This window comes from Sipha flava, unplaced genomic scaffold (genome assembly GCF_003268045.1).
Source record: "Sipha flava isolate LNK unplaced genomic scaffold, YSA_version1 261_pilon_pilon, whole genome shotgun sequence".
Lineage (NCBI taxonomy): Eukaryota > Metazoa > Arthropoda > Insecta > Hemiptera > Aphididae > Sipha > Sipha flava.
In genome coordinates, this window is record NW_020272923.1 from 197,510 (window position 1) to 269,598 (window position 72,089).

A 72,089-nucleotide genomic window follows, 5' to 3' on the forward strand; every position below is an offset into this window, starting at 1 on the left:
TAATCGGATCACGGAAGCCAAAAAGTAACAAAATGAAATAAATAGATACTTTTAAAAAATTGTTTTAAGTATCCACACTACCGTTGTGTGTACTGTTTTGAAATACGGCGACCGAGGTGTGCCTATATCACTACACGTTCACGCGTGAAAAGAATAGATACATTGCAAAACGATTCGTCGTCTAAACGCTCGATGGCAGCGTTATGTATCACCGTAATAATTTTCTATTATAATTACTGAAATAAATAATTTTTACGAACGGTGCGAAATGGAATAAAAAAAAAAAAAAAAAAAAAAAACAAACAAAAACAAATCGAAATCAAGTAATTTCTCAAACTATTTTTTCCGTCCGTTTTTGTGTTCTTCGTTACGATCTCGATAGTTTTCCATCTAACGACCACTACAGATTATACCGTACAATTAAAAGAATACGCGGAAAAATGGTAAAATTAAAACGAACATAGCACCGCCGATCGACCGGCCGCTCAACTAGTGAACTGTGTGTCGAACGCACACACATTATATTAGGTACCATTATATTTTTATCTGTGTGCCACGAGCCAGCCGCCACCACTACCGCCGTCCACCGCTCCCCTTCTGATCGCGTCGTCGTTAACGCGTGTTGCGTGTGTAAGCAGTTGCTATCACAAGGGCGCCAACGCATGCGCACTAGCTGACAAGGGTGCGCAGGGATCGTGACTGGTATACAGACCGATTGTAATCACTGCCATCGCACGCGTGCATACGGAGTGAGCGTAGTAATTTCGATTGCGACGCGATCGTGACGGCGGCATCACGGTGGTCGGCAGGTGCAAGGCGTCAGACAAAAGATCAGTTGGTGTCTCTCTCTATCTTTCGTCAAATAATCTACGTATTTTTATTACAATAACACCGAAATTGGGTGTGGTTTCCGTATATTATACCAACAATAACTATGATTAAAACAATATAAGAACCTACACATGACATGACACATCATGAGTAGACATATATTTGAGTGTATTACTTCAATAGTTAAAAATTAACCATGCACCTCAAATGGCGTCAGTTTATTTCAATTGACGGAAATGTGTGTACCTGTTCACGAATAAATGACTCATAATTAGGGCTAGGATTTATATGCAATAAAAAATTGTATAATATGCATTTTATATACGAAAATATGGAAAAATATGCAAAAACAAATTTTTATTATTTCTAGAATTATTATTTATCATAACTTGTTATTATTACATTAGATATTAGTTTATACTAATCAGTGGCGGCTCTAGCCACCGCACAGTGGGCCAAATAACTTACTTTTATGGTCAAAACTATATTTTTAATTAAATAATTTAATTTTAGTTTTGTGTGTTAATTCAATACATAAATTAGTATTGTAAATTGTTTTTGATATATTTTATTAAAAAATACCTACATAATGATATATTTTATTATACAGGTTTTGTTTCCTGTAATACATTTTTTTTTGTTACAAATATTTTTACATATTTTTTTGAAGAAGTATTATCATATTAGAGACTGACACTTATTGAATATTATTATATTTTTTACACTAAAGAAGTCAAATTTTCATTTATTTATTAAAATTAAAAATTACAATTTGAAATAAAAAACACTGTAAATTATTAATACTGAATATAAAAATATACAAAATATAACAATAAATATTTGTATTAATTTTTATCACTTGCACTTGAACTATTTTCTTTCAAATCATTTGTTGGTTGTACAGCAATTAGTAATTGTAATACTTCTTGTGAGAAAGATGACATTTTTTTGGTTGGTAACTTTCTTAGGATAGAAATGATTGGATCAGATGACACTAATAGTCCATGTAACAGGACTTCGTTTGTTTCAATCCTAGAACCATTTTCTAAAATAATTTTCGCGAATATTTTTTAGGTCTTAATTGCTTCTTGTGCTTTTTCAGACATTTGGCCAATGGGAAGTAAAACAGCAGAAATGACTAATGAGCCATGTAATAATATCTTGTGTACTGAGGATGGCATATATTACCAAGGATATTCTTTTATTAACAATTTAGCTGTTTCAATTGCGTATTCACTGAATTATTCTTCATTTATTTCATAACCAGATGACATAGCTTTAAGAATTGTTGCACAACGTTTAATAAGGATTTCTTTTATTCCAGTTATTTCAGCTGCTTTTTGAGGGTTATCAAAAAATCGTCGAGAAGTGTTCCCATAATTGAATGTTCCTTCACCTCCTGATCTTACATAATCTACTTTTAACCCCATAATGGTTTTAAATTTTTCTTGAATTTTTTTTCCTAGATAAAAATTTGTCTTTATCTTCACCCCTTACTTGCCACTTTTTTATATCCAGACGGTAAGAAATGTGTAAAAAATATTCAAAAAACCTAATCCAAACATGTAGAGTTGAAAGGCCAAAACAAAGTGTTGCTGGGTCTATCTCCTTATTTGTAACTTTTTCGATTTGATTAATTTCTACTGGTGTAGCCTTACAAATATAACATTTTTGTGCCGAAGTAGTAGATGTAATCGCATTGCAATCTTTTCCATCAACCATTGTAAGTTGTATGTCATGTGAAATATCTATATTATAGTTATTTATTGATAATTTGATCGGTTTTAATTCTTTAATTTGATTTTCGATGTATTTTTTTTCTTTTAAACTTATTTCTTTTATTTATTTTTTAAACTGAAATCGTATTAGTCGACAATATCTTGTAGAATACGGCTGATGATTTTGGCATATAGCTTGTTTGTGTGAATGGGATATACTCACAAATAACTGAATAAGTACTAATGATGTTAAAATTATTCGTGAGTCACTAAAATCTTCGTTATATTTTTGCTTATATTCACTATGACCTGTACTGTCATCAAAACCCCATTTCGTAATCAAAGTCATAGAAGTAATATTCTCGGTAAAAAAAACTATCAACTACACTCCACTGACATTATATTATACGAAAAGCCGTATGATCAAGGAGTTCTTGCAGATACATTTTAGCAAGAGATTCAGTAATTTTAAACGCTTCTTTGGGAGGATAGTACCGTGTTTTTGCTTCTCTCATTAATTTGTAAGGTGGGTATATATCTGAATCGTTTTCTTTAACATTTAATCTAATAAGTTGATACTGATATTTAGTTAATTTAGCATTTACTAGTAATGACAATGCTTTATTTTCGTTCATTCGAGTGACAGACATTTTTTTATTTTTATTTTCCCAATATTTTCTAATTTTAGATACCCTTGTAGGAGTAGTATTAGTAGATTCATTCAATAACTTTGCAGTGTCCACTTCTCCCAATGATCGTAAAGTCATAGACGTAGCATATGTCAATTGAGATTTAGAAATATGTCTTCGAATAACTTCCGCTTATCTACGCTTTGATCTATCACTAGATAATTCAAATGCTATTTTTGGACCACCTCCTTTAGCTGTAGAAAGTAATTCATCAGGGTTAGTAGTATTATTTTTTGGTTTTTCATAAATTGGTTTACTTAGCCATTCAAGATTATTTTTATAATAAATTACTTTGGTCCTATTACTTTTTTCCATCGTTTAAAAATTTCGCTGCTTACACGATATATGGATTGTTTAATAGAATTCAAGATTTTATTAGAATATTTTTCACGATCAAATAATTTATTTAAGTTATTTTGCACGTATTGAATTTTCAAACTACTGTCACCTTCAATTGTTTACATAAATTCAAAAATATTGCGACGAGTTTCCATAATTCAGATAAAAATGCATAACTCATAAATAGGCAACTATAAGCAAAAATAGTTTTTATCATTTATTGAATTACTAAATTAAAAATAATTTCAAATAGTTCTAAAAACAAAAGTAGGTCAGACTAAAAATATATACAGTAGCACCTAAAGTATACTGTGATGGGATTCAATAATATAGATTTAAATAGCCATAATATAAAATTAAAAATTCACTAAATTATTCAAAATAATAAAACTTACGTGTCAACTTCCGACGAATCGATGAAAAAAAAATTTAAATTATTCTGTTTAAATTAAACTTTTAACAGCCGAATACGTAACTAATAACAGACAACAAAGTATAGAGTCAAACAAGAAGAAAATATACTGAGATGATCATAAATGTCGTGGACAGTTATATAATAAGCACGCTGATATCAAAATGGGTTCATATTTTATTATCTATATTCAGTAGGTAAACGAATAATATAGAGAAATAAATTTCAAATGATAATTTTTACTTTGGGTTTTGACCAATTATTGTTATAACACTGTGCACCGGTGAACGGTCGAACGTTCATACGTGGTGTAGGTTAGTTAGTTTGTTGTTAATTATTGTGTGAATAATTATATCGGTCGTCCGATCAAGATAAGTTTATAATTGTAATAAATTTACGACGATTCGAAAAATAAAAAAAATGAGGTAAAAGCCATCAGTTGATATTGTATCTCAACAGTTATATATAAAGACAGCTATTCATTTTAACAGATTTTTTTTATAGTTGACATTCGGGGAAGTGTTTGGAATAATTATGTTAAAATATTGAAGAAAATCATCAATGGGGTCATCAGAGAATAATTGATGTGAATAGAACTGTACATTTATAAGAATCAATAATTCAAGAATATTAATTATGTAAAAATAATCTGTTTTCAAATACATATAAATCATATAAATCATTAACAATTTCATAATATATAAATTATAAATGGTATATGGTCGATAGAGTTCAAATTTTTTAAATCTTAATTTAATAGTTTTATTTAAATTAACTTAATTTAAAAAATATTTATGTAATCCAGCGCATGATCTTCTAATGCTTAACATAAATTACCAATAATTATGATAACCTATACACCTAGTCCAAATAGTTCTTAAATTTAGGTATTAATTAAATTAAACTTTACCGTATAACAATAATATAAGTATAGATGGTATAAAGAATTTAAATCTAAGTTTATCATTTTATAACACTAATTATAAAGTATTATTTTGTGATTCGATTATTTATTTACTACAATATTTTTTATACAAACCTTTACTTTTCAAACATAAAATAATTTTTGTTTTACGATTTACGTTCGTATTTCAAACACAAGGACTTTGGTAAAATTTTGTAAAAATATTCATCCATACTTCATTATACAGCGAATTTAAAGTTAATAATTTTTCAGAATAGGTAGTTATTAAAAAAAAAATTGATACCATTATAATAATAATACATTTGTTAATAAAAATGTTATGGGCTTTTTCTAATCAATAAAAAATGTATTAAAACAATATTCCTTTTTTCCTCATTTTATGTTTTGTTTTATCTAACATTTACTTGACACATTCAATTTGTCAAAAAAAGTTTAAGTTATAGACCATTGACATACGACCATTTATTTTTTGTCATATACTTAAAAGTTACAAAAAAAATTAATCATAAATTCTGTTGACGAATCTTATCAAAAATAGATAAACATATTTCCATTGAGTTGTGATGAATCGTCATACAACATTTTTCAAAATCACTTAAAATAAAATTATAAATAATTAAACGTGTTGTCCGTAAAGCACGGTTACAGTATAATCAATAGAAAACAAGATTTTAATTTTTACATATAAGATAATTATCAAAGAATTATATATAGGAAAAAAATAGTGGTTTCAATTTTTAATGGCAGGGTTAAAATATAATTAATTTTCATTTTAAATATCTTCTAATATTTCTAAAGTCTGAATATTTACAAATATATTTTTAATTTTATGTTCATATAATCAGAAAAAATTGAGGTAATGTATTAAATTTGAATCATAGACTTACACAAATTAATATAATTAATTTATATTACAATTAACAATTTTATTTATACAAATAAAATATGATTGATATGTTATATGTATACATTAACTACAATAATTATTTATAGTACATATGTATTAATCAAATTAAGTCGTCTATTCTAAATTAGACTATAAAACCGGTGTATAAAATAATAAACCCAAACTTAATTTTTAATATATTTAAATAATGCCTCATTTAGAAAAGTTATAAAAATGTCTATTTCAATTTTAAAATGTTATAAAATCTAAAACTTAAATATTACTCTTACATTTCACTTCTATCGATAATATTTCATTCATACAGTTTTTTAAATTAAAACTATTAAATATTAGTTTTAGACAGTGCTGTAGTCATACAAAATTAGAGGGTATACTAAAACTATAGTACCATTAGATGTTAGATCTTAATGTACTATATGTTTTACCTAATGTTTTGATAGAAGGTATTTATATAGTAATTATATAGTAACACAGACGTAGATTGTATAGAAATTAATATAAAAAAAACAAATTATTATCAATATTTTTTTTTTTTAAGTTCATTTTAATGTGTAATAATATAACTTATAAGTATTTTATTGAAAAAATATTCCACAAGTGTTAATTATTGTATTGTTAGTTTTATAGAATTATCTTTCGAATTAAATCTTTCCTTCAGACTCATAATGTTTTTTTAATTTGAATAGAAAGATTTGATGGTTGGTTAGTACGATTTTTCCTAGAATCCTCAAATGAACCATGACTCCACTCATGAGAAATACTTAATTTCTCTTTCTTTGAAACCTCTAAGTATGTTCCGGATGAACAAATATTGCATCCTAATTTCTAATCTGACACTACGGATATTTTTCATTACATTTTAACCATTGAGCTTTATTCCATACATTTGGTCAATTGTTTTTATAAATACTGTTGTTACTACCTACTATGAATTAACCAGTGGCATAGCTAGAATTTTTTTTCTGGGGGGGGGGGCAGATCAATTTTTACCTAGCGATGGTCTAAATAGGTTCTTCTATAAGTTTAACATGTGGATGTCAAAGTTATATTTTAGATTTTGTTTCATATAACCCTTAACATATATTTATTTAATAATACTCTTGTGTACAGTGCTCGACTTAGCAAAATTAAAGAAGGGAGATTCTATTTACTTTAAAAAAAAAAGCATCCCCAAAACTTGTTAAGCGTTATATTTATATACTTGTATACTTTAAATACTTTGGATATTGTATTTTATAGTAATATAAAATAAATTATTTTACATGTATTAAAATGTATTATTAAAAAATAATAATAAAAATAGCAATGCATTTTTTTTTTAAATAGAACATATATGTAATAGACCAACATTTTATATAATAAAACAAACTCCTACTTAAGAAACATGAATATAATATGATGAATAAAAATTATTAACAATACCTATTTGATTACTTTTAACATTTTGAATTATTTTTATTATTAAATGACAAAAAATTTAAGTGAATATTTTAACCTTTAAACCTTTCCACTGTTAACAAATATGTCAAATATTTGATAATTTGAAATTTCAATGTCTCTATGAGTAGATAATAATGCGAATCCGACCAGTCTTGACTCTGAAGTTGAATTCGCGATTCGCGACCGATTCACAATATTATATGCATTAAATACCTACTACCACAGATAGATAATTTTTAAGTGTTAATACTAACATTTTTAAATATTTTTACTTTTTTAGCGATTTTTATAGACTATTAATATAATTTTCTTAACATTTCATAGGGACTGAAGCCCCCTCACCCCCTCCCTCCAGTGACGTAGTCACTGGAATTAATGTAGCATTGAAAATTTCAGTATTCCTGATAAAACAATATGAATAGCAATTTTAATTTTATTTGTTTTATTTAATTTTTTTCCAATTTCCTTTTCACTGATTAAATCCCAGTTTTTAACGAACAGTTCATAATTTAACAAGGAATTCAAATATATTTTTATTCAAAAAATAATATAACGAACCTTTTTGTTATTATTAAATTTTCAATTTTGAATATTGTTAAGAACTAATATGACTATCAACCGTGCAATTAAAAATTAAAGGAGGTGTACTGTGTACAGCATAAACACAATACGTGGATTATATTTAGGTATATTATGTATACACAACACAAAGAAACGACGTGCAAGTGCGCGACGTGGGAATTTTATTTTTATATTAAATACAAGGAATACAGGTCTTAATGTCACTATAAAAAATTTATTTATCAATTAATTAATTATTAAATTAATAATTTATCGATTCTTCAATTTATAGTAATCATATTTCATTATTAATGGTGCAACTAAAGGGGTGCTAGGAGTGTTTAAGCACCCCCGATTAATTTAATACACTCTCATTTCCATTTAATTGTAAATTAAAAATATTTATAGTTAATTGTTCCAGATTTCACGGAAATCTTACGTTTGTTAATCAGTGTATATGGAAATTCTGTTGTCACGATCACGTGTTTATGACTGGCGTTAACGATTTCTTGAATTTCGTAATAAAATTAAAGACGAACAACGTGTTGGCCATCTATGCTCATCAAAAAGCTAACGGTGACATTTCAAAAATCAATGGTATCACACGAAAATATCGGTGACCAAGTATTAGAATGATAGTTGAAATAGTTAATATTGACAAAGAGACCGTAAGACAAATTTCACATGATCAATTCAACATGACAAAAGTCTGCGCTAAAATGGTGCTTAAAAACTCTCTCAGAAACAAAAAGGCGGCAGGTGATAAATTTATATAGACAGTTGTTGATCGGATGGAGAGTGAACCAGCCATACTTATTGAAAAAGGTGATAACATGCGATAAAACTTGGATTTTCCAATATGATCCCAAAACTTAAAGGCAGTCCATTGAAAAACATCACTAAATATGAAAATAGCTCGAATGAACAAATCAAAATCAAAAGTCATGTTGATTGTAATTTAGGATATTTGTAATTATGATTGAATGGATACCACAAGAATAAACTATAAATCAACATTATTTTTTAAAAGTCTTGTTGACACTCAGAGAACGAGTAAGAAAAAAGCGACCAGAATTTTGGAAAACTGAATCCTGGATCTTACATCAAAACGTACCGGCTGGTAATGCTTTATCTGTAAGGAAGTTTGTGGCTAAAAATCGAATGTCAGTTCTACTATTTCTGGCTTATTTCAAAATAAAAATGTGCGTTAAAAAGGACATATTTTGTATTAGCTGAAACTGTAAAAACAAAATCGACAGAGGTATTTGAATACTACAAGAATAAAATTATCAACACTGTTTCAATAATTTGAAAATGTAAATGGTGTGATGTATCGAACTCGGAGAAGTTTGAAAAACTAAAGAAGGGAAAAAATGGTAAATGACTAAAAATTATAAATACATTTTTATAAAGTGAAAATCTTGTTATTTAATAGTCACACTTTGTATAATAGAATTGTGAATATAATAATAGTATAATCTAAATATTGATCATATAATGGTAGGTTTATAATGTAGCATCTCCAAGATTTGAACTCTAGTTGAGCCAATGTTCATTATCTAATTTATCTTATTGTCCAGTTATATAATATGCAATAAAAAATAATAATGCATAGTTTATGTATTAATTTAACTATCGTTATTCTTGATTTTTGTAATTCTACTACTAAATTATAATAATAATACAAACATAATTTCATATAGTATTTTGTAATTTAATTTTTAAGTATACCAGCGACAGAGAGTACACGACCTACGTCAGTAGGAAAATGGGATTAAGGTTGTACTGGGTCAGAAGGCATAGTACGAGATTTGATCGAAATTGTTTAATGGTGTGGCAAGTATTCCCTCCATTAGTAGTAGAGTTAGTTTTTTACAATACAGACTTTTATTATTATTATTATCTAATTATTATTAGAGTTATTAATGTTATCATTTAACAGTTATAAATACCATATTTATCATATAAATAGGAAGGCTCACAGTTCTTAGTCCCAACGATAAGGGTATGTATTCAAGTCAAAATACTCCTCGAAGTATCATTAAAAAATACAGCAAAACAATTATATAATTAAACAATTACAATAAAATTATATAAAAATAAAATAAAAATTAATGAATGGTTAATACTCGTAAATTAATATATAAATACACAGTTTAAATAAATAAATAAATGCTTAGCCTAAAATCTTATTATATTTATAATATACGATCGGCTACGAATTAAAAATGCATCTTCATTTATATACAGAGTCAATAAAATCGTAATAAAAACAATTATACCTACCTACTGTAATATTTATACAGCTCTTTATCATTTAAATTGAAAAAAATCATTAAAATGTATAATATTTTTACTATACATATACATATAATAATACTTTATACATTACACACAATATCTAATACAACACTGTTCAAATTGTATTATACAGATATATGGTAAATTACATAAAATTGTACACGTAAACATGTAACTGTTGTGAGCTTGTAACCTTTATACGTTGTGTAAAAACTAAACTATTCTCAAACATCTATTTAATAATAAATATACATCCTATGTTATTTAACACAATATAAATATTATTATACTCATTATAGTCATAAATCGTCATTATAATTTTATAGAACAAAAAATGATAACAATATATTCTAATCATCACATCCAGGAAGTTTAACAAAATAATTAAAATTCATTATATTATGTGTTAAACATGACTAATGTATTAAGTAACCTCTTGATTTATACGCCATGTTAAAAAGAGTTAAAAAAAGTTTTAAAAAGATATATTGACATAATATTTTTAAAATCGTTAGAATAACATCATACGCAATTTATTAAGTGATAAAATATACGAATTAATCATTGATTGAATATTTAGTATTTATAAATAATATATGTATTACATTTATTAGAAAAAAACAATTGGCATACCGGAAAGTCAAAAAATTTATAAAAAGTCTTCGATGTTTTTTTTTAAATAATACCTATACGTATATAATATTAGATAATATTTATATGTTGAAATAATGTTATAGTATTAAAGTTGCATATATTTAGCTATAACTTTTTTATAAACTTATCAAGTATCAACAGAGTTTTTTTTTTTTTTTTTACAAGAAATTTACTAATTATACATACTATTATTAAAATTGGTTTTAACGTGTAAATTGTTATTTGTTATTACAATAAAATCAAAATTTACTATTTCGTATTAGGTTTTAAAATATTCTTAACAGCCACATTAAAGTTTGACTTTTGAAGTACTATAACATGTATTCTTAATATTCACATAAAATATTTCTAAAACTAAACCAAAATAAAAATATATAAAACATTGATTTAAAATAAATTACCATTTTAATTGTTCTTAATTTAACATTCAAAACACTTTTGTTTATTTAAATACAAATTTAATTACAAATAATGTTAGGCAGTATGTTTTAATTTAAAAATAGTTATCTTTCTGTTAGTGAATATACTTTACCCGTGAAGGTTAGTAACTTAATTCACACACTGTTATTTTCTGAATTCATACAAAGATAATATAAGATACATTGATTATTCTCTCTTATTTATTCTTTCTTATTATTGTTGTAAATTCACTTTAATATATTAATAAAAAAAAACCTAAATTTAGTCCCACTAAATTCTCACGGGGACACCGGATGGAAAAAACAGAACCATCTTTATTCTAAACAAATACCATCAAACCACACATCACCGTCCACTGTCTAAATTTCATTGAGATCCAAGAAAAATATTACTTCCTGGAAAATTTACATGAAGCAATTGAACTTTTGTTAAATAAAAAAAATTAAAATATGTATAATATAATAAAAACATTAAATATATTTTAAATAAGAATGTACCCTTAGTAGATGCTATAAATTATTATTAGTCACAAATAATTTAATAATAATCACTTAGTTATACATGTTGGTCCTCTCTTATGAAGCTTAAAAATATTTAAATAATTTCGAATAAAATAAAATGGATTTGAAGGCTATGAGACATCTTTTTCGTTCCTTCTAAAATGTTCATAATTAATCATTTTATTGACAAATGATTGAATACAATTCGATATACAATATGTTAATTAAAGGGAAAGTTAATCACTATAACTCATAATCAAAATAGAATATTTGAGTGGCGATTTTTTAAATATTTATTTTAATATAATTAATAATAATATATATTTAAATATAATTTTATTTGAGAAATAGCTTATCATTTTTAATCTTCTTCTTCTTTTCCTTCGCCTTTCTCCCAACTATTTGGGGTCGAACACTCTTGTCCTAAACTTCCACTCGTCTCGATTTTCTACATACCCTACGTACATACAGCCTATCATTTTTAATAATTTAAAAAATAAAAAAATATTTTTCAGCATTTCAAGATATTTCGGGAAAAAAAATTGAAATTAGTTCAATTTTCAATCAATGAAAGCAATTCAGAGTATGTAAAAAAAAACGGTTAATTTTATACTACGCTTTTCACACTTTTAAATGCGAATCCAATAACGAACATACTTTTTGTAGATTTTTATATAATAAATTAAATTATTTCTCATAAATATTCACAGTTTATCTTGAATTTCTGTAAACAGTTTAACTTTATAAGTTCGGAATCTTTTTGACTGAATAAACTTATTCATTTAGAATATCTCACGCTCGCTACTAATAATGGTCTCAGGAAGTTCTTGAAAAATTGGGTGATACACAATATTATTTTAAAAACACCATAAGAAATTATAATGCATTATTGTAAAGTCTGACAATCAGATTGGCAACTTTTTTTTATTAATTTACAAAGAAAATATTATTTAATCAGTCTCTAGCACTACAAACATAATGCGTTGAAGCTAATTAGCATTATTAAAGTTTGTTTTTTAATTTTATATTGCTCTCTCTCATTCATTGAAAATTGAATCGATTTCAAATATTTTTCTTCTAAAATATCATTACTACGTAGTTATATAAAATTGATATTTAGAATTTTTTTTTTTTTTAAGTCATAGTAAAAGATAGGCCATTATTCAAATACTGCATTAAAAAACTTCATTCACATATTTATATTCTAATATATATAGATAAATTATATAGATATAAATATATAAAGAAAAATATCTATATGTCATAATTATTATAATAATAATAATAATATTATCATAATAACTAATATTGGATAGTTAAATATAAGATTTTGTATTAATGTGCTTAATATACTGTATATTTTTAGAAACATTAATGTATACAAAAATTTATTAATGTACAAAATGTTTTAGAATCTAACACAAAAGATACCGAAAGATAACTGTAGATAATCACTACATCATATTATGCTAATTTAATTGATTATTAAATCCATTATTAAAACAAAGCTTTCATTATTCTGAAGTTTAAACAATTTATATATAAAAAAAAAAAAAAAATGAACCACCAGAAATGGAACTGATTACGATTCTCATCGTATCTCTTAATTTTTCAAACTTAAAAATTAGTTATATTAAGTTATAAGTTATAACTTAATATAACTTAGTTATATAAGTTATATCTTATAACCATTATAGATTAATAACTAACAATAATTTAGTAAATACAGTTTAAACAAAATTTTTCTGTATAAAAATAAAAATAAAAATTGGATATATCTCAATGATGAATCATGTTTAATAATTTTAATTTACATTAATTAATGTTTAGTCAATGTAATGAATAACAAATTATTTAACAATACATTTTTTTCTATCATATTATTTCCGTTTTAACACACATAATACATACTTCATTGATCAATGAATTTTTTTATACATTTTCATAAATTTTTTCATAATCTATAAACTAATTACTATGTTTTTGTCTAAACTTCACTATAGCTTTAAATGTAAGTAAAAATAATCCTCATTTAAATATTTGACTATTTCACAACTTATACATAATTAAACACAGATTGGCGAATGTAGATGCAATGCGGTTTATTTTCTAATGGTAAATATTTGTTAGCAACCAAAGAAAACTGGTACAAATGTTGTGTATTGACCATAAATACTAATGAGATTTTTTTTAACTATGCAAAAGTTGTTATTATTTTGTGCTGTGGTTAGACCGCATTTGTTTAGATTATTTGAGTTTGGAAAATAATATAAAATGTTTAACGGAAAACTAATAGATCATAAACCGTAACGCTGTTATGTAATAATATTGCATTTTCTACTATTCATATTTAGTAAGCTAATTTGCTCATTAAGACTGTTTTTGTGGTTAATGTATAGTCTAATAATTAGTTTTCATAATTTTATTCGTAATAACTAATTGCTTAATTATTATTATTAATTAATTGGCTATACAATTTTTTTATAAGAATTTTAAGTTTTATAATATTTTTATGATACGCTTCTTTTTATAAAAGTTTTATTTTTAGGTAAGTTTAATAATAGATTTTATTTTGATTTGTTTACGGCAAAAAACTTCAAACTCAATCACAACATTTTAGTTTTCGTTTATTACATACTAGAAACTAAAAAAAATGATAACTCATTAATTACGACTAGTGTGCTAATAAATGTTAGGATTTCCAAAAATGAATTTTTGAGCGCTATTTAAATAAATAACTCGACCTAAAATAAAATATAAATAACTCATTAAAAAAATAAATTACCATTTATAAACCATTACATATGAGCATGGGTGTAGCGAAGGTGGGGCAGGGGGGGCACTTTCCCACCCCTGCGCCTCAAACTAAATTATATTTGTTTATACCCAAACGTGTAAGTTTTACATTAAAATCAAAAATTAAATAAGATATAATTCTAAAAATAGTTTAGTGGGACCGAGTGATATCTACACGTGTAATCGTTTTGACGTTTTATGTGTTATCCAGTGGTCTATCTGTAGATAATTTGAATTACGAGTTTAACACTAATCATTTTATGTTTTTGCCCCTCCCTGATTCAAATTTTAGCTACGCTCATGCATATGAGATAATATATTTTATTGAAATTATTTATTATACTGATAGTTATAAAAAGCGTAAAAAAAATATATATTATAATTATTTCTGTTTAAATTGCAAATTATTTAAACCGAAAAAGAAATGTACGATTTGGTATGTTATATTGCTATGATTATATTTTTATAAACTGATACTTTCAAACTTCAGTACGACACGAACATGTAGTTTCACATATGCAATAATAAAAATTACATTACATTAATACATCACGGGAATGGTTTTATATTTTCATATTTTATTTTTCGTTTGCTAAATTGCGTAAAATACAATAACTTTGCATTTATTGAACAATCCGGGTCACACCTTCGTACCATTTCACTTTCTGAATATAGACATATCGCAACGTATTCTCGGAGGAACATGCTCTACCATCTATCATTAATCTATCATTACGAATATCATTACGAAATCCCGGATTATATATTGTATGTCGTCAATATACCTATCAACTATATGATTTGGTCAGAGAGAAAAAATATATAACGAGCCTAGAGGCTGCCTAAGATCATTTGGGACACGGATTCCGCAATAAAGTCTATAATAATAATATATTATGAGTGGAGTATGCACAATATGGTACTCGCATGTACGAGAAGCCAGTTTCGTTTTCAAATGGACGTTTGATGGTCAGAAGAGTGTTACGGCCCCCAGGAGTGAATGAAAAATGAAAGTATACAATGTTTTCCAAATATTATCAATCATATTTCTTTAGTTGCACACAGATATATGACATATATTCATAGGCGAAACTAGCGTTTTACATTAGAATGTGCCAAGTCTTATTTTTTGAAATACAGAAAGTAATTTGGCTTAAAAGCACATGAACCGCTCTAGACTATAATTTTCTTCCATATGATGGTATTTTATATACACGAAAGTTTAAATTTTAATAACTGTTCACTAGTGTATATTTTATTATATTATTATATGTATTAATTATTATTATTGTATAATATTTACCTAATATTCTTATATCATATCAAGAATTAAGTACCTATAATGATCAGGACTAGAGACAAGCATACTCTAAAAAACTTTAAAATATGCTTGCATTTATCCTATTTATTAATAATTATTTTTTATTTTCATATATTCTTCTTAAAAAAAAAAAAATTTTTTTTTATTCATACATTAGTTTATAAAATATTATACATACGAGTGTTTAGTTATAAATACACTAAAATAACATTAGAAAAAAAAATAGTCATATTTTACTTTGTTTATAATAATTATAAATTAGTAAATTATTTACTTATCATTATTATTAATTTTACTTATAACAGCAAACGTCTATTAGATGGTATAATGATTTTAAATTCCTCTATAACTTCAGAAGCTTCAACTTTGACCGTTAGTTCCTGTTCGACATACATGATCATGAGTGACTTCAATCGATTTTGTTTCATGGTCGACCTTAATTTTGTTTTCACATGAGTCAATTTAGAAAACGCTCTTTCGCAAGAGTAACTTGTTATAGGGATGATGGAAAATGTTTGAATTGCCGTACTAAAAGCCGTGTTAATTTTGTATTTTTCATTTTCGTGTATCCACTGGATCCATCCACATAACGACGTTTCTGATTTTCCAGTAGGAACAGCCGGATCTGCTTTTAATAATCTTATTTCTGCCATCAATTCATCTTGAGGCATTTTGAATTTTCTTTCTAAAATATCAGCTTCTTCTTTATTTAATTTTAGATTTAATAGATTTCCCATATCATTCATAATTTTGATTGTTTCCTGCTGAAATCTTAAACCTAATACAGATATCATACTATCTAAAATTGGATAGTAACTTATATATCGTAATTCTTCTTCTTTAGTTTCATAATAATGTTGTATTATGACAGATTCATCGTAGCGACTTGAGATCTTCCATTTTTAAACTATTGAGATATCTATTTTTTGTTTTACGCACACATCTTTAGCTTCATTAAAAATGTTTTGAAATTCTTTAACGTTTCTTAAATGTATAAAAGATTCTCGAAGACACTTAATGTTAGACATAACATTAATGAGATTAATATCGGGACTTTGTAACAATTCACTCACTTTAACTATTAATTGAATAATTAGGTGCATCATTTTTAACCCAAATATAAAATTAAAAGATTTTACTTGATGTAATAAACCAATTCCTTTTACTCTAATATCACTTTGTTTAGTTGTCTCAATTATTTCACTCAGCGCTTTAAGGATGACTGAACTTTAATCGCACTAACAGCTTCCCCACGACAAGCTCGCCTAGTCGTAAAAAGAAACTTTAATGTTCTCAATATTGAACCAATCTCTTGAGAAATTCTTTCAAAAGTTGCGTGGCGTGAACAACTTCCTTCAATAAATATGTAAATAAATTGTATAATTCCAAAAAAATCAAAAAATTAATCTATTGTCTTGTGTACAGGCATCAACTAATACTAAGTTCAAACAATGTGCGTAACAATGCACATATACAATTTTAATGTTTAATTCTTCGCACTTCATTTGAACTCCTGATACACTCTTTGACATGGCTGCCTCACCATCAAAGCAAACTGATAACACATTCTTCCAATTTACTTTAAATTCAGAGAGAACAATTTTCAACTCATTAAAAATACTTTAGGAATCTACTGACGTAAGTCTACGTATAGTTATTAAATATTCTACTGGAGAATTAAGATCATCATCCAAAAATCTCAATACTATTGGCATTTGTTCATTATGTCTACAATCAATTGTTTCGTCAGCTATTATTGAAACAAGTTTGTTGTGAACAGAACGAGATAATTTTCGTAAAATTATGTTGTTTATACTAATAATAATGTCATTTTGGATTTTTTCACTTGTATATAAAGCATTTTGGGGTCCATTTGTTAAATGGTGTTTTAAAATATGATCAAATTTAGACAATAAATCAACAAAATCTAAAAACAGTCCTCGTTCAATGCTGATTTTTCTTTCGTCATGGTCTCTAAATGGTTTATCTTCTTTTGCCAAACACTTAACAATATCAATAAACCTTTCTATTATTCAACAATTTTTATTTTTCCTGATTTTATTTTAAATAATTCTTTCTGATCGCCTAACAAAATATCAATCGATTTATCTTTCGTATAACTATTCCAAGAAGAAACGCTATGTTGATGGTCTTGAGATTTTTCATGGGTATGTAAACATTTATTTGCTTTATGCCAGTTTTTAAATCCTTTTCTTATAAAAGCGAAATCAGTATGACTTATAGTAACTACATCATTTAAAGAAAATACACGACAGTAAAAACAAAATGCTGAATCAAAAACTTTACTATATTCTAACTACGGATACTTATTATACCATTCGATTTGAAAACTTCTATACTTCGAGCCAATCATTGTTCTAGAAAAATCAAATTTTGGTTGATAAGAAGGACCTTTGTCAATTCTATCTTTTTTCTCTAATCTTAAGACTGGTGTTATATTAACAGGGTCATCAGCATCATCGGAAAGTTGGTTTGAACCATTGTTTGAAACTTCTTTTGGTTTATCACTTCTTCATATTTGTTATACTTAATTATAAATTTATCCATATTCTTTTATCTTTTGTAGTAAATTTCAATAAAAAATGTTAAAGGAACGGGTTCAAAGAAAATTACAAACCTATAATACTTAATATCATAAAATAATCCATGCCGAAATTTTTGCATTAACAAAATCAATTGATTGAAAAATTGTACAAATTCAAAATCAATAAAAATAATGATTTATTTTTTACATTTTTTAAAATGATAAAACCGTCAGTAATTTTCAGAAAATGTTCTAATTATTTTTATTTTGTGTAATTTTAATTATTTTCCTCGTAGACGTGAAATGTATTGTAACTTTAAAAATTAAAGATTATTAGAAAATTAAAATTTATAATTTAGTGTTTGTTTTATGTATTACGTGTAGTTTGCGACAAATAATTCAGTAGATCACCATTGATTTTTAAATCACTTATGACTGTATGTCATATGACTGTTTTTCATCATTTCAGATCAATGTGTGTCACGGTTAATTTATATTCTTACGAGTTTAGAAACGTGTGTTCGAATCGACTAACGTTCACGTATGAATCGTATGAATCGTAATAGTCGTATGATGTGTTTCTTCTAATGCGAAAATTCAAAGTGTCCCTTGGTGATCTACTATATTGTATTATACCGGAATATTTTTAAAAAATAGCTACTTAGTACTTACATTAATTAAACATTTGTTGTTCGTTGTCCGAAGTTAACTAGTTTGCTGTTTGTATCACGTTGAATGAAGGGACTAAACAACTTAACTAGTTTTATACAATTTATTATATGTAAATTATTATGCATTATTAACAGTGTGGTGTATTTTTTCGCTAAAAATATTTTTGTACTACCCCTATTGGACCGAAGTTTTTGTGACGTCGACAATAACAGTGAATATAAATTTAAAGATGACGAATAACGATAAACAAAATGTACCATATTGTGAATATTTCAAATCAAAATACGTATCCAGACTTCTTAATAGTGTAAAATACCGATTAGTATAACTTATCATAATTATTATTTCAGAAATCTATTTTGAGCATTCAAATTTTAAAGTTTGACTTAGAAACACCGAAGTTAAATTTAAATTTATAAAATTAATATAATATACATATTATTAATTGATATTTTTTAGTTTTTTTCTACATTAGGGTGTACATTAGGTTTTTTCTACACAGGGTGTGCCTCGGCACACCCGGCACACCTTGTAGTTCCACCTATGCTTATACTTAACATCCACATGCGTGATCATGGTTGGTCCACAAGTGCATAAAATACGAAACGTATTAACACAAAACGTACTTTAATTAATTGTAACTTGAAAGTTGATTTATAGAAACTCTTATTAAGCACTTGTGACAAACATCAATAGCATCCACAACCTCAACGATACCTATGCTTTTAGCTGTCACAAAAGGTTAAAGCTTAAAGATAACGATGTAGCAAACATTTACAGGTTTAAAAAGGTTAAAAAATAAAATAAATATTTTCTATATGGTAATAGTAGTTATAATAAATTATTTGAAAAAATTATAATAATATAAAAATTATATTTTTCAAATTTTTTTTTTTTCTACATTACAATAAAATGAATATACTGATTTAAAAGCTTAAAATTAATAATTATATATATAATAATTATAAATATAATAATATAAAAATTATTAAATTATAAATATTAAATATAATAATATAAATTATATATATATATATATATATATAGCACATAAAATTTATAAATAAAATGGAAATTATTAATGGAAGTTAAAATGTATTAATCAAAATCCATTCCTGAATTAATTCTACGGACTTACGTATATCGAGTATAGGGGCGCATGTAAATTTCGCCCGAAAATGGTAAATTATACCTAAAATTAACTTTAGATAAAATAAGATACATGTAAATTCTACCCAAAAAAAAAATACAGGTAAAGAAACAGAAATGTAAATTCCGCCAGAAAAAAATTGATAATTAATAAACACATTTTACATATAACTTATAAATTATATGTAAGAAGTTCTTATTATTTAATGAAGTTTAAAAGTTTAAAGTTACTTTTATTTGTATTTTTCAATCAAAACCGTATAGGTATAATAGTCAATAGATTTATAAAGAATACATTTATTACATACTGTTAATAAACAAATTTCTGAATGTGTTTTATTAATCATATTACTGACATCACATAAATTAATCATTATAATTCATAAGTAGGTATTTAAATATAAAAAAGAAATACAAAAGTATTAAATAGGTGTTTTAATAGATTCAAATAAATTTCACATATTATGTCAATATTTAGCATAATTTATGGCAAAGCTGATAAAATATGACATGATTGACGATTGTTATCTGAGATACGACTGTTTTGTGTTCGTTCGAACATTATAGTTACGGAACACTTAGTTTAAAAATATTTATTTTTCCGGGCGGAATTTACAATTGCTCGAGTATAGTCTTATAAAAGAGATATTTATATAATTTTAAAAATTTGTTTTTTATTGTAATATTGAACACAAGCTTTTTTGAATATTTATTTAATATTATAATAAAAGTAAAATACTAAAATTTCATAAATTATAAATTATAATTAAACAACAATAATAATAAAATGTAAATATTATATTATTATTTATTATAGTAAATTTTATGAGTATAAAATATAATAAGAATTTTTTTGTTTTGTACAAAGTTATAAAATTAGGAAAATTTAATATTTTTCATATTATATACAGCACTAATAAATTAATATTTATCAAAGATTATACATTTATAATTTAATATATATAAATTCCAGTTTGAGTAAATCGCATGACCTATTATGCCAATGAAAGAGCTGAATAAATGAAATTATCATTTAATAGTATGAAATGTATTATTATCACATATTTTCCAACTCTTTTTATCAATAAATGTATTACTAATTAATTTTATATTATTGGTTAGAGTTTAAAAAATAATACATATTTAGGGAGTCCGTGGTATTAACGTAGTCCATGGTAACGTTTATTAGTAAATATAAATATATAATGCTAGCTGGTATTAAAATAGTGTATACATTTATTTATCAACCGATTCTATAGCGACTAATATCACCACATCGATAAATAAATATAATAATTGTAATTATTATAAATGAGTAAAGTAAGTCAAGTATACACAACATTAATAAAAATATTAAGACTAAAGAATTTTTTGATGTACCTAATAGATTAGTGGATTATTATTCATTGTGTAATTTTACTATGTTATTAATTTTTTTATTTTCTTAATTTCACTTTTTCTTCAACTCATTATTTAATTTTACCTTTCTAAATTTACCAACTGAAAAAATACACATAAAATAAATAAATACATACATAAACTGTATATAATGTATGCTTGAAGAACTCGCATAAGTCGTAGTCGTATTTAGAATTCAAAAAAAATATACAATATACTGCTGTAATATTATATTAAGTAATTATTTTCTAAGTAGAAAAAGATTTTAGTTTAAGAACTATTCTATTTGGCTTCTTGGAATTGTAATAAAATAAGTTGTGCGGATACTGTGCCTTAAGTATATTTTTCCTAATAAAATAATAAAATTGAAATTAAAAATTATCAAATTGTTAATACTCGTAAATTAATATATAAATAAATAAACAAATAGTTTATACATATAAATAAACAAATAAATGTTTAGCCTGGAGTATTATTATATTTGTAAAATAGAGTCGCGATTTTATTGACTTTGCATATACCTTACGATGCATTTTTACTCGAAACTAGTCGTATTTTATAATTATAATAATATTTCAGGCTAAATATTTATTTATTTATTTATTTATATATTATATTTTTCCTGTTAATAAACCGAGAAAGTAAGAGCTTAGAGGGGTTCGTGATGACTGATAATTTTTTGTGATATATTTTTAAAGACAAGTTGACATTAGTTTCGATCAAGTCGTCAATCCCATACATTTCGTCCCCCTTCCCCCACATAATATAATAAAATATTACTCAACGCCGCGCCATCAGTTCTGTTGCAACACAAATTTTTATTAAAAACGATTGTAGATTTACAACCATGATTTTTACCACATTATTTCTTCAGTTGCAACTGTTTACAAAATATTAACGTAATTATCGTTCTTACCATATTTTACTAGAATGTAGGATTTTGTACATACATTTTTCGGTGTCCGTATGAAAGTGCATCACTATTGTTCACTATGATAACTTGTGTGGTAAAAGTGTGTACTGTCCTGAACCAAAAATATGGATATTATTTCCTGCGTCCTTTACAACTCCACAAAGTTGTGACATGGAAATATATATGATTTTTATTACTACAGGTTACAGTTATAATATTAGACTGTAGTTGCCTATTAATTTCGTCACCGCTCTAAAAATCAAGATAGAAACATATTTTGATTACTAAAAATGATATAAGCATCGAAAAATTATAAAGATTCAATGTCCCCGTTCATATATATAAATATAGACATTTTTTTCTTGTGATCAAATGTTATGAAAACGTACCAACCGAATAATATTGAGTGTTAATTACACCGATTTTAGTTTTGTACTATTAATATTTTATAAAACTAAAAACGTGTTTCAAAATATGTCAAATATAGAAATAGACTAACTAATTACAGTAATACATTTTTAAGGTACCAAATTAAAATGTGAGTAATATTACAGACACATCATCACCTTGAATATTTCACAATATCTATGATTTATGTAGAAACGTAACTATCGTATTGTGATTTATTTAATTATAAATACCTAAGTAGCAATACTATCAATATCACATAAACTATTATTGAGTATTAAATTGTTGTGAATTTCAAAAAACTTAAACAAATGATTTATGAAAGGTTTAATTATTAAAAAATAATTTACCATCCTACTATTATAAGTAAGCAATACAATGTTTATGACCTTTTGCTGATATAATATGACTTCATTTGTAATATCTGATCAAGGACAATTATTATATACGTCTATCTCGAGGTTTCTAATTTTTCTAAGAATTTGAAAAATGCTATAGCAACTAGACCAGAGGTTCTCAAACTTTTTTTCTCCGTAAACCACGTGCCAATTTTTTTCATTTTCGTAGACCCCTAAAATTAAATGCTTACAAACTCATCTAAATGTTTTTCATAACTTACACAAAACTGCTCACCTGAATAGACTTTCTTATGGAATGCATTTTTTTTTTAATAAAAACGTGTTATTTTTAATAACACCTTCATTTTTTTAATAAGGAAAATATTAAAATCAATTTTTTAGTAATTAAAGCGATAAAAAATGCAAATTAAATATAATAACAAAGAAAAAAAATCAAGGTTGGTGTTAAAATAATTTATCTTTAATGAGAAGGATGATGCTTTAATAGTAAATTTTCAATATTTGGCTTCAAATTAGTCAGGTTTAACCTCAAATCTCCTCTATCAGTAATTTCCAATCTATTTCTTTTTTTTTTTTTGTAAGAAGATTGAAAACTGTGCTGAAACCTTTTTCCACGCAGTATGATGACGGAAAATCAAACAAAAACTTTCTTACGATTCTCCATAAAGTAGGAAAAGTAACAGGTGTATCTCTCTGAAGTCAGAACTGCTGATACCCATTTCTAAATTGTACCTTAAGTTCATTGTTAGTACTTATTCCGATCAGTTCTTCTTGTAAGTTCTTCTAGCACACATATTTTTCATAAAAATTACAACACACAATTTTGACGTATAATTCTCGTGAACCCCTATTTACACATGATGCGCCCCCAATTTTTTTTTTCGTTGACATAGACCCCTTACAGGTCTGAATCGACCCCAGGAGGTCGATATAAACCACTTTGGGAACCTGTGAGCTAGACTTTAAGATAGGACATTAAACTTTTATTGGACATTGGAATATTTTTTTTTTATGATCAAAATAAATTATTTTTTCATAAAATAAAATATTTGTTCCTATTATGTAAATAATTATTTATCCAAAACTATTGACTAACATTCTTCAAATTATTTAAACTATGTTGATTGTATTATGGATAACTATAAGCTGGTTGTCAGCATTTATTTTAGAAATGTAAATTACATTGTACACATGGTAAATACTAATTATGGGAACAATCGAGTGATGTCAACAATCGAGAGGTTAGTAATTCTAGAGGTTAATAAGGACGATGAGGTAGAACAGCGGTTCTCAACCTGTGGTACGCGTACCACTAGTGGTACGCGGAGAGCTCATAGGTGGTACGTGAAGTAAATCTTCCTTTATAAAAAAATTGGTACGAATTATTATTAACATTAAATATTATTTGGTTTATTTAAGGTTTATTTGATCGCGTGGAGGTCGTGTGTAATCGTAGTAATTAAGATAACGATATTCTCTTTAATATCATATAAATCGATAAACTTTATCGAATAAGCCCGACAAGGCGTATTTTTATTTCACAATAATGTGTTTTTACCTTAGTTTCGTGAGTTTCTTCGGTTACTAGTAACTTACAGCAACTTAGTAACTTACAATTTGGATTCGTTGTAAAATTTGGTTCTGAAAATTCTACTCCGTTACTTCAATGTGTAATTTATCAAGAAACACTTTCAAATCAAAGCATGAAGCCATCGCTACTTAAGCGCCACCAATTATCGAAGCATCCAGAAACAGAAAATAAACCTATTGAATTTTTTCAGAGAAAAGTTACTACTTTCTGAAAGGAATCGAAATGCATGTCTAGTTTTACGAACTTTAATGAAAATATCGTTAAAGCATCTTATTAAGCGAGTTTAATTATTGTTAAAGATGGAAAATCACACACAATTGGAGAAACACTAGTGTTGCCAGCAGCGAAAGAAATCGTGCGATGTGTTCTTGGAGACAAGGCTGCAAAAGAGATAGAAAAAGTGTCACTTTCAAACGATACTGTCAAAAGATGAATTGATGACATGTCGTCAAATATAAATTATTGCTTTATTTGAAAGATTGTAATTTCTTTACTATACAAATTGATGGGAGTACTTATATTGCTAACATAGCTCAAGTGTGGTATTCATAGTATTTATACGTTTTGATCGCAATGATGAAATTATTGAAGAGTTTTTGTTTTGTAAGCCTTTACAAACCCACACAACATCTGAAATTATTTTTACAACCATTAATGAATATTTGATTGAAATAAATCTGCCGTGGAGTAAATGTCTGGGTTTTTGTTCTGATGGAGCAAGGGCAATGACTGGAAGGCTGAGCGGAGTTGCAACAAGAATAAAAAAAGTTGCCCCATTATGTAAAACTATGCATTGTATGATTCACCGGCAAGCATTAATATCTAAAAACATGCCTAGAAGTTTAAAATTAGTTCTTGATAGTGCTGTAAAAACCGTAAATCTAATCAAAGCCAGACCTATCAATTCAAGACTATTCACAGTATTATGTAACGAAATGGGCAGTACTCATAAATCCCTTCTTCTCCACACAGAGGTAAGGTGGCTTTCACGAGGAAAAGTCCTCACCAGGCTATTCGAGCTTAGGTCAGAAATTTTATTACTTCTGACTGATATTGATGAAGAAAAGTCCAAATTGTTTTGTGATGACGAATGGCTGTCAAGACTAGCTTACATAGCTGATATATTTGACCGTTTAATATTTGAAATTTAAGTCTGCAAGGATCAAACACAAACATGTTTTATGCTAGTGATAAAATTAATGCATTTGTGAGAAAGTTGGATTTATTTATTTTGCAAGTATCTAAGAATGATTTTTCAGCATTCGAGACACTAAACACATTTTGGAAAAATAACGAAATTCAGCCTAATTCAAATATAATTACAGACATTTCGGAACACCTACAATTACTAAAATCCAATATTTTACAATATTTTCCAGAGGATAATTCAGAAATGAAATGGACCATAAACCCTTTCGAAGATGATTATATTAAAAACATTCCGGATGGTATTTTGGCAAAAGAATTATTTATTGACTTAATCAGTGATTCTACCCTAAAAACCGCTTTCAAAACCAAAAATATCACTAATTTTTGGCTGGACGTGAAACAAGAATACTCGGCATTGTCCACACAAGCTTTACAGCTGTAAAATAAATTATTCTCCATTAATAAATAAGTGTTCCTATATATTTTGTTGATCAATTAAATTGAAAATCCTTAAACCACAAAATATAATGATAATTATATTTTCCAGAATGAACTGACATGCAAAATGAACCATTGGCATACATATTTAGTTATTCTAACACACTTCTGCAATTTGTTAAGGTTATTAAGTTGTTAAGTTTCAGAAATTATTGACTTTAGGGTGTCAAAACTTCCCCCGAAAATCCTTGTGAATTAGGAATTATCATTTGACAAACATTTTATAGTATCACAACAATATGGGTGGGCTATGTATAAAAAGGGAAAATAAGATTCATACGTAAGAAATAGGTAATTTTAATATTATCACAATTTTAGAATTAAAATTATATTCTTCCCAGTGGCGGCTCGTAGATTTTTAATGAAGTAGAGCACATCCGAAAAAATTATAAAAAATATTATATATACAACGTTAAAAGTTTTTTGTTTTTTGTTTTTTTTTTTACGTCGGTGGTCGTTAGTAAATAGAAACACGATTGTTGTTTTAAATTTAAGATAATGACTAACATTATTAGTCGATAATCAGACTATAATAAACAAATGAGGGTAAAAATAAATCATAATGCAGATACCGACGCGGCGATGTCGAAAATAATTCGCTGAAAACATTTTAATTGGTATGTGCACAGAAATGAATATGCACATCAATTCCATTATAATGCGTGTTGTGTGTTTTGACTTGTTTTAATTTTTACATTGTACAAATGTGCACAGCAATAGTGTGCACTACTGCACCGCTATAACACACACACCGATACTGTTCTGTCGCGGACAACCGCCTGCTCGTGTGGCCTTTGGAATAACCCAATCTAAATATTATATTATTTTCATACTATTCTGAATTTAAATTTTGAAAAATAATCTTAATAACACTACAGGTATTTAGTTGTATTATTATGATTTATGTTTTCAAATTTTTTTGGAGTTTGGGTAGGTGCAAGAGCACATGAGCCGCCACTGATCCTTTCGTAAAAATGAATTAGCAGATAAAATAATTTTTTAAGATTCCATAATAATAATTTAATTCCATAATTTGAAAATTATAGTATTGGAAATAATTTGAATAAAATTAAATATGTTAAATAATTTTGAAATTCTAGGGCCACTTGGAAAGGCTACGTGAAGTTGGCCCACCCTTTTGTTTTTTAATTATAATTCGCAAACGGCTTACTCGCAAATTCTCGCAAATAAAGACGCATCGTTTAGTATCAATTTTGAAATTCTGGGCGACTTGGGTGGGCTAACTTCACGGTAGTAAAATGGAATTTGCGGGTAAGGGGTGAACTCGCAAATTTTGAAAATGGACTCGCAAATTCTCGCAAATAAAAACGCATCGTTTGTTATCGGTTTTGAAGTTCTAGGGCGACTTGGAGGAGCTACGTGAAGTTGGCCCACCCTTCTGTTTTTTAATTATAACTTGCAAACGGCTTACTCGCAAATTTTGAAAATGAACTCGCAAATTCTCGCAAATAACTCGCAAAATATTGGTATAGGTTTCAAGTTAATCCGTGAAAAAGGGTGGGCCAACTTCACGTACGTGTGGTTGTGAGCAACCGAGCAACCGAGCACTTTTTACTTGATTACTTCAACTGATATCGAATTCTGTTACCGAGAAAATCACTCGGAACTAAACGAGTGTTTGAGTAATCAAGCATTTTTCACATGATTATTTCAATTGATTTCGATGCCGAGAGAATCACTTAATTATTTCCAAAACAGTCGAGAACAATCGATCACATCGAACAATCAAGTACCTATTTCGAGTGTTTTCTCTTGATTGTTCCCATCACTAGTAAATACTCGTATATATGGTACATGAGTAGTACTATATAAAAAAGTATTGGGTACATTTTTTTAATTACTACCGTTCTTTTAATAACACATTTATGTCTAGTTAAAAACATGTTAACAATAAAAATTACATTTGCGTAAAGACAATTATTTATTTTGTATTTTTTTTAATAACATTATTTTAAATAAATACTGTTTGTATTACTAAATAATTATTTACTATCATGTAGTATAATAATAATTATAAATTTTTATTTTTCATGTATAATAAAAATCATATACATTTATGAATTCATGATAAGGGAATTCATAATGTGAATTTGCATATTATTTTCCTTAAGTCCAAATTAATTGGCTTTCAGTATGTACACGATTTTGCCTATAGAGGAATAAATATAACTATTTATATTTTTTTTTTTGCTTATTTCTGAATATTTTATATAAAATTCATATTTATATATTTTTGAGATCTTGTTAATTTTGTTAATTTTAAATTTTAAGTTGATATAATATTGCTAATTTTAAATGTTATTTATTTAATGAACTTTTATTTTTCAAATCGTCGTAAATATACTACAGATATTATAATCTTATCTTGATCGAATTACCAATATAATTATTCACATATTATTTAACGACGTACATATTAGAAGTCTACCCGGACCAAAAATGTTAGGCTCGACCCGGTACGGATTTTCTGCGCTGACGTATAAGGCCCGTTTCACAGCTGGGCGTATCGTTCGCGACGTTTTCGATTTACAATATTTAGGTTTATACGTGCCGAACTAACACGGACGCGTATAAACTTAAACAATGTAAGTTAAAAAATGCCACGTATGACGTTTGGTTGTGAAATGGGTCTAAAGCCTTTAAGATATTTTTCAAAGCTCGGTTCGATTCTAATGAATGTTTTATCACTAAAATTACATTTTTATACAATTTTTTTTACATTCTGAAAAAACTCGGTCCGGATCTTAATAGATTTAAACATTTTAAAAGCCTGACTCGGCCTGGATTTAAATTATAAGAGCCTGGCCCATGCAGTTATCTAGTGCTTATATTGTGAGGCAGTACAGAAGTTTTTCATTTCGTTAGTATATTGGTCTAAATTAATTAGAATTATATTAGTATAAACTAATAATTAATGTAATAATAACAAGTTGTGATAAATAATAATTATAAAAATAATAAAAAAATTTTTTTGCATATTTTTGCATATTATACAATTTTTTATTGCACTATTCATGAATTATGAATATTATGAATGTTATTTTTTGCTGTCTTAAGTTTATAAGTCGTATATTTTGAAATTAATTTACAACACATCAAAACTTAAATTTAACGTTATTGGGTGGATTTGTTTTTACGTATTATGCTATACCTATTTTAAATAAATACAATTTAAATTATACTATCGTGTATTTATATTTTTTTTCTTTTCACAGTAAAAATACACAAATAAAACCAAGGAACAACAATAATATTTTTATATGATATTATTAATTAAAAAATTAAAAAAATTTTATTTATAGGCCATTTTATTTTATTTTTTATTTTAAATTTATAGTTAATGCAATTAAATACAGTATTATTTGTTGATTATTCACTGTCCAGCAGTTGTTTTTTGATATCTAAGATGGGAATTAGAGTCAACTTCACCGTTAAATATTTGCATTTATAACATTATATTCGATATAAATAATCGAAAATTCTTACTTCTCATTTCTGCGTTTTGGACAAAAAATGTAACATATATTTATAATGAATAAGATTAGAACTAAATTATGTAATTAAGTAACACCCAAATGCTTTTTAGCTATGTGGAATTAATACTACCAACTTTACCATAGTTAAAAATAAACTGTAACTATTATAACAACTACTACAATATAATATAGTATTTATATCTTTAATGTGTCTTGTAATTTAAAAAAATAAAAATAATTAATTAGTTTAATAAAGTGATTATAATTATTATAGATACAAACAATAATAAATTATTTCCGAAGAAAATAACAATCAAATAAGTTATACATAAAAAAAATTAAATCATAGATGACTATAATTCTTATTGTGAGTATATTTTTCATGCAATGGCCACAATCGCATATGGGCTGGTACTGTTTGTCTCAAGGTAAAAAATACCTCTCGCTCTGGAAAGTAACGATATTTTAAATACATATTCAAAAAATATAACTGTTACATTATACCAATTATTATACCAATAAAACTCATATACTTATGAATAATATATTTCAAATTCTCATTAAACACATTTTAAGTTGGAACTTAATAATTACTATATGATGGACATTATTAAAATATTGTTTCTCGATGTATGTGTACTGTATAATACAAATATTGGTAGATGTCATATTTTAATTGTTTAATTATTATTATGAGTCATTAAGATAAATTACAAGTATCAAACATAAATTAATTATAATATGAAGCCTATGAGTAAAACAATTAAGAAATAAGTAAATAAATAAATAATAACCTAGTATCAATACTATTATTATAATCTACCCCTGCTGCATATCAATTTAATTTACGTATTATGTATGTTCGATGCGTATGACCAGTGGTGTAGATACAATTTTTTTTCTGGGGGGGGGGGGGGGTGATTAAGAGTAAGTTTTTAAGTGTTCTTAATATATCTTAAAACAAGGTCATATGTAATAATATTACATTCAAAATGGTATTATTATTATGTCCCGTATTTAATGAAAATTATTTTGTTACTCATTTTTTAATATATACCTAATCATAGTAAAATCAAAATATTTTACTATAATATGTAAATATTAATAAATAATAATCAAATATCATAAAAAAAATCTGTGGGGGGGGTGGAAACCCCTTACAGGCTTACACCCTCCCCGTAACTACGCAACTGCGTATGACATACGTACGAATTAATTTCACATGTTTTCTAAAAAAGTATTTATCCGTGAATAAAATTGTGTTTCAACAAAGTGTTTCCTTTCAGTAGTAAAACTGAACGTTATTTATAATATTATTAAGTAAAAATAATAATATTTATATTGAAACTATTTTCGCAAAGGCTTTAAGAAACTTAGATTTTATTAAACGTAACTATGCCAACATAAGTTACGCACATCATAGAGCCCTCTAATTATCATTGATACGTTTTTATTTTGGGAAATTGGTTCATTAGGTTGGAACCCTTAACAAATCCTCTTAATTGATACAATTTAAATTAAATTTATTAGAATAATAAACGAATGTTAGCTACCTATTTGCTAATATTGAGTTGATGTGTAGAATATCCGTTCCAATTAATTGGTGGAATTATAACAATTGTTTATTTTATAAAAATTATTAACCGGATCTATTAATTGCCTTGGGCTTTTACATGATATTTACCAATAAACTCAAGAAAAAATATCCTATTTTATAATGCACTTAGCAATTGTAATTTTGTTTTACACAGCTTTATCAATATGATTTTAAGTCATAACAATGTAAATCTATCTAATTTCAATTTTTTTTTTTTTTTTTTGGATAATATTTATCAGTTAAAACAATTGTTAAATTTTTTTTTTTTTTTTTTTTTAATAAAAAATATTACAAACAAATTATTATCTTTATAACTCTCGAATGCATCATTGATTTTTAACCACATTTTTTTTAAATAAAATAATATTTTAAACTTAAAACTTATTTTACTCGAATCAATGAATTTATAATTTTAATAAACAATTTTCATCTAGTTTACAAATGTATACATGGCGAGGAATGTGTTCTTCGTTTACAACGTTATTCGGAGACAGTAGTGCACAACAATGTTTATTTTTCTATTTGCATTTTCAATATAAAAGGGGTACAACGCAGTTCCTACTTTTTTTTTATTTTTTTATTTTTTATTTAAATCGTTAATTTATTTAATTTTCTAAGAATAACTAATCCTATTTACTAACTTTTATTTTACCAATTTATTATTTTTAAGGTATTTGAAATATTTATAAAAATATTTGTGCAACTTTATAACTAGACCTATTTACGAATATAAATTAAATAATACTATTTATAAATTATTTTGTAAATTATATTCTGCAATAATTCACAATCAATTATAATATAATATAATATTATTATGTACAAACCAAAGTCTTACTTGGGATCTGCATCGTGTCCCATAGGACTTTTGGTATTATTTTTACATTTTCCACTTAAATACTCATCCCACGAAGAACACTTCACAGCTATAAGTGAGTTTCTGTGGTACAGGGAGTCGGTATACAATTCATGTGCTCTCGAATGACTGCAGCCTACTGTAAAAAAAGATCCAACAAACGATTGAATAAGTATAATTGTACAATAGAGTACGTATAAATTTAACCAATTGATGAATGCTGAAACTGCAAAAAAAAGTACCCTATTATGATTTTATAAATATGTTTATATCGTACAATCGTTATGCAAAAAAATATCTTAAAATTGAAATAACTTGACATGTAATTTACTCTGCTTTGGGGTTCATACTTTATTAAATAATATGTTACCAAATTTATATTTTTTTCCTTATCCTTATCGAATATTTTTAATTATATTGATATTACAAGTCATTAAAGTATATATTATATTTATATTGGTACTAACTTAGTTTTACCCACGCACTCGGCATGTACGAATCTAGACATCCTGGTTGAGGTGGTTTGCCTTCGTTAGGGTAAAAGTCTGCATGCCCTATGGCTTTCGAATATCCGGCTGTTCCTATCGCTGTATGTATCACATCCACAAATTCCGCATCACTACTATCCAAACTATCTGATCGCAAAGACACGTACTCGAATCCTGGACCAGCCGGGTCTAAACCTGTATTATTATGGCACATAATAATAATTTTTAGAAGAAATTATGTAGTATATAAATATTCAAATAATGGTTACCTATACATCCAATCGAATATTAGGTTTACAGTTCGTAAGACCCACCTGTAACCCTGCCGATTTTCCCCAAACTGAAGGCAGCACCACAAGCTCCAGAAACGTGTGCACCAAGACTGTGACCAATAACGTGTATATCGGATGGTTCAATCAATGCAAGGTTTACGACATTTTCCAACACCTTGGCAATCACTGAACCTACTTGAGTAGTCAAGTAAGCTGGCATTGGGTACAGTACGTTACTCGCTACCCGATTCCAATCTACAGTGATGACGTTACAATTTTCGGTAGCGACATATGCTGAATATTAAAAACAGTAAAAATATATTACTCTACTATCCAAATAATATATATGAGTCGGCTGAATACAAGGGCGGATAACTGATAATTATATATATAGGTAAATTTTTCTTTTACATTTGAAATAAATATACTATTAGTTTCAAAAAAAAAATTCTGAGCAATAAATAATGAGTATATCAGCTTTTTTAGGTCTATATACATTAATGAATGTCTGAAATATCCGATCTGGTCAAAATTTTCCAACGCTTATACATGTTATTAATTATTTTTCATTAAACATTTTTTTGTTGACTACAAACAACAATAGTATTTTTTCTAAATTGTAAGATTTTGAGTTTACAAAAAGTTTTTTTGATTCTAGTCAAATTAATAAAACTATATTGTTGAAATACCTGTTTTTATTGCAAACACTCCTTTATCGTCTTCGTCCGACCCGAGCCACCCGTGCGTAATGACTTTTAAAGGTTTACCATGAAGCCAATATTCCTTTATTTGCATTTCATTACCAAACTCAATTACTACAGGATGATTATTTCCAAGTTTTCTACAACATATAGAACTAAAAGTATGAATAAAAATTGAAGAATGCTTTTGTATAATTATAAATTATAAAAAAGAGGACATGTTTAAAAATCAGGAGTCAATACAGTTTAGAAGAAACGAAATATAATGTTTAATTGATGTAAATTATAGGATATATTATAGAACCTTATATAGTACCTATTATACAGATAGCATACATGTAGTTAACATATATATTTTAGTGATTTCATAATCTATAACAGAATAATATTTAAAATTTATTAAATAAATAGGCTATTCCTATTATAGCTATTTACAATAATTTAAACATTTATTTCTAGACATTTAGAAGAATTAATTTTTACATTTGTGCATAAGCACGAGTATGAAAAATTTGAATAAAACCTAAAATACGTATAATAATATCCTTCACGTAGTGAAAAATCCAAAATAAAATTGAAGATTATTGAAAAAATAGTTTTAATGAATTTCCTATAAGTTGGGTACACAACATATGGTATTTATTTGCGTCAAAAATGATAACTATCCTAAAAATTAGTATGAAGCGTACATATACAGTCAACTCGCGATATAACAAAGCTCGAAACAAGAAAAATCTCAATGTAACGAATAAAATTGTCATTCCCTAGAAAATCTCGTGATATAACGAACAATTAAATGTATTTTCGTCTTATCGTTATAACAAAGTTTTTTAGGTCCAAATTAACGAATTCTAACAATTTTTGAGCTTGATACTATTCTTCGGAGTCCTCTGTAATCACAAAGTAAGTAAAATCAGGTCTTCATATCGTCTTAAACTATCTATAGAGACATAAGATCGACGACAATATGTTTTATAACATTTTAAATTTGGACAACGCTATTGACCGATAAAGCGTAATCGGCTTCACACAAAAAAAAAATTACTGATTTAAAAAAAATAAATATCTATACGTAATTAAATAATGACTCATGCGTGTGTGTATTAATTTTAACTAACTAACATGTATCTAACTTAGTATAGGTACATATATGTATATACCGTGTGTTCACCAATTTAGGGAACACTGAATTTTTCAGCCGGATTATGTTGGAATAAATCGAATTTTATTTTACAAGCTAGTGGTATATAAATACACATTTTCAGATAAATTTCAAATTTTTAACCCTCTCAGTATGCACATTTGCAATGCAACTTATTTTTTTTAATAGCAAACGGTAATTTTTATATCAATTTCGTATAGAATGAATTTTTTTAAGTCATTTTGACCAGTTAACCATGGCTCTATAACCAAAATTGACCGAATGTGAACCATTTAAATTTTAATAAATAATACATTTTTACAATTCATTATAAAATGCATAAAACCATTTATAATTATTTATTATTGATTACATTTTGAATATTTTTACGTATTTTTTTTTTTTTTTTTTATACATTTTATAAACAAGATTAACTTAATATGGATATAAAATTATTTAATTAAAATTGATTAAATCTATTATTTTATAACTACACAATTAATTAAATAAATTATTAAAAGTTTGCTCCTTGATTATCGATACATAATTGAAAACGTTGAAGACATTCTCTATTAGTTGCTGACATTATTTGACTTGCAGTAAGGTTATTACACACAACCAATATTTTATTTTTTAAATCTGCTAGGTTAACTGGTGGATTGTGGGTTGGCGATTAAAATCTCAATCATTTCATATTTTATAAAATAACAGTTGTAATCAATTTTAACTAAATAATTTTATATCCATATTATGTTAATTTTGTTTATGTAATCAATTTTAACTAAATAATTTTATATCCTTATTATGTTAATTTTGTTTATAAAATGTTAAAAAAAATTACGTAAAAATATTCAAAAAGTAACCAATAATAAATAATTATAAATGGTTTTATGCATTTTATAATGAATTGTAAAAATGTATTATTTATTAAAATTTAAATGGTTTTCATTCAGTTAATTTTGGTTTTAGAGCCATGGTAAATTAGTCAAAATGACTTAAAAAAAATCATTCTATCCGAATTTGGTATCAAAAATACCGGTTGCTATTAAAAAAAAAAATAAGTTGCATTGCGCATGCGCGTACCGAGAGGGTTAAAAATTTGAAATTTATATGAAAATGTGTATTTATATACTACTAGCTTGTAAAAAAAATTCGATTTATTCCAACATATTCGGCTGAAAAATGCAGTGTTCCCTAAATTGGTGAACACACGGTATATATATATATATTTACATGTAAGTATATAAATATGAATTATTTAATGAAAATGAATACGTATTTGTAGTATATTGATTAACATATTGAGTTTTATTTTAAATTTCGTTAAAACGAATTTTTTTAGTTTATGCTCTTGATGTAACGAACTTTACCGAATTTTTTCCTCTGGCCCCTTGAAATTTGTTATATCGTGAGTTGACTGTATTTATATAATTATAACGTATTATAATCGGGTAAGTAACGGTACATACGAGTTCCAATAGATCAAATCCAAGCTGGTTCCATCAACAGACATCGGCGACCTTCTGTGTTCGTCTGATTCGTCATCATTTTCTTCGTCAACGTCCTGCTGAGGTTGTGCTGTGTCCGTGGAGCTATCGTGGTCGATGACCTGCTGAAGTTGTATCGTATCAGTGGAAGTGTTGTCGACCACGTCCTGGTGAAGTTGTATGGAATCAGTGGCGCCGTTTTTAAGTGCACTGTTCTTCACAAACTGTCGCCAAATGGATTTCAATAGAAAAGCTAAAGAGCGAACAAACTATCTTACACTTGCAACTGATATTTGATAAAATCTAAAAATTAAATCGATTATAAAATTTGAATCAACATACTAAGATGAAGTAACAATACATAGAAATATTTATTAACGTTTAATTTCAAACGATGATAATAGCTAGAAATGAACAGGTTCCTACGTTTTGCGAGTAACATTTGAACAGAACTACACTCTGCAAAAATATTGTCAGCCACTCAAATGCTAATAATCTTATTAACACCCACATTAATATTTTGTGCATAAATATTTTCAATATTTTCGTGTTTTTTATCGAGATGGATTAACCAGTTAAGCCTTAGTAAATCAATGTATTTTTTAATATAAATATGTATATTTTAAGTATTACTTCAAACAAAAATAATATTACATGTATGTACGAACCATCGATTGTCTTTATCGTGAACACGAACAACAGCAATATCAAAGGTAAAACGATTTTATCTGAACCAAAGATTTTCATCTCGAAAATGGTATTAATACCTACTATGTTTACACATATAACTGCAATAGTACAAGTGTACAACGGCAAACAAATATCAGACCCGATAGTGAGTCCCGATGGTTGGCGACAGTCGATTGGATAACACAGTGATAGTTGTGTACCCGCAAAGTTGACTTTTACTTCGGTGTTTATTTATCTAATGCACTTTAATGGTCGTTTACGAACTTGACGATTACATTTTTCGATCGGCATTTTAGGGGAAAGAAGACCAAACCGAATGTATGTCGGCATACATTTAAACACATTTGAATTTCCGCAGTAGTAATTAGACCACAATGATAGTTTAGTAACCGAGACCAATCAAATGTTATCATTGTCCGAATGTTCGGCCACTTGTTGACTTATCGCGTGCATAGGGAACCAACGTATGGTGTAGATATAGGTAGGCAGGCAGGTAGCTGCGCTTAATTTGTAAGGTGTGTGTTTGCTTTAATTTTTTAATTGCCGTTAATATATTATTGACTGCAATTACGTGCAAATGTAAATTTACACCTCTCAAGGTGGCTAATGGGTCTACATAACATGATTATCATTTTATTTGATTTGAACACCAACGCACCGTGTCCCCTAAGTCAATGGTTAACTGCAGCGATGTGTGAAATAAGTATATTAGGCAGAATTTTTGAACGAGAAAGTCTCGTATAAGGTAATGATAGTTGCATGAACAGTCTTTGCCTGTGTTACATAAAAATAAATGAAAAACTTAGGTACTAAATATTAAATTAAAAATGTTTTCACCACACAACTTTTTAATAAAATACTCTATCAAACATTTTTTTTATTTGAAAAATATACATCTAAACTAAAATGTACCCGGTAATAACATTGAATAAAATGTATAATTCTTATCGATTACGGAGCCAGAGTCCAGACGAGCATTAGGAACGGGGCGCAATAAATATTTATTTATAACCAAATTCATGAACATTTTTGTTTTTTCATTTTTAACAATGCGAACACCTTATATATTATTTAAATCTCTTTACCAATATTATATTGATGAGAACTTTTTAAGTACATAAGATTTTTTTAGAACCACGAAAAATGTTTTTTTTTATTATTATTGGCTAATTATAATATAATAGAGATCAAAAGAAAAATGTATACATATAATTGTATTGTAAATATGTAAAAATTAACAAAGGATAAATGCCTTTATCCTTTTTATGTAAAAATTAAGTAACCGCAATTTAAACATTGCGGTTTAAGTTTTATACTCCAATGCATAGGCGGATATCAGTGGGGGGGGCTTAGACCCCCCCAAATATTTTAATAGCCCTCCCAAAATCGAAACTTTGTTAGAAATGTTATTCGTTGTTTTTATAATTTATTTATAATTATCTGTTAATTTTTTTGAAAATCGTAAAATAAGAAATAATAAAAACTATTTACAATAGCATTAGCAATACCAATTATCTACATAGTTTGGCTACTCGCGAAAAAAGTTTCAGTGCAATGAAAAAATAAAAACTTGGCTAAGGACATTGTTGGTTCAAGATAGGTTCAGCAATCTTTCAATACTATATATTAAAAAAGATATATAGAAAAATATAAAAAGCGATAATATTTTGAGTATCTTTGCTAATACAAATAATTATTTGTCATTAAAATAAAATATTAATTATTTTTAAATATACATTATTTAGTGTTTTTTTAATATAATTTAAACATATCTATATTTTTAATGGTAATAAGTTTACTTGTGTATGGAAAAGGGATGTGGGGACGAAGCCTCTGCGGGTTATTTTACATTGAATTATTATAGCCCCCCCAAAAATTCAACCAAATGTCCACCTATACTCCAATGACCACATGAATACGGGTATGGTCAAATTACATTTATTTTTGTCGAATTGCACTCGGGCTCAAAAAAAATATTTCAACAAAAATATTATATATTTGAAGGAGTTTAACGTTTAGAAAACAGTAATTTCCTTGTCTATTTGTATTCTTAGGACTGAAAATGATTTTTAATCATTGGCATAGTTAAAAATGAATTTTTTTATTCATATCAATGTTAATGTAATATATAACATTTTTAAAATCTTGAAATTAATAAATTAAATAATATATAATATAATTAATTAAATCTTCAAATATTATTAATGTCATTATTCTTCTTCTTTGATGTTTGTTGACCATTAAGACCATCCCGTCACACATCCAATTCTTCAATCTTCCTTACCTAAAACACGTACTTTTCAATCTGGTCCTCCCCGTCTTTTTTTTATCTCATCTTCCCATCTCAATCGAGATCTTACCAGTGGTCTTTTACCAACTGGGTTCTCGTCCATGGTCATCCTTACATATTATGGTGTTCTGGCTTCGTCTAGGGTGTTTGGCCCAATGAAGTCTTTGGTTTTTAGTTGTGTTTACTGTGTTTACTTTTTAATAGACTTTCCACTTAATTATTTTTTCTTACTTCACTCTCCCGTTTCTCTGTCTTTCACTAGTTTAATAATCTATTATTAATATCATTATTATAATTTCTTTTCAACTCATTTCAATCATTATTTGTAGTCATAACAAACTGAATTAGAAAAACTTCAACCTGGAAATTTCTGATTTTGATTTTGATCCGATAATTTTGTTTTTTCGTTTTTAAACATATAAGTTAATATATTCTTCAATATCATATGAACCATCAAAACGAATATAACCAGTACCTAATGCGTACAAAAATATTTAGACCTAGGATTTTCCCCAGGGGCACCATTTGAGGAGGGTGTATTGTACCTTGTTACACCTATTTTATCTGTCTTATTGACTTGGCTTAACATTTACAATTGCATCGATGGGCGATTGCCTGTTTTTAAAAATTATAATGTTTTTTTTTTTTTTAACTTTAAACTTGCGTATGGATCATAAATGTATAATATATTATTATGTATGGAGGTAATACATATTATGATTATTTATTATTTATAAGTGTGTATTATTGGTATAATCAAAGCTATTTCCAACTTTACGGGTAGTGTTTTTTTCGTTGGCAGGTATTGTTATTCTTTTTTTAATCATGAATATTAAAATTAAAAATAAGAGAAACGATGGAGTTGTTCATATACGCGATAAAAACGAAAAAAAAATGTTGAAACATCATCCAAATGCTACAATGCAGAACAAATATTTTCCAAAAAAAAATAGTTAACAGTTATAGTAAGTATATTTTTGAATATCACTAAAATAGTCTGTTTCTGTATGGTAATTACAAACAGTTGTATTGGCTTTTACTTTTTAGTGAACTTCGATTGAAGGTTTGTAGTTCAAAATTCGAAGTGTTTGCTGATTTGAGAAATGTGCACTACTTAGTAAAATATAAATGACACATTTAGGTAAAATCAAATTCATCTGTTTGACTTATAACCAGGGCTCGTAAGTTCATGTATTTGCATATCAATCTTGCAAAGTACTCGCATTTAATACTAGATGACATAGAAATCCATTTCAAGGTACCACGGTTAAATATGTGTAATCTTATTTTGCATGTTTTTGCATATTTGGCATGTTTTTGTATATTTGGCATATTTATGCATATTTCAATTTTATGAGACATATTATACAAAATTCTATTAAAATCTATCAAAAATGGAAAATATAAATAAAATTAAAAATAGGAATTTTATTATCTTTTATTTTCTTATATTTTTAATACTCGTACATTTAATGAATAAATTAGTTTCAAAATTTTCAGATTTAAAATGAATTACTGACAAAGACGTATATTATACGCAGTTCATGAAGGCTCAAGAATACTATAAAAAAGTATTTAAAATCTATTTTTTTTAAATGTGACATAAAAAAATAAATAGATAGTTTATGTTATTTCAAAAATTATTTATGATTTTTTTAAATAAGCTTTTTTTTAAGTGCATCGTTTTAGATATTTAATGCATATTTTTTAACTTCTTAAGGCATTTTTCAAAACATATTTTGCCAATTTTAAGTGCATAAATGCATGCTTATTTAAGCATTTTTTGAGGCATGAACTTACGAGCTCTGCTTATAACAATATTGGTATGCATAGGTATTGAGTGTTCATCTATATAAAAAAAGAAGCAAGTTAGCAAAAAAGACAGTTGAGTGCCAAGAAAAAAATTGTTAGTTAATAATTTTAATTCATTAAATTATTGTATAATAAATTATACTCCCATATATTAAATAACCCTTCAGCATTTCAAACCCACTTATATAAAAAAAATATAAATAAAATGTATATATAAAACATATATGTAAATAATATTGTGAAGAAAATGGCATGATGATGAAAAAAATTTGGCTTGCATAAATGCGGTGCATCACGATTGCGCAAATTTTCCTTTTTTGACTCGACTAATTACATCACGATTGAACAAAAAAATTGAACTACGATTCCGCTCCAATCCTTTTTTACCTGATAAAATCATAACACCATTGCGTACCATATCCTATGTATAATTTACAATAAAATAATGTATACAATACATACTTTCTACATATAATTTTCATATACATGCACTAAAACTTCTTACCTATTAATTCACAATTTTCCATCCCAATTATTACAGGCTTAGGACTATCAACAAATTATCATCGTTGCCTTGGTTAAAAATTGTTTTTTTTCTAAATTACATGTATGCTAAATGTATATACTGACATGGTCAATAATCGAAATTTTTTAATTAATTCACAATTTTTCTTCTCAACTATTACAAGCTTGGGACTGTCAATAAATTACTATCGTTGGCTTGGTTAACAATTGTAAGCCTCATATCATTATATGTTTGAGTTGATTTTAACTATGTGTATATACTATGTAGGTGTGTATAATAATTTTATAAATCAATAATAATTTTCCTGATATATAATATAGTATATTATAAATTATATTAAAGTCAATACTCAATATTATTTGTTTGTCGGTATTATATACATATACAAAATTAAAAGAGTAAGTATTGGTATTAATTTTTATTTTTATAAATTATCTGATTGTCTACTTGGTGTAAAGCAATAAACTATGGTTGGCAGTGGTGTAGCCAAGGGGGGGGGGCTAAGGGGGCTATAGCCTCCCCCGTGGGCCGTGTTTATATGTATAATGTATCTTGACTATTTAATAGAATCAATGCTCGTTTTAATCAAAGGCTTATTGATGTTATGCCACTTGAAGGACTTATTCCGGCCAATTTAAATATGTATGACGATAAAAATATTATAAAAGCTGCTAAAATATATTCTTAATATCTTCAATATCATCATATCGGCATTGGATGTTGGTATTTATGTTCATTCACAATTTAAATCGCGTATAGAGTGAACGTTTGTAGGTTCAAAGTGTGTACGTTATTTAAAATGGATTTGAAAATTCAAAAAAAATTCCAAACAGAAAAAGGCAAGCTGTGCATTTTAGTCGATGAACATAAGTACAGAGAATTCAATGTACTGAAAAAATGTGGTGGTATCCGATATCGTTGTACTAATAAAAATTGTTCTGCTAGTGTGCTTGTTAATAACGATGTTACATTAATTATTAGTTTGCTTAATGATCATAATCATAATGTAATTGCTGATAATATAGTTGGTAGGCAAATTATCAATTCCCGTATCAAAAAGAAATGCGAAAATGATTTAGTAACAAAGCCGATAAAATAATATAAGCTGTACTTCAAAACGAAGAAAATTATATCGGACTCATGCATTCTGATTTGAGGCTATGGAGAATTTTCATCATAAAAGTATGCCTAAAATTCCAAAAAGTTTTGAAGAATCAAAAGTTCAAATATTTATTTGGAAGCAATGGGACCACGTTCTTGTGCTAGTCACCAAATGTAATTTTTAAAAACAGTTACATATTAGAAAATATATTATATTACGATACAATTATTTAATTATTATTACTTTTTATATGAACAAAAAGATTATTTAGTTATTATTATTTTTATATGAATAAAAAAAAATATCTACTAATGACTATCAGAATAGAAAAAAACAATTTTTAACCAAGCCAACGATGATAATTTGTTGACAGTCCAAAGCCTGTAATAATTAGGATGGAAAATTGTGAATTAATTGGTAAGAAGTTTTAGTGCATGTATATGAAAATTATATGTAGGAAGTATGTATTATATACATTATTTCAGTGGCGTCATTTCAATTTTTTTTTTTTAATATGCATGGCGTATAGAGCAGGCCACTAAGCTTATCTAAAATTTTCAACACAACAAAAATAATAATATTCTTACCATTTATTAATGACAATATAATAATATTGGTATTTACTAAATCATTTAACTAAGCAGTAAAAATACTAAAAGCAGTAAAACCAGAGGTGATAATAAATATTGTAATAAAGCGTTTATTAAATACAGTTACAGTTATATAGTTATATATTTTGTTAGTATTTAAGTGGATACCGATGCATCTTCATGCTTGAAAACTTATTTATCTATGTTTTGTCTACAAAAATATAACAATTTAACCATGTAATTGTTCGCAATAAAAATTAATTTTTCTATGGTAATAACTCATTATTATTTCATAACTAAAATATCACTTTCAACAATCATAATTAAACTAGATAGGTATAGTACTTAGATTTTAAATTGAGAAAGGATTAGGAGATTGAGCAAGAGAAAGTTTAATCGCAGGATAGATTAAATCTATTCAATCTACATAAGATTTTATATCTATTCTATGATTTTATTCTTATATAAAAAAAAATGTCTTTCTGATATACGGAAAACCAGGAACCAGAACCGTAACCGAAAATAACCGGTACTGGAATTGGTTAATCTTTAAAATTTTGGAACCGTTACTGAAACCGGAACCTTTATTTCCAAAAATGAAAAACCGTAACTTTAATTATAAAAGGGTTAATTTAGGTCAGTTATTTAGATTATTAGAACTATGGTAATAATTAGAGCGCGGATTTGTATGCACTTAAAAGTATCGAAATATGCAAAAAATATGCAGTCAAAATCATGAAAATATGTAAAAAATATGCAGTCAAAATTATGAAAATATGTAAAAAAATTTTATTTATTTAAAATTTATAATTCAGCTTATAAAAATTAATTACTTAAATACAAAAAAATTTAGGGAATTTTCTGAACTTAATTTATTTTTAAAATTTTATTTATTATTAAAATAAATAATCATATGCATTTCAAGTTTATCTTTTGTGAAGCTGTGTCGTTTATCGGTTAACAAATTTTTTTAAAGACTGAAAACGACCCCTCTTTGTCAACCGAAGTTATTGGGGCATATTTGAAGCAAGTGGTATGTCGATAATCGACTGACACAGCAAGAGCAATTAAGTTTACGTCGTTATAGATTATTTATTTTATAACTAAATATATATATAAATTATTATTTAGTGACTATGAAATTTATTTTTAATTTTTCTACTAGACAAAATATTATTTTATACATTTTTTTTTAAATTTTCACTTCAATATGCAATAAATTTTGAATTTTGCCAAAATATGCAAAAATATGCAATAACCTCAAAATATGCAGAAATATGCAAAAAAAAATTTCACCATTAGCTTCAAATTATAATGATTCGTGGAGATAACTGACAAAAATCCAAAAATATCAAAAGGAAAAAAATATGTGATTGCATAGAAATCCGCGCTCTACTAACAACTATTTTGTTTGTCCATTTGTCGGTTCAGAAAAATAAAAGTCAAATAATTTTATGTTTATATTATTTTGTGTTGTAAACTGTAATGTAGTGTAATTCATATAATAAGTAAATTTGTAATATTATTATTATGAATGTATGTTTATTAATATATTACAATTTACAATGAGTATATCATCGATGTTGTCAATTAAGTGTAAAATATAATTAATGTTTATAAAAAAAATTGTAGCTACAGCAGTAGCCAGTATTAACTTTGATTCCTAACTAAAATTAAATTTTAAATTAAAAATATTTATTTCATCAAATCATAATATTTCACAATATTACAAAATATTTTATAAATTCTTACTATGAGTTGGAATAAAATAACTTAACCTAACTCAAAGAAATATAATAGGCTAATATAATATATATATTTAATATATTTATAATTATTTTTTTTTAACTATTCATAATACCTTATATTTTCATGAAATGCAACAATTAAAATTTAAACAAGAATAAATAAATAATTTCATATTATTTTTTAATAAATTTCTTATAATCAGAATTAACCGAAATTAACCGGTTCTAGAACCCTTACTTTTTTAAAAACCCGAAACCTAAACCATAACCCTTAAAAATTAATTTAATAATCAAAACCGGAACCGAAAAAACCTATAGGTTCCAGTTCCTGTGTACAACACAGCAAATTTGTGTTCAGTGATTCAAATGTGGTGATGTTAACGTTAGTATTAGAGTAAACTGACCTATTAATAAACGTCAAGGAAAGTGCATTATCTGTGTTTTGTTGGTTGATTTTTTTTGATATTTTAATTTTTTAGCGAGTTTTTTTGATTGTTATTTTTATATACTCATAACACACATAAAAAGTAAAATATCGGAAAAAACTGACCATCTAAACCAAGGGTCCAACCTTTTCATGCAGCGGGCCACATATTATTTTTTTTAAATCTTGCATTCGTAGTAAAAACATGTATTATATATAAAAATTCAGTTTTATTCTTACAATTTTTAAAATTAGGTAGATATATTTAAAATTACAAATTGGTAAATTTAATAATTTAAAAAATAGCTATTGGACCATTTTTCTTGAAAAACGCGTCTTTCAACCGAGATTTTACGTTTTTTACTCACCGACATATTGTACAAATAATACGAAGAAAAAGTATGAAATTGAAACTTTTACACATAAACAAGAATAATGTGCTTGTTCCACAATCGATTACGAACCAACAGATAATAATAATTATATATTGGTAGGTTATTCAATTTATCTTATCGCATATTTCTGATAGCGATAACTCAACTGTTATAACTTTATTGAACTAGAAAATGTAAATGCTAAATTTAAAATGTGATCGCGGGCCGCATATTATGACAGGGCGGGCCGCGGGTTGAAGACCCCTGATCTAAACACAGATAATGTTCTTCCCTTTGTTTTTTTTTGCTGATTAGATCATTTATTTTAAATGTTTTCAACAAAACCATGTTTGATTAATTTAGAAGTTTCAAATATGTTTTTAACACATCAACCTTGCTTGCAGTAGAATAGCAAAGTGTTTGTATTTTGCAAGGGAAAATTTGTGACAATAGAAAAAAGTAAATGAGATATCAACAAATTCTAAAATTAGTTAAACTAATGATTTAATATAAGTTCAAATCTTCTGTTCATGAAATTTAAATATTTATAAAAAAAATTATTTAATTTATTAATTATTTACAAATCATGAATTTAAATAAATATCAGTACATTAAGTAACATTGTTTTCTAATTCTAAGATAGATTCATTAAAAGTAATAGAATTTAAAGATGTAAATGAAGTGTTAACATTGAGTAGATCATCCAAATTACTATCATTATTTGTTGGCATATCAACGTTGAGATCCTAAAACATTTTATTTTGATTACACTTTTTTTATACACGCTAAATGAAATATTTTTAGCATACCTTAACTTGATTAATTAAAAATATATCTTCTGTTCTACTTGATGCATCTAAATCATTATCATTAATTAACGTAGCACTAATATAATCAATTTCTGAATTGCCTTTTTGGAATTTTGTTGTGAGTTCCCATACAGTGGAATTATTATCTTTCATGTGTGTCTGTAAAAAGAGTAATAACATTTAACAAACATGATTATTAAAAAACAAACATCATCATTATTATTATTGATACTAAGGTAGTATTTAAGATATATAGAAACAAATCAAAATATAATAAAAAGATACATTATTTTTTTATGTTTGTTAAAATTTGTAACTGTAGCAAAATCTTTATGACATATATTACAATAATATGGTTTTTCACCTTCAAAAAAAATTTGATAAAATAATTTAAATAAATAAATAAATAAAATAAATACAGAAGCAATTTTCAAAATTTGTATATACCTGTGTGCGTTCGACAATGTCTGACAAGTGCTGTACGATCAATAAATTTCTTTGGACAAAATTCACAGCTGTACTGCCGGTCATTGTAATGACGCCTTAAATGGCTCTTCAGTGTATTATTATGAGGAAAAGATTTATTACACACTGAACATTTATAAGGTTTAACACCACTATGACATCGTATATGAGTTTTATGCTAAAATAATTATTTTAAAATAGATGGTTGATATAAAAATAATAATTAATTAAATGTACCATTTAAATACCTGAGATGATGTTCTAAATGATACTGAACAATATTCACACCTGAAAGGTTTTTCTCCGGTATGTATTCGTATGTGTTCTTGCAGATTACCATTTTGATAATATTTTTTTTTACATATTATACATTCATATTTTTTATCACCTGAATACACAATACAGAAATACAATTTAAATGGTAATTCAAATACATTTAATAATTAATATTTTATATATAACATAAATTTTTGATAAAAAAAAAAAGGTTCAATACTTATAATTAAAAATTAAATAAATTAATAAAAAACTGGTACCCTTATGTGTTTGTAAATGAGTATTTAGTCCACTTTTATGAGCAAAAGTTTTTTTACAATGTTCACAGGAAAATCTTTCAGCAACATTCAACTCAATACTTAATTGTTCTTCTGTGAATAGAAAAACATTATTTACTAATGCAGTATTATAAATATAGTTGAATTAATAACAACTATTCATTACCATTATGCATTTTTAGATGAATCATTAAGTCATTTTTGTTAGCTAAAGTTAACCCACAAGTTTCACAAACAAATTCCGTATCAGTTTCTTTAATGTTAAGATTATTCTTATGAGTTATTGTTCTTTCTTCAACCAAGGGTACATCTTCATCTGAAGGAAACTGTTTCGACTTGTACATTTTGTGAATATTTTTGAGAAACAATTGACCATCTAATAGTTCATCAATAAATTTTACTAATATGTCTAATTGACACTTACAGTTTGAACATATTATTTTTGGATACTCGTCATCTTCAGAAACCTGTTACATACACATATAAAATAAACAATTATATAAGTAATAAATAAATTAATTAATATAAATATGAATTAATTAAAACTTTTGTGAAATTATAAAATGCTTCCATTTAAAAAAAAAAAAAACATTTTTGATCTTCAGATGTATTATAGGTTCCCCCTTAAGAATGTATATTTAATATTTTGGTGTTATGAAAATATTTAAGAAAAGAGAAATATTTTAAAAAATAAATCAAGCAAATTAAATAACTATAAATTGTAATATTATAATAAAAACTTAACTAGACATGTAAAGATTTTCTAATTTATAAAACTTACTTGAATGGGCAAGTAGCGATTTATTATGTCTGCAATAGCCGATTCAGCTGCATCAACTTTTTCGTAAATTAAAAATCCTGAAGTATTACTTATTGCACACAGTCGGCAAATGTCCGATTGACTTAGAGAAAACATTGCTTCGGTAGTTTCCATTTGTCGTATCAACAATCTTACAAAAAACAATCCTATTAAACGAAATAACTACAATGTAAATCATTAGTTTAATTTTTTTTTTTTTTTTTTTTTATTTAGTTTTTATATACAGTTAAAATATAAATTAAATATATTATAATAGATACATATCATCAAACTGATAAAGTGTTATCAACTGTTAGGCACACCATGTAGTGCTGTTACGAGGTCCTTCGCTTAGCAGACAATAGTGTTTACAATAAAATTTAAATAAGACAAATATGAGGAATTTGCTCTTAAGATCCATTACTTTTTCTGATTTGCGGTCAGCTAAAATTTTCTTCGTTTTATTGAGGTATCAAAAAACATTATCGACTACCAATCATCTTTTCGCACTGATTCATTGGGTCTTATTTATTAATCATAGTAGTTATATTAATTTTTTAACATACATATACTCATAGACATGGGCGTGCCGGGTGGATTCGGGCACCTCTTGACATTTTGTAAATGCAATCCAACAATTCAAGTCTAAGTATAAGGGGTCTGTATTTTAACTAATGTTGCTCATATTAAATGTAATTTATTCTGAAATGTTTGGTAAAAAATAAATGGTGTTTCGTATTAGAAAAAATAAATCTAAATTTCCGTGCAAAAACTTATTAAGGTGATATAACAGCTACAATTGACCACAAAAGTATAAATCATAAATAATTAAAGGTATCTAAAAATAATATACCAGACACAATGAAAATGTATTTTACCAAAACTAATATACCAAAATATTAAATAAAAAATCTATTTAATTATTTGTAAATTATTATTTGTTGAATATACCTATGCGTTTTGTTCATATAGGTCTCAAAAGTATTGTGTGCCCCTGGAATACAGGTCTGTAAAGTAAACACCTAGGCCTATGCTCAGTACATTAAATTATAGAACTTGAAAAATAACAATTATTCATTATTATGAACAAGACCGTATTTGAGGGGGCGAAGGGGGTCCTATCTATATAAATATTAAATAACATGAGTTTTACGTACAAATGCATTACAGTAGTTACTAGTCAGTAAGTAATAATTACTCATAACTGTAAACGGAGGCCCATTTAGGGGAGGGGGGTGATATGAGTGTTAGAACACCCCCCATCAACCTTATTTTATAGTATTTCACAAAATTGTAAACTTACTTTGATTATTTGAATAAACGTTGTATACAACTTGTAAGTTTTACATATGCTGTCTTAATGTGATCATTTTCATTTATATAAATACAAGGAACTTATTTATGTAATACAGGGGAGAGGGCAGAGGCTCTACTTACCATAAGTCTATTAAATTTTAAAACACCCACGTTAAAAGAATCCTGGATATGCCACTGACTGTAATTATAGGAATACGCAATTAGTTTTATTTTACTCCGTAATATAATATATTATAATACAATACTATACTATAAAACCATTTATTTATGTTATTATAAATTATATAATATTGGAAAATCGCCGCAATGCAATGTGAATTTATGACAGTTTATTATTTCCCGGGAGTTTAAATAGTTTAATTACAAATCCACAAGTCATCACTACTACCAAAGTTTGTGCAAGCTATAAAATAGTCACCGGTACCGCTACTGCTGCAGTGTGTGCAGGCTAGCGATATCGTTACCACCAGCGATAATCGCTACCGCTACCGCTGCAGTGTGTGCGGACCTTTAGATAATATAATCACCCCACATTGAATAATAATCTGTGTTATCACTGTAACGAACACATTGAGTACTCCTATTGTAATAATGTTCTTTATTATGTTATTATCGTTATTACTTTAAATTGAATTTATTATGATTTCCTCGTTGCCACTGTTTGTCGTTTAAAATATTCAGATGGCTATGAAAACTGAAATGTTGAAACACTCAAAACTAACCAACCGTCCTAGGCCTTGTATAGTTTATTTAATTAAACCAATCAAAGCATAATACATTTCTGCTGGTGAGTAAAATAATACCATATTATAACTTATAAATTTTGACAACCTCCTAAATAGTCGAAATGGTTATTTGTTTACATCTAAATTGTTATTATTTTGCCGTACAGATAATATGAGTAAATAACTATAAAATATCTATCAGCTATATTACAATACAGTAGTTTTCAAATTGGTGCAGCAACCCTTGTTTATTAACCTTTCTTTAGGTGTGTCATTGTTTTTCATAAGTTTTTTGTGACAGATACATGTTCTACAGTGGCGTACACAGAATTTTTCAAGGGGTTTTCATATTAATATTTTTTTTTGCTTATCACTAGAAAACCTCTTCTCTATGTCATATTATTATAATCTATAATCATAAAATAAATATTGTATACATAGTTATAAAATAAAGCAGGGGAGTTAAGGGGTTTTAACCCCCCTCCGAAATTTTCTACGATGTCTAGGTTAAAATTTACAAATTTTACAAGTTTGAAATATGAAGAGCTAGTATTGAATACCTAGTATCATTGATTATAGAATAGTCTATTCTATTATCAGTGCTATTATTTAAGTCAAAATATATTAAGGATTTGCATAATTTTGTTAATTGTAAAATGTGTTTACATAACACCTAACCTATATTTTTACCTTGACCCCTCCCCGAAAAAAAATCCTGTGTGCGCCACTGAAATAAAGTCAGTATGACGATTTTGTTTTGTCAATGTTTAAAAACCTCATCAACTTCAACATTGACTGGACAATGAATATTTAAAACTACTAAGCCTTAAATGGCCAACAAAATTTCGAAGATCAGTTTTAATTTTTTTTAATGTAAAAGAACTTCTTTCTGGTTTACATGATGTATCATTTAATAATGCAAAAATATGAAGCAGTTTGAATATATTTGGAAGGAGGTCTTTATTGCACTTATCAAAAGCATATAGATTCTAGAAGACCATGTGTACGCCAAAGCTGTACTTTTACTTGAAAAGCGTCTTGATCAATATCATCTAAATAAAATTCACTAAAAAGTTTAATTACCTACTTGTTTATCATATGTTTCATTAGAAATTAGAAAACAAAAGCTAGATTTAATATTTTTATGGTTCAAAAATATTTCTCTTAACTGTTGAACTAAGTTGTCCACAAATGGAAGAAATATAATATTTTTTTTAAAAAAAATGGTTAGGGTCACCTGTTGAACAATTTGATCTATGTTTTTGTAGTTTAACCATTTATTTTAATGTTTGTTGTAAATTATGTTTTATCTAGAAAATTTCCTTTTTTTTTAATCATTATTTCATAATTTAAAAAGGTTCTTCAAATTATTTGTGATGTTAGAGGTTTTATATCTCCCTGACATTCCCCCTGCGTTTGCCATTGATGCTCCATGAACATTTTCTGAAGACTGAATATCACAGGTGCCATGTTTAAAATAAGTTTGAAAACCACTGATATAATATAATTATAATTAATATGCATATTATAAAACCTAATTTAGATGATGTAAGCTTTTTTTGTTTTAAATAATTTATGAAGAAATGTTTTTAGGTGATTTAATACTTATTAAGCATTGGTCTTATCTATTTATAATCTTTATAGATTTCTCTCTTTCATTATTTGCTAGCTACCTTTCTTATTTTAACTTAATAAGAAAAAAAACCAATGATATTTTATATTTTATAATATAAATTGTATTTGATATTAATATGAATAATAAATTAATTTTTAATTAAAATAACTATTTTTGTTGTTTTTAATTTAAATTATTTTATTTTATTTTTATAGTACGAATAATATACGTAATACGAAAATGATTCAAAGTTTTTCAGTATCATGTCCACAAAAATCAGACAAATCATATTTATTTCAAATCAAAGTTAGCTGGCTTTCATTAGTTACTTTAATGAGTGTATTGACTACTTTTGTGTTTTGTGTATTATGGACCATATTTTTCAATTTAGAAGATGCTACATCAACTCACTGTGGCTATCGAGTAAGTTTTATTATTTTTTAGAAATTTTAAAAATACCTTTATAACTATGTATTTTACAACTATAGGTCAAAAATTACTTGCCAACAATCTCGACCGCTGTGGGTAACTATCCAGTACAGCGATTTATTTGGACATCAGTAATAATTGCTCATACTCCAATAAGGCTTATTGTAATTGGGATTTATTATCAATACTACACTAATATTATTAAACCATCACTCTATTGGTGTGTAGTATTATTACGATTTTTAAGTACTGCTGAAATATGCTCTTTAATTGTATTATCAATATTTACTTCTTCAAATTACTATAGTAAGTAATGTATAGTAAAATAATTTATATATTATTACTTTTCATTTCAGTAACTTTATTATTAATATTTCCATTATTTACATAAACTAAATTGAATTCATTTGACTTAAATATTCTATTATTTATCATTATTTTTAAGTAAATATTTTATAACTTACTTCTTAAATTTTTCTTATAGTTATTTAAAAAAAACAATTTGGGGAGTTACTAATTTGTACCAAAAACAGTTATTTAAATGGTTGGTAATTTGTTATTAAAATATATATTTTGACATAAAATAATTTATATAGATTGACAATATTAGTGTATTATAAAATCAAAAAATGTATATTTTTCATAGGTGCAACTAGGGGTGGGGCTTTGGAGCTCTTAGATTAAAAATAATGAACCTCAGAATTTTCTATTTGATATTGAGATAAAATCTATTTAACTATGTCTATAATCTTAATACATGAAATAATTATTAAGTTGTTATTCAGTGTATTATGGATTTCTTTTCACTTAGGAGTATCCAAAATCAAAATTAGTTCTCGAAATTGTACTTTTTCATCATCTTGCTAAAATTTGAATTGAAACTATTGCAGTAAGTAATGATAAATGTTGTCTGCATCTAAATTAATAGATAGGAGTGAAAGACGTAGTTCCTGTGGTCTGTCTTGTTAACTTATAGCCTCTCCAAAATATAAGCTCTAGTTGAGCCTATGATTGTTTTACTTGACCACTCCAAGTTAATTCAAATTATTGAATTATGGATATTTTGTTGTTTTGTTTTTAGAATTCATCACTATTTAGATAATATTAAAACTATTTACAATTGTATTGTAGTTTATAATTTATATGCATTTTCATTTTGCATTAGTTTAATATTTCAAATTTATTTTTAGAGATAATTAATGATTGTAGTTTTTAAAATTATTTTGTAATCTTTATAACTTAAATCTTTTTACTTACATAAGCCATATTTTTTATTAGTTTTTAATTGAGAATTAAAATAAATAGTAAAAATATAATTTTAACATATAGTACTAATATATTTATGGTTTTGTGTGCCGTCAGTTCAACAGTTCTGAGGTTAGGAAGTGTGATAGGATGTTTCAAATAATAACTCAAATTAAGTTAATAATAAATAATAATACAATTTTTTAAGTTTAAAACATCTAATTTATTTAGAAAGTTAACTGGTGTGAAAGTGCTTGCTACAATTAGACTATAACACATGTGCCTATGGGTCTATTTTATACCCCCTTATATACCTCAATCTCGTGTGAACTTTTTGTACTCGTTTCAACATTTTCGTTTTGATCATTGTTTGTTTCTTATAACTATCAATAATAGATTTTGACTAATGATATGTAAATTTCCTATACAGAGTTTTTGACTTCTACTTTAGTTATTACTGCGCGCCCAACCCTGGATTACTTATTATATAATTTGTTGGCCTCGTGATTTCTGCATTTCGCATAACCATTTTTCACATGCCTTATATTCGATTGTGTGATTTGTATTTACATATTATTATTTGAAATAAGCCTATAATCCTTTAGCCATTGAATTCGTAATACTGGTGCCTATATTTAATAATTATATAAGAGTTATTCTAATATTATATATGTGGTATGTGGTTCCCCATATAATGATATTTGTAAGGACCTACATTTTTATATATTTGTAACAATGGATAGTAACAATTATATTATGAGTTTCACATTGTGAGGTTGATCTTATTAACTTATTTTGAATAAAATAAATTAGTAAAGAAAATTTAATAATTTAAAAAAAAAAATACTAATAAATTCAACATTGCAAAGGGATATAAATATTTAGTTTCTTGTATGATTTTTTACTGCCAAATCATTTAAATTCTCTTTTGTATTGATGAGAACTTGAGAAATAAACTCATAGTTTATATTTGTAAAAGTATTAAAATCAGAATTAAATTTTAATTTATTACAATTTATGATATAAAATTAAAAATTAAAATACCATGATATATATTTGGAGAGCTGCTGGAAAATTCCACGGGTTGTCAGTGCCTGCCTTAAATGATTATAAATATAATAAAGTATAAAAACTATTAAGTTTTTTTTTTTTTTGCATTTAAAATATACCTAAATTAACTAAATCTCTTTATCTTGTTCAATACTTAAATGTAATGTAATTTTAAATTAGGAAAGGTTATGAATTATATTATTACTTTGAAAATAAGTATCTATTAATGTGCATACTAATTTTTGTCAATCTCTTAGGTATTCATGAAAAAAGCTTTGGTTGTTTTATTTGTTCTTCTGAACTTAATATGCTTATTTCTTCTATTTTGTTGAAAGAAGGACGCATGACTAAAACAGTAATGACCAAATTAGAAGTACACTCATTAAAGTGCAAAATATATTGTACCATATTTAATATGATTAGTTTTACAATTGCTGGTTACTGCTTTTTGCGACATAATGCATACTGTGAATCTGGTGGTATGTAATTTTTTAATTCTGTTTATTATAGATTAAAGATTTAATTTAATTATTAATTTTTAAAAATTTTCAGTGTATTCAGTTTTTGCTCTATTTGAGTATTTTATTGTATTGAGTAATATGGCGTTCCATCTAACTGCAGTTTGGGATCTTGCCAGTATATCATTAGTTGTGGACGATAATTTAAATCTTAAATACCGATGACTGATATTTAAGTATTATCCATCATGATTCAAACATTGCTTACATTAATTTTTATTATATTGCTGAGTCATGTTGTTGGAATATTCAGTGACTGGGTGATTCCATTCAATCACTATGTAGTGTATTTAGTCATAGAAAATGATCATTAATGAAAAAAGTTGCAGTCATTTTTCTATGTATGCCTTGGTGCTACTATCTTTGAAAATAAGTGATATTAACAGTACATAGTGACTGAGAATAATTAATTGGTTAACAAATACTCCTATTGCATGTTTTAATAATAAAATTAAAGGTAATTAATTATTATATGTTATTTGTACATGTATCTATTAAAATGTGATATTAATACCAAACCAAATTAAGTATAATTAAGATTTAAATTGTTTTTTCGTTATAACTTATTAATTTACACACATGTAGTACCTGATATATATAAATTGATAGTTTGCTTGATATTTTTCTAATCACACATAGTAAAATTTTAAAAATGTAAGCAGCTCCAGCCTCCTTAAGTATCTAAATCTTATTAATTTTCAATTTTTCATTTAAGTTGTTTCAAGTTTATGACACCAAAAATACTTTAAAATTTAAATAATAATTTTAAATTTAACATAGATAAATTATTATTAAATATTTATTTATTTAAATCAATATATAATTGAATGTTGCTATTTAAAATGCATTTATATTTTTACATGATTCTGCTATCTAATGAATGTATTTTATTTTATTTTATTTACTAGTCGTAATAAATAGTATTAGTGAATAATATAATAATTATTATATTTTTATAATATTTATATATAATGTCTGCTTTTTTTTTTTTAAACAAATAAAAAATTTTATTTTATTAAATTATAAATAAAATGTATATTTGATGTTATATAAATAGTCAATATCATGTTTTTATATGTAACATATTTTTTATTTACATTTTTATAATTTTAAACAATGTCTTAAATTTTCATTGAATTTATGAAAATTGATAATCGATAATTTAATTTTTTAAGAATCGTAAAATCTGTTTTGTATAAACATAGAACAATAATTGTTAATAATTATTATTATTATTATTATTTCAAATAATACATGATAATTATTATGAGGTTTTATTTAAAAATTTACAAAATTGAACTAAATTTTTAAAATAATGTAATTAATTTGCAATAATTAAAAGTTCATGTTACTTTACTAACCAAATCAAAATTGCTGAAAAAATATAAAATACATTTTAAAATGTCCAGAATTTGTATATACATGTTTTATTCTTAATAATATTTAAATTTAATTAGTTCTTTTGAATATTTCATAACCATTAATCAATTTCTAATTATGTAAGTTTATGAGAAAAATATTAAGAGGGTCAAAACAAAATTTTTTTAGAGTAAATCAAAATTGATTTTTTGTGTGTATTTTATCAGCATGTAGATATGAATTGTTCCGTGGCTGTATTATTATTTATGAGTTGTATAGAAAACACCGACTAGCTTAATTGTACAAATTGTTATCGAATAATAATCTAACTTTACAGTGATTTCGGGATATTATTTTATTATTATTACTAGCTGAGTTACCCGTCATTGCCGGGTTTAAGTATATAAATGTATGTAACCTGGCAAGATTAAATTTTTTTTTAATCTATTGAAATTTAAATTAAATAAGATTGTTGAAGTAATCTTAATCTTCTTCTGTATATAAAACAGTAAGCTCACCGATTGTGCAATAAACACACAGCTCAAACCATTAAACGGATTGGACTGAAATTTAACATATAAATAGCTATTATGATGTAGGAGTGCGCTAAGAAAGGATTTTTGGAAATTCAACCCCTAAGGTGGTTAAAAAGGGTAAAAGAGATAAAAATTTAATTATTTTTTATCCATGGAATTTATAGCTTTGACCATATTCGCAGCATTATCACATACAACAGCATCAACTTTATTTCCAATGTTCCAAAATTTAAGAATGGATTTTAAATTGTTGACGATATTTATTGAAGTGTGGGACTCAAGAACTTCCACTGTTTCTAAAATGCATGTACGTAAACATCACTTTTCTAAATAATGACAAATTACACCTAAATAACTGTGATTTGCCAGTGACGTCCAAAAATCAATTGTTATACAAACATGTGAAATATTTTTTGAAAAACATTTTAAATTTTCTCTTTCGTTTATTGCAGTCTGTTCAACAAGTCTAGTTATTTTTTGTTTATTAGGAACAATGTACTCAGGTACGGCTATTTCCATAAATTCAAGAAAACCTTCCCCTTCTATAATACTCAAAGGTCTTAAATCTTTAATAACAAATTTCATCAGGCTTTTTGTTATTTCCTTAGCTCGTTTAGTTTTGTTTGATAATTTGGATGGAGTTTGCTTAAAATATGGAATCAAACTGTTTGGCGTACTTGGTTTTGTACTTGAACATTGCTGAAAATGTGATTTGAGATAAGTCGTATTTCCACTATATCCAACAGCACATTTGTACTTCTTACAAAAAACTTGATTTTTATTTGATATAATCCCCTTTTCATTAACTTTAAATCCAGAATGTTGCCATATATCACTTCTAGTACCAGACAACGGTACTAATTTAAAGTTTTCACTCATTTTATTTAATATAAATATAAAATAAAGAACGAAATAAAATAATTAAGATGTCTCACCGCGAGTTAACAACCGGCACTGAATTGATGTGGTAAGCCATTTGAAATAGCTAATTTATTTTGGAATAGCCTTTTTCTTTGAAACATATCACCTCATATTATAATTTAGTATCTACTTTATACTTTTATAGATATAATTTTATTATATACTGTTTACTCAATTTAATTAAAAAATACCGAAAATAATTGAATCGTTCGTAAAATCCCGAGTCCCGATTAATCACACCAATATCGTGATATTTTCGATAATTATTTTTAGATATCGTATCGAATTATCCATATCGTTGGACAACACTATATATTACTATTGCGTATTCAGTATAAACTATAGAGTATAAAGCATAGGCTATAGGGTGCATCCAAATTTTTAGAAAATAATAAAAGGTGCCGTGAGTCAAAAAAGATTGGGAATCTCTGACTTAAATCATTTTATTCAGTGATCATAGTAATTTTCAAGTATTGTTTATTTCCATTATTATAATAATGTGCCAGTAGAAACATGTCCAAGTTTGATTGAAACCTGTCGAATTTGGTCGGTCATATCTCCCCTCCGTCACACTATAAAGCGGCCCTCACATGATCAATATTACTATCAATATTTTTGATACTGACAGTATTATTGATCGTGTAATGTGAGTACTGATGTACTGTCAGTATGGAAAACCCATACTGATGACTGATGGAAAAATCGGATATCGAGTCGTCAGTATTTATTTACTGATGATTATATTGATAGTGTGAGGTCGATATTGACATGTCATCAATATTGGCATCTCTGCGATGGATGACGGAAGTGAAACCACTAGTCACGAATTCCGCGATCGAGTCATTTTGCGTGATTTTATTTCAGAGTACAAACAATTACCCGAATTGTGGGATGTTCGTTGTTAAGAGTACTCCAATAAAGATAAAAAAAATTCTGCCTATAAAAAACTTATAGTTTATTATAAACTTTTGAAAAACGACTCTACAATTGAAGATGTAAAAAAATTAATACATTTAGAAGCAACTTCAGAAAAAGAAGTGGTACTGGGATAAACGACGTCTATCAACCATCATCTTGGTTATTTGAAGAGCTATCATTCTTAACGGATTTGGAAAAACCAATTAAAAGCGTTTGTTACAGTATCAAAAATTGATCTAAACTACTGTGAAAGTAAAAAATACTGAGTATTGGCTATAATTTGTATTGACCATTTGAGGAGTACACTGTCAGTAATGTAAATACTGTCAATATTTCTACTGTCAGTATTACTGATCGTGTGAGGTCCACTTTACAGTGTTATTATTATAGTACCGTACAGTATCCCTAGGAGCGCTGTTATCGCATCGAACGATAGATAGAAGATCACGCTCAGATTTTGACTCGTTCATACCACATATAATTTGTTCACATATTTTTAAATTCAGTTATGTACAAGTATTTTTTAGACAAACACGTGTTTTCCGAGTTCAGTTTTTTTCGCTTCTTTAGAGTTAATGCACCCCGTGTGATTTATTTCAACGAATTAATCATGTTCGTCTGCACCGTATGTACCAAATTCTTTATAAATGGTTCTAATTTACATCGACATTCTAAATCCCACAGTAAAATCAAGTGTACATGCATCTTCTATCATCAAGTAAACGTTTACACGTAAACAACAAACGTGAAAAACATCGTAAGTATTATTTAATCAGCAATATATTATATTAATTTATGTAATCTGAATACTTTACTAGGCTTATCAAATCTAGTTTGTTGTTCATATATACATAATAAATACAATATATTAAATCTCAAACGAATTAATGATTTTATTTATAATGTTTTTCAGTCTTGATTCGATCAATGAAAATTGAAAAATGTCCAAACATTCCATGCGAAATCAAAGAAAATTAAATGTATCAATTTCTCATCAACAGAGAACACAGAAAACTTCTACAATAATGATAGTAGGTTTATTTAATGAATTAAAATTTATTTAAATTTTTCGAATTTAAATTTAATTAATGGTGAATTTATTATACTAAAACCCTAAAAAATTCAAAAATATAAAAAAAAAACGAACAAATTTTAATGAAAGCAAATTATAATAACAATATATGACAAAAACGTAGTAAAATAAAATTTTTTTGGTGTTTAGTCTAGGATTAATCTTTTAATAATTATTTTTACAAAAAATGTTATTGTTCTATTTGATTTATCATAAAAACAAATACATTTATCAAAAATATCAACATTTGCTTCTTAATATTTAGTAGGAAAAATAAATAAAATGTGTATAGATATAAATTATTAAAAACACCGTTAAAATGAGATAAAAAATAAATAAATGTTTAAAATGTAAAATAATGATTTTTTAAAATCAAACTCTTGGTACATAATTTAAACTTTGTGCTAAGACGAACTAAGCAAAAATACGTTCTCCTACCCAAATTCACAGTCTATTGATAATAACCTGTATTATACTATTATTTATTTTAACCATCTAAATTTGTTATATTATAGAACCATCCACATCGATTACACCAACCGGCAAGCGAACAAATCATATTGAAAATGAATTTAATGCGATTAAAGCAAAAAAGGCTCTTATGGAACTAGTTAAAACAACATCGGAATTTGTTGAAATCAAATCATCACACGCTCGTAAAATAGTTTGGTATTACAAGAAGAATATCGACGATTGCTTTAACTATCATACATTCCTCGAATCTTCAAAGAATAAATTAATAAATTTACTTAAATTTCTATCAGTTAATCATCCAATCAAATATAATCTGAAAATGGAAGTTACTTACAAAAGACCACATTTAGATAACTCATCAGAGAACAGAGCATTCAAAACCATATCAAAAGAGATTTTCACGGATACACGTATAAGAAATGTGATTGAAAAATATTTTACAAGACTTATTCAAGAAGAAGACGAATATATTGGTAAAGGAAGTGGTTTCACACTCGAATGTATCGATGGACTGTTTCTATGTGTATACAAATATACACCAATGGGTGGATCGTCATATATAAAATTACCTGACGATATCAGAAACAAAAAAGCAGTGATTAATCCACAAAATACAGACCAACAATGTGTCGTGGACCGGTGGAGAGCACGACGCAGTCGTAATAAAAAAAAAAGACGACCAATGTGTGCTGGCAGTAGCTGGTGAGCCGTGTATTTCACAGCGCAAACGCACAAATAACAATAATAATAATAATAAACAAGTTCAGGCGTAATGTAATGAACTACGAATATAAATGATAATCACCAACGAGGTGATGTAAAAAAAGAAATTGTGTGGTCGGTTTTGTATGTACGATGACGATGTATGAAAAATGGCTGTCTACATAAAAGGGCGATGCGTCGTTCCGACGACACTTGCCTCCGGCGGAGCCTATGCTCCGCTTTCCCCGCTACTGTAAGAGGGCGCGGGGTGCGACGCATCGGTATCGCGATCCGCAAACTGTCAACTGATTAGGAGACTATAAATACGGTCGGCGGCATCCGTTGTAATAACGGCCGTCGCCGGGTCCGCATCAAATGTTTTAAATGGGCAATACTGACAAAACATATCGATGAATATCGTAATCAAACCATGTTTATAGATGAAGAACATCTTTACGGTTTTTCAGGTCTTAAATTTCCAACACCTATTACAGATATATACAAATATACGATTATCTGTTCATAAATATTTATGATTGGAAAAACTTGTCTCCACGTCCACCGAAGTTATTGGAAGTAGTGATGGGAAAAATGCGGATGTTTGAAGTTCGAAATTCGAAATCCCAAGTTTACTGTAAACCCGGATTTCGGATTCTAAAATCTAGATTTTGCTTTGAATCCGGATTTCGGATTTGAAAACATTGAATTAGTATTCTTTTAAGAATTATTTATAGTAAATATAAAATAATTAGACTAGGGCTGTGCGATTAATTTAATTAATTGAATATTTTAATCGATTATTTTTAACAATATTAAAATAATCGAATAATCGATTATTCATTGAAATATCCGAATATAATCAAATAATTGAATAATCGAATAACCGAATAATTTAATAATCAAGGAAAAAAGTTTATTATTAAATGAATTATAATGAAAAACATGGTTATTTTCGATTTATTTTATTCTTTGCTATATGTAGTATACCCGTTTTAATCTGTCGTTATTCAATGAAATATCTTCATTTAAAAGGTGTATTTAGATTTTGTTTTCGTTTATTTTTAGAAATGGTTATTCTTTTTCTGGAAAGCGTCGATGAAGGCGACCTGCCGCGATGATGAATTTTTAGTAAAGGTGGCTGTGTATTAACTGACCATAGATCGTTGGTAACTAATGAACATGCAAGCCAGCTAATTTTTCTATCCGCGAATAAATATTATATAGCACTAGCTGAATTACCCGTCGTTGCCGTGTTTAAGTATATAAATGTATGTAACCTGCCAAGATTAAATTTTGTTAAATCTATTGAAATTTAAATTAATTAAGATTTTTGAAATAATATTTTATACATATTAATTTAGTTTTTAAGATAATGATTATTATCATAACCTATTCGATAAGTTATAGCATTTGGCGGCAGAAGCTTTGTTCACGATAAATTTTAGCACTAAAGGTTCAAAATAAATGTTTTACTAATAGTTTTTCAATATGTTATCTACAAAACTTCTTTGTAGACAATGTTCTTCACTGATCTATTAGTAGGCGACAAAATTACCAAGCTACTGGGTGAGCTACGCGTGAGAAAGCTACGTAGAACTGCCCATGTGAAAAACAGTTTTCTCGCAAATCTATTCCTGCAAATTTAAGAGTTTGGCCTTGAGACTTGTTTATAGTCATTTATAGTAATCGTTTAAATTCGAACGGATGATCATTCGGAATTAAAGGGATTCGTGGTACAAACACAGTTTCCCCTTTTGCACATCCTGTTAAAATTGTGGCTTCTACTATATTGCGATGTAAAGCTTTGACTTTAAGCCTAGTCCTGTTGCACAGTTTAGGCGGTTTCAAATTTCGCAACAACATAATAGGTATGCCCACACGCAGAATAAGCCTATGATATGGCATGCCCGGTGGTTTCAATGAATTTAAAAATTCAACTGGATAATTAGTTGCATCGTCCATGTTGACCACCGTATCTATAGAAATATATACTTTTTCTTCCCCTTCAAAAGACATCATCAGTGTATCATTGATAACCGCCGCTTGGTCATTTTTTGGAGTGAGTATAGCACGTTCACACAACCATTCCATAGGCTTATCATGAATATGAGCAATATCTGGATAAATTTTTGATATTAAATCCTGAACCGTAGTTACAACTGTACACAAATTTTCTGGGATAGTTATCATTTCATCAAACGATGGATAATCACCATTGCCAATTTCAAGTAAAAGATCTGAAAATCCACCAGCAAACTTTTCCTTTCCCAAGTGTACCCTCATATTTTTTGACAGTTTGAGTATATTAATCTTAGGCCATAAAGTAGATCTTTTAAGACATGACTTGACTTCATCAGTTCTGGTCCCTTTTGGTACTACTGGTAGAGTCTGCCTAAAGTCTCCAGCCAGTAAAACCGTTACACCATCCATTAACCTTTTATTTTCCCTTATATCCTTTAGAGATATATTTAAAGCCTCAACACCACCCTTATGCGCCATTGTAATTTCGTCCCACACTATTAATTTTATATCTTTTAAAACTTCCGCAAAATTACTTTGTTTTGATATATTACAAAAGGGAGTGGCCGAAGCTGTTAGATTGAGTGGTAATTTGAAGGTAGCATGGGCCGTTCGACCACCCTCGAGCAGTGTTGCTGCGATTCCAGAAGATGCTACAGCTAAGGCAATGTCGCGAGTACTTCTAAATTCGCTAAAATCAAATTGATTAAGAAAGTTTTTCCAGTTCCACCTGGAGCATCTAAAAAGTATATTCGACCCTCATTATTATTAACACTTGTAATAATTTGATTGTAAGCAAACTTTTGTTCGTCATTCAGAAATTCTTCATTGTTTCTTACGACGTCTTCTAAGGCTACTAAGTCATAACTTGTTTCCTTGAGATACTCTCTATTATCAAATTGTTCAGATTTGCTTGGCTGAGGTAAGCCATATTCTTTAAGTGGCTGACCACCTAATGCTAACACGGAATCTTCTATTACCGATAAGCATTTGTTCAACGCTACGTCCGCTAAGTGTTCTACATCCACGGAATCCTGTCGTTCTAATCGTATTTTAAAATCTTCAGATAGGTATTCTTTGAATTTGTCCCAAAGATATAAAGGATCTGTTACTTGGCAGAACACTAATATAATCGTAAATAAATCCCGTATCATATGCGGAGATTGGCAAAGTGCTGCCTCTTCTAGTGCTGCGTACAAATATTCATCATCTTCAAGTAACCCTAGAGCCTTACACGTGAATTTAAAAGTGGGATATACTTGACCATTTACAGTTTTCAACGCTTCAAACGAAATTGGGCCCCGGATTTCATGGAGAAGCATACGAAGGTGATAACATTCTGTATTGTTTGGATGAACCGTATAAACTCTATCCAGAGCGTGCTCTCTTTTGATATCTGGCCAGCCAACAACGTTTACTCCTCTCTTCCTTCTTTGGAACTTTTTTTTGTCCCAAACGTAGTATGCAGGTACTTCTGGGTAAAGCAGATTTTTTGCAAAGTCGTTCACTTTACACAAATCAAAAAATGAGAGAAGTGTAGTTGTAGGAGGACTATTCACTCTGTCATGTAGGTTTTGTTTATTAAAGTAAACCCTTTGTCCATTTTCTAAATGGACAGCAAGGTAAACAACGGTAGGGAAACGCTCATGAATTGGAAATTCAAGGATTCGCCACACGGCTTCTGATGAACTTATATATCGTCCACTTTCGTAAGTTTTTATTTCGTCTTTCTCATTTTCTAAGGCAAATGAAGCCTGATTCGAGCCCTTATTTACGTATTTGCACACATATTTTATGGACTTCACCGAACTGCAATATTCCACATTGACGTGAGCGTTAAATGTTCTTAACAGTACTGGATTATAAGGAACTATCCAATGATTATCTATATCTACGCCTTTGATATTGACGGAAAATCCACCGTCATCGGTTGAACGTCTCTTGTACTTCGGATAACCGTCATCACCAGTTTGAGTTTCCTTAATGAGATTCTCGGGGTAATGTTTACTGCACGCGTTATCTTTCATACATGGTGAATTTCGATTAAAACAGCCACAAGGGCCATGAATCATATTACATTTAACAATTTCGTGAAGCTGAGGGTCACGTATGGGATCGGGTATTTCAGCACAAATAACATTGTCGATTTGATCCGGAGTAATGTGATGCTGAAGCCATAAAAGAATATGAATATGTGGTAGACCTCTCTTTTGCCATTCTGTTGAATACATATAGTATCTCACTTCTCCGAATATTTTATCTTTTGTCAATAAGTTCATGGTCTTTTTGACTTTTAACCGAAACACCTGCAATTATATCATATCGATCATATGATCTTTGACCGGGAAGTAAGAGCTCTTTTATCTCGTCCCAGCGAGGATTACATGTAAAAGTAATAAAAATGTCAAGACGACCGTAATGTCTAACTTAGGTCATAGCATCTTGTGTTCTTTCGTGCATGTACCTTAGCCCACCAGTAAAAGTTGACGGGAGTATAACCATTTGGCCTAACTGATTAGCTTCTATGTCTCGTCGTCCAATCGCATCTTTTAAATGAATATAACTATCTGCACGCAATTTGGCTTGGTTGTTTTTGATGTAATTTAGTCTTTCAGTTTCAATTTTGGCGTATTCATCCACCAAATATTGACTGAAAAGAGAACGATAATTAACTAAATAGTTGTCTTCCCCTTCTCTGACCATTATTCTATATGAGTAAAAACTTGATACAGAGACATTTTTTTTAAGCGGTAACTTGGTTTTTGGATCGCGTTGTGGTATATTGATTGCATACCCATCATTCCCCCCAACAAAACATTAAAGGATACTGCAGTGCGTCGTATGCTCGATGTATCTCACTGATACGGTGAAGTGAGTTACTTCGGTTTTCGAGGATGATGTCTCTTCGATCAAACTGCTGATCTACTAACACTAAAGCAACTTCATTTACCGTTGGTGCATTATACCTGCCTCTATGTTCTTCTGGTGGTTTTTTATCTGCATGTATTACAACTTTAAATGACTCTGAAGGAGATATTTTGTCGATGGCACTTTTCAGATCTTTTATATATGGGTTCACTTGATGTAGCATATCCTGCAGTTATTTGATTAAATTGGGTTTTAAGTTAGGATATTTAGAACACCGAATATTTACTTCTCGTTCGTCTTCACCGACAAAATAGATTTGAAGGTACTGTGCGCCCTGTTCGGGTTCAGGTAATATACTTCCAATTAAATGGTAGACCTGTCCTTTAACTTTAAAAGTCGGTAAGAAACCGTCTGCTGTTACCTGTTTACCACCAAATGACGTCATCTGAAAACAGGCGTTATATTTTCGAATATTGTTCATGAATTGTACATGATCTGGGTGCAGAGCGTTAACCAAACTATAGAGAGGTTCAGGTAGTTGTTTTAACCTCTCAAGTTGTACTTTTCCGGCGCTACAACACATACCAAGTGTCTCATCTTTCCACTTCAAAGCGTTGCACCACTGACACTTATAGGTCATAGAACCCAAAGCTACACAGGTGTCAGTTCTATATGCAATATCTGGATCATATGCCATACCTGAATGCACCTTGCTTTTCCATAGACGCATAGTAGTATTTTCCTTATACCTAGATTCAGTTTGATTCTGTCTATATTTTTTTTGTGCTTTTTTTATTTGTTTTTTTCTTGTGTAATTAGTAAATCTAGCCTTTCGTTTTCGACAGGACGAAATTGATTAATCTGTTTCACTTGATTGGGATAGTGAAATGTTTGTAGAAATGTTACAGTGTAGTAGGTGTAGTAAGATGCAATAGGTGAATATTCGCGTTCATCGACCAGTTTCTCTATACGACTCTGAGTATTGTTTTCTGTCGCAGTAAGAAGATAAGCATCAAAATGTCCATTGGGCAAATCTTGTCCAAATCGTAAAAGCTTTACTGTACAATAATTAGATCCGGACTCCGTGTATAAGATACCATTTCGATAAACTTTAAAATTAAATGGAAATATACATCCCGCTGCTATAAACTCACAAAGCCCACCATAAGTTTCATTTTTTATCATATCAGCATAATATTCATTGGCCGTTGAGTAATTATCACCATTTCTATTGTGGGACAATGAAAATTTGGTCCAGTCATTCACCACATGTCCAACAATTAGTGATCGCACCTCCATTGCATTATCTTGTGTTCCGTGTATTAAAAAAAAAAATAGTTCGGAATAAACAGGCACCGTCGCCAACAATGGGGACAACAGTATGTTGTTCAAGTTCTCCATTAACTAAAAGACTTTCTTTAGCCATTTCTTAGGTAATTAAATTAAACAACGTTAAATTAATCCTCCTAACAACAAAAACCGAACACGGAAAAATCTAAAAAACTAATCCGGCAGTAAGCTGTTTTATATTACACTTGTATACCGAAACCATTTACTGGTCCTTTATCGAACGCTGGGCTATCGCTACGACAACGACAAAGCGGCCAAGTACATATAATTTACAGCACGTGGGTATACATTTTATATAAGCAAACGTTTTCGTCACGCGCAGCTATAAATATAATATGTAGGATAATCACAATAAACGACAACGGTGCTACCGCGGCTCTATCCGCCGATAACGCGTTAACGCCGACTTAGGACTTTTAGGTTAGGTTAGTTAGGTTTAATAATACAAATTACATGTAAAAATTTTCTTTTACCGATTTCAACCCTTTAAATTCAAAATTTCGAAAAATCCTTTCTTAGCACACGTCTACATTATAATAGCTATCTGTATGCCAAATTTCAGCCAGGTCCGTCCAATGGTTTGAGCTGTGCGTCGATAGCAGTCAATCAGCTTACTGTTTTATATATACAGAAGAAAAACCAGCGTTTTAAATATATATAATATTAATTTTAGATTTAAGTCGACTCAAAACTGAATTTTAAGGCAAACAGTTATTTTTTGTACACAAGATGATGTTATTTTATTTGTTATATTTTTTTTATTTTATAACACTTTTAAATCAGGATAATTATTTAATTATTACTATTATTAAATAACTCAATAGTAAGATTATTCGATTATAAATCGATTATTCTATCAATAAACAATTATTCGGTTATAATCGAATATTATTTAAATAATCGATTATTCCCGGGAAAAAATAATCGCACAGTCCTAAATTAGACTTTCTTAAAATTAAATGATATTTTAACCATGTTATTTATAAATTTTAGTTCTCAAACACTAATTTTATTGTAACTAGAACTTTATTTAAAGCAACTAACAAAATAAAAAAAATACATCAAAACTGTAACAATGTATATGTTCAAGGTTTTCAACTACATTTATAAGTTACAGTATAAGTATTAAATTTAATTAATATCACAATTTATAAGTATCGGAATAATTATTTATAAAGAAACAATAAATAATAGTTTTGTATAGTTTATATAAATAGTAATAGGCACATAAGTATTTTATTATTTTACAATTAAGATATACTAAATAACAATTATTACCTACCAAGTTAGTATTTATAATAAATGTTTACATTATTGTGATTTGTGTCTTGATGTTCAGAACATAATACTGTTGTGGTTAGTTGCAGTGGTTTCAATAACTCGACAATAACTTCACATCGATTCCAATCTTTAATCATTTCTAAATGTTTAGCTGCTCTCACGTTGAAGTATTTTCTATCTGATATAACAGCTACAACAGCTGTAATAAATATATAATACTCTGCTCTATAATAATTTATTTTATTTTTTAAGAATGAACATTAACTAAATTGCTTTAAAATTTTATCAATTTCTCCATAAAAATAACTTAAACATAAAAATTGTCAAAAGAGTGAATGTCTTAGAAATGCAAAAAAATGTAAAATACAAGTAAAAATAAAAGTTACATTCTTAAATTTCTTGATGTATGAAGTGGAATAATTATTTATTGAATATTTAAACGAACACCAGCACACTCGAAATCAAAACACAGATCAAAACTTTGAATTGACACTAATTTTTACTGACCGTTTGAGGACTATACTGTCAGTAATACTGATCGCGTGAGGGCCGCTTAATCCGTATTGTGTTACAAAAGTCTCTGATGTCGGGAATAGGTGACCACTTAAGTATGAATACAAGAAAATAAAAGGCAATATAATATGGAACGATAACGGACCAAAGGGCACCGTCCTATTATTCATAAAAAACAATAAATCATACAATATTGGGGAATGGGCGCCCAAAGGTTGTGGAAAATTATAATAATAATAATGGTAATACAAAATATATAAGTATAACAATAAAACGAGGTGCCGTAAGGGCAATAATAGAATAATTAATGATAATTAATACCAAAGTGAAATATTGGCAATAATACGATAAAAGGCACGACCTGATCGGTTGACCTTAGAAAATACAAAGTAATTTTATCGATTTTTATTTTAGTTATTCCACACGTTGAACGATATTAAAATAAGGATATTATAATGGTTGTAAAATATATTGCAGTTTAGTGTTGATAGGATAATTGTCTAGCAATGGTGGAATATCGTGGCAGACACACACACTACTGATTCGAATTCGGCTAGTTATGCCCATAGATCGTAGTCATTACACATTTGAGAATTTTCAAATCGATTTTAAATTATTCTTATATTGTTTGGTTTCAGTATAGTAATATTTAATATTAAAAAAATAGTGTACTTGTATAAATTCAAAATGTTTTACCCATCGTTTCGATCGGTGGTCCTGTTAATCGTTGCGGTCACGCTTGTTCAAATCAACGGCCAAACTAATAATACCCAAATGCAACCTCAGTTGTGGGCCTCCGATTTGTTTTATCGCGCGTTGGCTAATTTCACCGTGCGAAATGTCGGGAGCACCGCTTGCCGAAATCAATCCGAGATGTACGATCGCAATTTAAAAAATCACACCAACTGGGCTGTAAGAAGTAAGTGTCAATATGAATACTAATGTTATGCATAGATGTTACATTTGCTATAGTAAATGTAAAATTATAGATGTTAATCATTATTTTTGTTTAAACTAATGTGGTACCTAATAATTATGTAGGTATTACCTATATATTCAATTTCTTTTTTTCAAAATAGAAAATAAAATATTGTAACTTTTTATGAAATATGTTTTTTTTTAAATTTACGCATTTAAAATAATTAAGATACGCGTTAAAATGTTACGAATATTTCCGTTTCTTGCTAACTAGAGGTTGAATAAATTCGAACACGAATTACAATAACTTAAATATCACCTTGTATTCCTTTTTTATCTTTTTTAAATAACTGTTTTATAGTTAAACTTCACCTAACGAATACTTCGCTATAATACCAAGTACCCTCGATAGCGACGTTTTTACTGCTTTTCAATAGGAAAAACTCCAAATAGCGGACACCTTTATATAACCTAATTGAAAAATAATGATAAAATGGCGACAGTAAAATATATTACCATTAAAAATTATAATTTATAACAGTTATAACGATGACGAACTCTTTTTTTTCGGGAAGGGTCCAAAACAAGTATATTGTAATTTTATTAAATTTAGATTTTAACTTTTGATATTTGGATAAAAATAAGATGGAAAAATATTTAATCTTCTTTTGTTAAAATTCATATATTTTCATATGATATTATGATATAAAATTAAAAGCAGTCAATGATTAATTGGAGCTTAAGTCATATTTGACTGAAAATATTAATGTTTTTATTAAAAATAAATAAGTATTTTAAACATTCGTAAAATATTGAAGAAATTTAGGAGGGGTCCATACACCTTTTTAAGAAGTATAAAAATTACTTCAAAATAAACTCAACAATTCACATCAGAACAATTATGAAGCTTATTTGTTGTATATACCTATATACGTTGAATAAAGATTCAAGTGATATACAATAATATACTTATATATTCACTGTATTTTTTCTGCGTTATTCTATACTATAATTACTTAATCACATTTGTATTTTATAGAGAATAGTTAAAAATAAATTAATAATTATGAAAAAATTACATAGTTGTAACTTGTTACATTGCTATAGCAATAAAAACTGTACTGAATGAAAAATTACTTTTATTTATCACAAATACAATACATTATATAACTTCTCCCGAGACTAAAATGTTAAAAAAAATATCTCTATAAGGACATTTGGCATAGTACTTGAAACAAATTTACGATAAAAAAATCGAAAATTAGTTAAAAAATGTAGATAGAATATTTTCTGATGATTTTTTTTGATTAATCTATACTTCAATTCCAGTTTTACTTCAAAATTAATCTAAATATCTCATTTTTAATATTAATTTATTTTCGTTGCGTACACGGGATTTTGAGAATGATACACTAATCAGGTTTTAATATGCTAATATTAGTGCCCTATACTCTTATACCCTGTTAAATTGTATACGTAAAAGTATAAGTACAGTAAAATAGCTAAAATATTTCCAGGTGTACCTATAACATTTTTGTTGC

General features: G+C 27.2%; 7 protein-coding genes across 9 annotated transcripts in view; 3 read left to right on the forward strand and 4 right to left on the reverse strand.

The window, feature by feature from the left end:
- The window catches only part of LOC112685003 (ATP-binding cassette sub-family G member 1), a 30,603-nt gene extending 30,064 nt beyond the window's left edge, over positions 1-539 (reverse strand). Inside the window, exon 1 of one of the 2 annotated variants that reach the window (XM_025556751.1) lies at positions 82-539. The gene's annotated coding sequence lies outside the window, so the exon portion shown is untranslated. The other variant, XM_025556750.1, reaches the window with a different exon arrangement.
- A 25,035-nt stretch (positions 540-25,574) lies between these two features.
- On the forward strand, positions 25,575-26,000 carry LOC112685013 (zinc finger BED domain-containing protein 5-like). The gene has a single exon (XM_025556766.1). It carries the CDS (start codon positions 25,575-25,577, stop codon positions 25,998-26,000), a length of 426 nt encoding a protein of 141 aa, XP_025412551.1.
- A 4,296-nt stretch (positions 26,001-30,296) lies between these two features.
- On the reverse strand, positions 30,297-37,452 carry LOC112685005 (lipase member H-like). Its single transcript, XM_025556754.1, has 7 exons — positions 37,204-37,452; positions 36,518-36,788; positions 33,896-34,047; positions 33,249-33,500; positions 32,914-33,129; positions 32,429-32,585; positions 30,297-30,440 (listed from the first exon to the last, which is right to left on the reverse strand). The coding sequence occupies exons 1-7, from the start codon at positions 37,280-37,282 to the stop codon at positions 30,374-30,376; spliced, it is 1,194 nt and encodes a 397-aa protein (XP_025412539.1). The 5' UTR covers positions 37,283-37,452; the 3' UTR covers positions 30,297-30,373.
- A 9,230-nt stretch (positions 37,453-46,682) lies between these two features.
- Positions 46,683-48,981, reverse strand: LOC112685004 (zinc finger protein 554-like). The gene is made up of 8 exons (XM_025556753.1): positions 48,701-48,981; positions 48,086-48,386; positions 47,902-48,012; positions 47,614-47,753; positions 47,348-47,543; positions 47,191-47,264; positions 46,901-47,059; positions 46,683-46,837 (listed from the first exon to the last, which is right to left on the reverse strand). Exons 1-8 carry the CDS (start codon positions 48,851-48,853, stop codon positions 46,703-46,705), a joined length of 1,269 nt encoding a protein of 422 aa, XP_025412538.1. The 5' UTR covers positions 48,854-48,981; the 3' UTR covers positions 46,683-46,702.
- A 1,589-nt stretch (positions 48,982-50,570) lies between these two features.
- On the forward strand, positions 50,571-56,082 carry LOC112685008 (post-GPI attachment to proteins factor 2). Of its 2 annotated transcripts, none has more exons than XM_025556761.1 (5): positions 50,571-50,822; positions 52,627-52,798; positions 52,864-53,110; positions 55,357-55,578; positions 55,652-56,082. In XM_025556761.1, the coding sequence occupies exons 2-5, from the start codon at positions 52,709-52,711 to the stop codon at positions 55,780-55,782; spliced, it is 690 nt and encodes a 229-aa protein (XP_025412546.1). In that variant the 5' UTR covers positions 50,571-50,822; positions 52,627-52,708; the 3' UTR covers positions 55,783-56,082. The 2 variants fall into 2 exon arrangements, with proteins under 2 accessions (XP_025412546.1, XP_025412545.1); XM_025556760.1 differs by having other exon boundaries at positions 50,572-50,822; positions 52,591-52,798.
- A 4,203-nt stretch (positions 56,083-60,285) lies between these two features.
- LOC112685006 lies at positions 60,286-62,352 on the forward strand. The gene is made up of 2 exons (XM_025556755.1): positions 60,286-60,382; positions 60,939-62,352. Exon 2 carries the CDS (start codon positions 61,025-61,027, stop codon positions 61,601-61,603), a length of 579 nt encoding a protein of 192 aa, XP_025412540.1. The 5' UTR covers positions 60,286-60,382; positions 60,939-61,024; the 3' UTR covers positions 61,604-62,352.
- A 924-nt stretch (positions 62,353-63,276) lies between these two features.
- LOC112685014 lies at positions 63,277-67,216 on the reverse strand. Its single transcript, XM_025556767.1, has 5 exons — positions 67,001-67,216; positions 66,773-66,931; positions 66,629-66,712; positions 64,420-65,786; positions 63,277-64,357 (listed from the first exon to the last, which is right to left on the reverse strand). Exons 1-5 carry the CDS (start codon positions 67,214-67,216, stop codon positions 63,277-63,279), a joined length of 2,907 nt encoding a protein of 968 aa, XP_025412552.1.
- Between the last annotated feature and the right edge of the window lie 4,873 nt (positions 67,217-72,089).

Bases quoted from the DNA above. Each gene is read 5' to 3' on its own strand.
- LOC112685006 (XM_025556755.1), top strand. From the start codon at position 61,025: ATGGAACTAGTTAAAACAACATCGGAATTTGTTGAAATCAAATCATCA.
- LOC112685013 (XM_025556766.1), top strand. From the start codon at position 25,575: ATGACTGGAAGGCTGAGCGGAGTTGCAACAAGAATAAAAAAAGTTGCC.
- LOC112685014 (XM_025556767.1), bottom strand. From the start codon at position 67,216: ATGCGTCTATGGAAAAGCAAGGTGCATTCAGGTATGGCATATGATCCA. The intron at 66,932-67,000 runs GTTAACGCTCTG...GCCTGTTTTCAG, and splicing joins CTGAACCTCTCTATAGTTTG to ATGACGTCATTTGGTGGTAA. The intron at 64,358-64,419 runs GTTTGCTTACAA...TATACTTTTTAG, and splicing joins TTTCTGAATGACGAACAAAA to ATGCTCCAGGTGGAACTGGA.
- LOC112685005 (XM_025556754.1), bottom strand. From the start codon at position 37,282: ATGAAAATCTTTGGTTCAGATAAAATCGTTTTACCTTTGATATTGCTG. The intron at 36,789-37,203 runs GTTCGTACATAC...TTCGCTCTTTAG, and splicing joins CACGATAAAGACAATCGATG to CTTTTCTATTGAAATCCATT. The intron at 34,048-36,517 runs GTATGTACCGTT...TATATGTTGTAG, and splicing joins GATTTGATCTATTGGAACTC to AAAACTTGGAAATAATCATC.
- LOC112685004 (XM_025556753.1), bottom strand. From the start codon at position 48,853: ATGGAAACTACCGAAGCAATGTTTTCTCTAAGTCAATCGGACATTTGC. The intron at 47,060-47,190 runs ATAATGTATCTT...CTCTTTTTACAG, and splicing joins ATTTTAACAAACATAAAAAA to ACACACATGAAAGATAATAA. The intron at 46,838-46,900 runs GTATGCTAAAAA...AAAATGTTTTAG, and splicing joins TTTTAATTAATCAAGTTAAG to GATCTCAACGTTGATATGCC.
- LOC112685008 (XM_025556760.1), top strand. From the start codon at position 52,616: ATGATTCAAAGTTTTTCAGTATCATGTCCACAAAAATCAGACAAATCA. The intron at 52,799-52,863 runs GTAAGTTTTATT...TTACAACTATAG, and splicing joins CAACTCACTGTGGCTATCGA to GTCAAAAATTACTTGCCAAC. The intron at 55,579-55,651 runs GTATGTAATTTT...AAAAATTTTCAG, and splicing joins TGCATACTGTGAATCTGGTG to TGTATTCAGTTTTTGCTCTA.